Source organism: Rhododendron vialii, chromosome 3a (genome assembly GCF_030253575.1).
Source record: "Rhododendron vialii isolate Sample 1 chromosome 3a, ASM3025357v1".
Lineage (NCBI taxonomy): Eukaryota > Viridiplantae > Streptophyta > Magnoliopsida > Ericales > Ericaceae > Rhododendron > Rhododendron vialii.
The window spans coordinates 23550418-23622506 of NC_080559.1; the positions used below are offsets into that span (position 1 = coordinate 23550418).

Sequence of the window (72089 nt, forward strand, 5' to 3'; positions counted from 1 at the left end):
GTAGCCAATATGGACTGGAGGCATGGTACTAATTCAGCGATACGACAAATTACCACAGGTGCTAGCATCACCTTAATAACAAGTTCAATGGTACAACCTCAGTGCCCAATAAAGGATCACTCAGCCATGTCGCTATGTCCCACCAAGATAGGAAGCCATGTGTTTTATCTTGTAGGAAGAAAAGGCGCTAGATGAAACCATGACTGCTCACTATAGGTTGGGCACACCACGTGATCGTGATCCCGGGAAACGGAATAATTTCCCAGAATAAAGAGACAACTAGAGCAGAAAAGTAATACTGTTAGGAGCATCACCCGCATGGATATTTTCTCACCAAAAAACTGTATGATTCATTTCACAACAAGTGTTCAATTACAAAGAGGGAAGTCCATTAACATCTCAAACCCGAATCATTATTGGATATCTAATGGATGAGGCTGCATCCGGGACAACTCAAAAAGCCACTTTCCCAGAAAAGAAAGAATTACAAACAGAACGAGTTTCAAAATTGTTGATAAAAGAATATGTATACACAACGCAGATTAGTTAGTTTATATGCAGTATGTACTGACCAGTAATTCAGGATCAGAAGTTGAAACATCTATTGTTGGCTTTTGTGCTGACAGGAAGCTATTCATTCAGCTGAAGATCTGCCTCAGTGGTAAGCCCGTAGAAACAACCATTTGCTCATAAATTCAGCAGGAATTCAACTCATACTCGTGAGAAAGCCAGGGGTGCTCTAGGGCCTCCCTTGCTGTCGGACGCCTCTGAGGGTTTATCTCGAGTAAGTCCCTCACGAAATTGATAAATCCAATATCAGAGACCGGCATGTGATGCTCCAAGGATGACTCCTCAGGAATTACATACTCCAGTTGGCTTGTATCCTAAGTAAAGATACAAGTTCAGAAAAAGAATAAACTACACAAAGTCCAAACATATAATTTGTAGATTGTAAATGATTCTCACCCCTTATCTTTTAAAAAAAAGTGTATTTTGAGTATGTTTTCTCACATCGTAAGAGCAATAGAGGGTTTGAAGTGAAATCTTTTGAAAAGAATGATGGAGCAGCATAGCTAGAGAATTCATATAATGACTGAATCGTGTAGGAAATAAAAAACTATTTGAAATTGATGTGTATCTTGGCTACTTGTAGGAAACCGGAATAAATTCAGGAAGACGATAATCTTGTGCATGAAACCAATGCTGAATTGAAACTAACAAGGTTCTTTTAACTTCTTTTCTAGGTACCTCCTAGTGAGCCCCCGGAAAAGAGAACCCAGAACTAGAACTTCATATGTTCCGTAACAAGTTTCAACCAAATATAAGGCCAGTACTGATATACCAAAGTGAATGAACAAGTTCAAAATTTATACGAAAAACAGAGAACAGTAAAGCAAGCAAACCTCGTTTATGAGATAAAGATCATATTCTTCTGTAAAATATTTGTGGGTCTCCTGCCCTTTCTCTAACATCTCCATATCAATTGGACCAAGCATGCCAATCATGCGAGCAAGTGCCGTCACAAGTGTGTCATTTGGGAAAAGGACCTAGTAGGAACATAAATGATGAGCAGAATATAAGAATTGAAATAAAAGTTGCAAAATGAGATTCAAACTCCTTCGGATATATGAAATCAGCAAATCCATGGAATAAGATTTCAACTATTCCAAGTCCAGTAAAAAAAATAGAACAAAGCCAATCTAAGACATAATAGAACAGAGCCAATCTAAGACATAATAGAACAGAGCCAATCTAAGACATACTTCCCCAGAGCATAGCTCAGCCAAGATACAGCCAAGAGACCAAAGATCAATCCTCTGGTCATAAGGGAGGCCTAGGATGACTTCAGGAGCCCTATAGGAACGAGATTGTACATAAAGGCACAAGTTGTCTGTCAGAAAGCAACTGCTTCCAAGATCAATAACCTTTATCTCGCATCTGCTGTAACTTTTGATAAGAATATTCTCTGGCTTAAGATCACAGTGAATTATCTCCAAGTGATGCAAATATTCCAACGCCTCCAAACATTGCCGGGTTATGAGCTGTGAAAGTGAAATAGCACATGTGTGAAGTTTTTCATGGTTCTTGGTTACTAATTATAACTCTCCATTCAACAGCCACATGAATCCATGACCCGGTTTAAAAAAAATATTAAATGGATGAGTAACAATAGCAAGTAGCATAATAGCACAATACCTGCAGTCTGCTCAGCGTAAAGTAACACTCTCCACCAGATTCTTGATTATATTTCTGAAATTCATACAAGTTTGCCCGAAGAAGTTCACAAACAATGAAAAGGTGCTCCTGCAAAGTTTATAATGCAGGAAACGATCATTGGCACTGGCTACACACTAATTTAAGTTATTAACCCAGACAATGAAAAGACCAAATACAGCACTTGCAACCTGATTCAGTTGAAATCAATGGTGCAGAATGACATTTAACATCCATGTGCTGCTTCAAAGGAAATAATCACCACCTAGAAAGTTCAAGCTCTGATAGTACTTCAAGTTTAGCCTTAGTAACGCAATTGAACCCTCTCTAAAGACTAACCATATAAAGCATTATTGGAGGACAAGCAATGTGGTGACTATAGGTGGCAAACGGGCGGGTTTGGAGGGGTTGAAATGGGTCATGGGTTGAATGTGTGCGGGTTGAATATGGGTCAATAGTAGACGGGTTAAATATGGACGGGTCAAATATCTATCAAGTTATACCCATAAAACCCGACCCAACCTGTTTACCTGCCCCCCTTCTCCTCTCCCTTCCTGCGCGTTTCAAATATGTCACTGCACAACACTTGAGAAATATGCTGAATCAAGTAAAACAGCAATCTGGTAATCCGTATAAATCATATTATCCACCGTCATATTAACGTCGGTTGTAATGTTCACTTGATTGCCGGAAGTTGTGATGTTGAGGAGGAATTTTCCAGCGCCGGAGTCACCGGCTTGGGTTCTCAATGGAATAATTGCCAACGGTTTGGAATTGAGAAATGGAAAGGAAAGTGGGGACCACGTGGAACTGGATCAACTCTTCTTTTTGTTGATTGGAGAGGGAGTTGAGAGTGCCAGCTTGGAGGCTGGAGAAGGCGCTGTTGGATGGGGCAAAAATGGTCACTCCATCATTGGAGTTGTTGAGTTTGTTATTGATTTGTTTGCCCGCTTGAACCCATTTAAACCCATGCATATACGAGTTAATGTGATTTCACATGTTTATGACCTATTATTTATGGGCGGATTTGGACGGATAATAAGTGGGGGGATATGGACGGGTCATGGGTTGGTTTGAAAATTGCCACCTCTAGTGGTGACTGTGGTCTAAACATACCCTTGTCATTTGCCAATGCCTACAAATCAGGACAGATTTCAGGATTTCTCTCATTACGAATGCGTAGATATAGAACCACCGGCCCCACATCAGTTTTATCGAAACATCAGAATAACAGTGACAAATGCATACATGATGTCCATTCTTCAAACTACAAATCCCCATACCTGAAAGTAGAAGTAATCATATAACCGCAAAATGTGGCGCTCATCACCAGGGTCATGCTTATTCACAAACTTTAGAAGTTTGATTTCATCTAAGCTCTGATCAAAGAAGTCCTTGTCATTTTTAATGATCTTCAAGCAAACATCCATTCCTGTATGCAGATCATGTGCCTGAGCAACTTTGCTGAAAGCAGCTGAACCTAGGTATTCTGTAATGTAATATCTGCTGGCAATGATACTATTGAGTACTATAGGCAGATCTTTGTTCTCTTCAAAACCAGTCCTGTGCAGTGAAAAGAAAACTCTTACACAGCTGGTTTCTCTACAAAATCAACTGGCAACAAACAAGCTCACAATCTCTATCAACCGACACACTTCAGTATCTCAGTCGTTTTATATAGGATAGGCTAACCTTTCCAAGTCAAAACAAGTCAATGAGGTACAAGTGCAGAATCGACAACTTTCAAAATTATATTGGCTCCAACAAATTTTATCCACTTGTCTTGGCGTACACTACCCCAATCTTGAGAAAAGCAGAGAAACTTACCGATTTTTTCTGTGGATAATTCTTAGATCGAATACTTCATATTCATCCTCGTTAGTGTCAAGCATCGGAAGCTGATCTTCGCTTACACCATCCTCTTCATTAGCATCAACCTCTGCCTCATGAGCAACTGCGGCTACTTTTGTTGCGTTTCCACCTTTACAGTTGTCTTTCTCACGATGGAGGAGATCTTTCTCAGCAACCAAAATATGAAAGTCAGCAGTAACTTTGAAGTCTGCAGCACAGTCATTGTTGGAGCTCCTGTCACAGGTAATGCTATTTCCATCAATTTTTGGACTCACGAGACTACGGTCCTTAGGATCCATTCCGAAAATTCCTGCATCTGAACAGCATATACAATTGGGGGAAGAACAGCTATAAACAGTGCACCCCCCTTTCTCCTTTTCAACATTTCTTTCATGTTGGACAATTTCGTTCAAATGATCATATTCTGTGCATTGAACCCCATGTACGTCATCCGTGGAGGAAATAGTAAAAGGCCAAGGCTTATCCAAGTAATTACTGCTTTCTACAGTATGAAATCCTTCTGAGATGTTATTGAAATCCAATTGGCTGTCGATTTGCTCCCCTTTCTCCAAAGTTGTAACGAACTTGTCCTCACTTGGGCAGGTAAAGGAGTCTGATCTGCCAAAATGGGGAGGCAAAGCGTAGTCCTCGTCTTTCTCATTGTACCACCAGATGTCATTTTGTAAATCAAAATCCTGGTAATCACGAGCCGTACCAAATTGAGATAATCTATCTGATGAAGCTTGGGAGCTTACCCCGGTCATATTGTGAGTGCCATATGGATTTGTGAAATCTGCAGGAGAAATGCAGAAGTACTCAAAAAACAAGGATGCAACTGACATCTTATCAGTCCAGTACAAATTAAAAGTTAAAATGATTGGTCTTATACTCTTAACTAAACAATGCACATCAACATGTTAGTATTAGTCTATCTGTCTTGCCACATCGTGGGCTATAGTTGCAAACAACAAGAGACTCAAGTACTGAAAGAAAGGACAATACTGCAAGTTTAGAGCAAATCCATCAAAATGCCACTTTAAGGACATTAAAGACTTCATTGCCCTGTTTGATTAGCCAGACTAATAAATGAGGGAACATAATGCCATGCGATGAGTAATCCACCATACTAATAGTGATGGGATTACCAATACCACAAGCCCTGGGATACTGAATGATGCCCCATGTCCGGGACTAGTCGTGCAACATAGATCTTATCCTTCCACAGTTGGCTGCATTCAAATGCAAAAATGTGGTCCCATGGGATTTGTATTCGTAGTTCGATTTCTAATCCGGCCCATCAATGAGGCCAAAGAACATCCCTACGTAATTAAGTTAAAAATCAAATTAACTTAAGTAATCATGCATTTCGCAGTGAGTAAGTGATAAACAGAACAGGAACAGAGTGGTTCTCGTACAGAGTCAGATAAAATCAAAGACAGAACAAAAGGCGAGACATCTATTTTTTCCAAAATTAAAAAACCTGGCGACCCAAAAAAACATAATTGCTGATACCGTTACTGAACCGTTAATTTGGAACACAAAAAAAAAAAAAAAAAGACAACGGCAAACAGAAACTAAAAACTAAACCAAGCAAATTGACAAAAGTAGCGATACACTCACACACCAAAAAAAAAAAAAAAAAATTCACTGGAACCAATTGATAAATATTCTCTTTTGATTATAGTAGGAACTATAAATTTCGACTAAAGAAGCAACAAGTGATTCGACTTTAATCGGGCCAGTCTCAGGTTTGAAACCTCCAAGGTGCTGGGACCGGTCTATATGGGATTCGCCTTAGGGCCGCTAGTGGACGGTGCGATTAGTCCACCAGGACTCGAGGAGTGCGTAAGCTGCCCGGACACTTTGACTTAGCAGGAAAACAAACAAGTGATTGTAATCTGAAAGGCACTGTACCCGAAGAACACAAATCAGTGGTGGAAGAAACCAAGCTGACGAACTCCTCCTCAGCAGAACCGTCGCTCGAATCACCACCACCACCAGCGCCTCGGTCCTCGGCCTCCGTCCGCCTCCGCATCGACGGAATCTTCAGAGGCGGCGGCGGCGGGAGCATCGGGAAGAAAAACCTTTCGAAATCGGCCGACCGCAATTCGGACTTTTCAAGCAAGTCCTCCATGAGCGCCGATTCGGAGTCGGAGAATCCGTTCTTCCTCAGAAACTCCAGCACTGCTTCGACGCCGGAGACCGCCATGGGCGACGGACAGGATTCAAATTGAAACGGAGAGGTGAGAAGTCAAAGAAGGAGAAGGATTCATGAGAGTGAAGAGAAGTGGTACGTTCAAGATGGTCAAAATTGAAATTTAGTTTACGGAGAGCTAGGTTTTGCATGCCTGTAGAGAGAGTCAGAGAGGGGGGGGGGGGGGGGGGGGGGAATATATACATACACACACACATACATACATACATACATAGAGAGAGAGAGAGAGAGAGAGAGAGAGAGAGAGGTGGGGATGCTCCACTGCTGTAAAACAGAAGCCAGTGGAAAGATCTCTTACCAACTTTTGAAAAGGATGATGGGTCGGGTCCAACGGGTATTTTCTGTCACTGGGGTCAAAGAACACGTGTAAAGGTATGATAAATCCACGTGGATTTTAAATTTCCTTTTATTTTCAAAGGGCTTTCCATAGCCCCGGATTGCACCCGCTTCTTAGGTCCCGTTTCACTAAATTTTTTATTTTTTTAAGTACTTATTTTTTGTTTTACGAGACGTCAATTTCTCATAATACATCTTATTACATCATTTTTAATTTAAAAAATATTGTAAGTACTTACTAGTAAAAAATAGTATGCATTTAGTCTAGTTAGTAGAACATGATCCCGATATGTTCGTTTTGAGTTTTGAGAGAAATTTTTAAAAATAATGAACAATAAAAAATAGAGATAAAACAATTTATTAGAAACCATACCCAGAGACGAAAACGAATCCAGTCCTCCCACACAAAGAAAGTAACAACAGACGTCATTGGGCGTATTCTTTGGTCAGTTGGCATTTGTTTGCCTTGTGTTTTTTGTTGCGAAAGTCATGCGGTCGTTGCAAGGTCTGGGGACCACTTCGGTTGTGCGAGCGAACGGCATCAAAGTGAAAATTATTACTCCACCGTTTTGACAATTTGCGGGTTGCGACCGTTTTACTTTTACCGGCGGCAAGTTGAGCACATACGCAACTCTCCCCTATATTTTTTACTACTCCTATTTTTTATTTTATCTTATACTATTTTTTGTCTTGAAGAAATGAAGTAAGCACATTGACTTTTCTCAAGAACTCCAAACTTAGTCAGTAAACTACTGAAAATACCACCATCTTCGCCGGAGATTGTGAAAAGTACATAATAATATAAACATTTTCAAGTGGTCCGTCCTGTAAAATGGTTCTGCTAACAAGTGACCCGTGCCCCGACGACGGAAATCAAGGTGCAACAAATATAAGATATTCTCTAATATTTAATGTTATTTTTTAAAAGAATAATTGACTTGTTTAAAGGTGATGTAAGGTCTCATTCCGCTTAGAAAAATAAGTATTATACTTATTTTTTAAATTAAAGGTGATGTATTGTGAAATAATGATTTTTTCTAAATAAGAACCTAACGAAATGGAACCTAAGTGTCCTGCTTTACAAAAATAAAAATAAATAGTTGAGTGTGTCATCCGACTCATCCCCACAAAAAAAGGTTAAGTATTGAATCATGCTATGTATTTTGGGTGGGATTTAATACCCATTGACAACAAACAAATTGTTGATACAATCCAAATCTTATAAACAGATTGCTAATAGAATCCAAATCTTATCTTAGAGATTTTTATTAACCATGTTGATCATAACAAAACGTGAATGTCATTCTTCTTATTATTCATATATAAAGACAAACAAAGAAGGAACTTCAATAGATTTTGTAACTATATTGATATAAAGTATAAACCTTAGGGAAATGAATAGAAAATTCTGCATACTCGTGCCTGAAAGCATAGAGAACGTATGCCCGTGCCTGAATGAACGACGCAACGTTTTCTAAACACAATCAAACACCAGTTGTTTGGGATTAAAAAAAAAATCACTTTTTTTCAATTTTTTTTGGATACAACTCCATCTCATACGTGGTAAATTTCGTGTATGTGTATGAAAATCTATATAAAGGGAACATAGAAGAGGAAGAGGGAGAGCCGTAGGATTTATGGGACAAATTAATAGTCAGAATTTATGTAGGACATTAAATTCAAAAACCATTTTTCCTTATTTTATATATATATATATATATATATATATATATATATATATATATATATATATATATATATATATATATATATATATATATATTCAGATGTATGTTTGTAGATACAATGCGTAATGTTACGTTATCAATGGACGTAAATCCCGTTTTAAAAAAAAGGATGTAAAACTACCTCTTTTCAATGTAAGTAATCAACAGACAGCGAAGGCTGTATCTCAATTAATTGGTTTCAGATGATACGGAGTATAAGGCTCCGTTCTAGAACACCTTCTTAAAAAATAAGTACTTATTTCACATTTTCAAACTCAAAAATAATATAAATGAAAAATTATTTTTTAATTTTTTTTTCACCGTATAAAAGATCTCAATGAGATCTATCAAAGAAGATCCATATTGATAGGAAAATTATTTACGTAAACACATGATTTTTGAGCTTGAAATTGCCTTCTTAAAAAATAAGTACTTATTTCCGTTTCCGGAACGGGGCCTAACTAGTCTCTATCCGTGTTGCTCTTTCTTTTTCTGGTTCCATACCATAAAAACTTATCATTCGAAAAGGAAAAGGCATTAACACTGCAACAGACCCGATTGAAAAAGACACTGCAACAGACCCAAAATTGTTAGCCTCTAAACAATAATTGGAATAGTCATGATGAAAAACCTTATTATTACTTAAGACCTTACGGAGTATTTATTTAATCATCATTAGAAAAAGTAAAATCATACATCCTCCAATCAAGGAGATTGTTAGGGCTTGTGGGACAATTAATAAAGGGCCGCTACAAATGTATGTATAGAGCTGATATATAATTTCTAATAGGTCTCACAATGTGTGGTGAGCAAGACTGTTGGAGTATTGTCAAGGTGTATGCAATACACTTTCATTCCAATCCTAAACTTTTGGAAAAATAAAAAATAAACACTTTCATTCCAATCACTACTCCATGAGCGGACATAAAATTGAAGTCGACAATCTGAATAATTATTAGTACTAAGGAGATTAATCATCGTTTATCTGAAGCTAGAATTAATAATCTCAATATAGGTAAAGTTATGAGTGCCAATGTAAATGATCAAAATATAATCCATGACGTGACGTCAAGGGCAAAACCCGAAATTTTGAGTAGTGGGGTCCAAAACTTACAACCCATATAGTTCATTTCTTCGATCTTATGATCAAAGGGAACAATATTAAAATGATTACAAAAGAACTAGAAAACCATCTTGCTACATTAAACTTTTTTCTAAAACAACATAAAATATAGAGTTTCATCCTGAATTTTGATTGCATAAAGAGTAACTGCAAATAAATCATCAAACATACATCAACATCCAAGGACAAAATAGCATAATTGCATTGTTAGTACAAAGTCGGGGTAATCGAGCAAGCTTTCCATATTGTTTTCACTTGGGCTTCTGTACATTTTTGGGTGTTGGGGCAATATGGGGTTTTCGCCAAATTGTGGGGTCAAATATAATCCTTGGTTAAGTCACTAACAATTGTATCAACATGCCTTCGCCTCCTTCTGCGAAACTAGTTACAAGAAGAGATCATGAACCTGCTTATGTTAAAGGTTCTCTCTTTGAAATACAAACACATATAGAGATAAACTCTCAATTTTCATTAATTCAATCATAACAATAGCCCTAAGGCTTACAACTCAATTTATAATAAACTAGAAATCCTAAAAAGAAAACCTAAATAAGGAAAAACTAAATCTACATCTTAGAGAATAAGAAAACAATAAAGAGGAAATATAATCAACCTAATTAAGAAAACTAGGGCTATTCAAGAAAAATCAAGAATCGTGAAACCGATTCGATCTGTTCTTTTTGGATTTTGTCTGAGGATTAATGGTCCAGACACGGATTTGAAAATTAAAAAACCGTGAGATACGGATTATGATTGGATTTTCATTTCAAAACTGTGGATTAACCGAACCGGACTCTAAGATATTTAAAAAAATAAAAATATAGATATGTGTGTGTAATATATACAAATAATTATAATTTTACTAATTTGCTTCTTTGTTTTGAGAAACTAATTTGTTATTTTTTGTTTATGAAAATTAGTGTTTGCATTTTTATTTGGAATATGATCATGGTACGTAGTAACATCATTTTATTTTTTTGGAAGGAAATCTGTGGATAAAATCGGGACCGAACCGTGATTCATAGTTCGGAATCCGAACCGAATTGTGAGACTTTTGAATTAGGATTGGATCGCATTTTCTAAAAATCGTGAGATACGGATTAAGATTGGATTCATACGAATCTGATCCGATTCGGACCGTGGACAACCCTAAAGAAAACCCAATATCCTAGGCAATTTATGCAAAAACGGAAAGATTCCTTATAAAATACTATTTACAAAATAAGAAACTAAATTTTTTATATTTCTTAAATAATTAAAATATCAACCTGCATCATTCTCCCCGGCTTCAAGAAACTCGTCTTCGAGTTTATATAGTTGAATACGTCGAACCTTGTCTGCATCAAGCTTGTACTTCTAATTAATTTTCTCCAACCCAAACTATAAAGAAGACTTATGAGAAATAAAAGTAAGAATTTTTTTCCCAATTTTCTCTACGTACGCAACTCAAATATTCTTCTTCATAGCAACTCCAATATATTCCCTAAAAGAATCCACGAATTGATCACCACATCCAATTTCACCACCTTCAAGCATGGTAACAACTATTTTTTGCAATATTTTTTTGTTTTTTTTCTTTTGTAATTTTTTCTATTGGTTCTTCGTAAAAAACTGGCGGTTTACTCTAATCCACAATTGAATATAGAATAATACTTAATGTGAATGGCCATGCAATGGTAACTTCATCCACCATTGTCCTCCCCCTATGGTTACCAACCAAAAGTTTGGTGATAGAAACATCATCCGATACCTCCTTCTCTTTCGGAAACCGAGATTGAACCGGACGATAGCGAAGTGGGTTCCCCCCAACAGCCATGGTAGCCATCTAATCGGTTAGGACGCCAACCGCATCCATCACACGCTGCTCAAGTTAGTGGAACTACGCCTCTATTCGAGCATCTCGAGCAGCATCATCTCGCTCATATACTTCATCAACATAAGCTGTATGACATTCTCTTCCACCTTGACCTCTAGCACATCCTCCAGCCATAGTCAGGATTGGAACGAAAGCTCTGATACCATTTGATGCAGCGTAGCCTTCTTTTACCAAACTAGTTTCAAGATTGGAACGAGAGCTCTGATACCATCTGATGCAACATAGCCTCGTTCTACGAAACTAGTTGCAAGAAGAGATCACGAACTTGTTTATGTTAAAGGTTTTCCATTTGAAACACAACACACATTGAGATAAACTCTCAATTTTCATTAATTCAATCATAAACAACTCTCGTAGCCCTAAGGCTTACAACTCAATTTATAATAAATCAGAAATACTAAAAAGGAAACCTAAATAAGGAAAAACTAAATCTACGTCTTAGAGAACAAAAAAACAATAAAGAAGAAATAAAATCAACCTAATAAAAAAAACCCAATATCCTAGGCAATTTATGTTAAAACGAAAAAAATTCTTAATAACATATTATTTAAAAAATAATAAATTAAAATTTATATATTTCTTAAATAATTAAAATATCGGCCTGCATCACAACGTCACGTGCCACTCTGGCGGAATAAACTCGTGTTGCATCTATTATTGGTTTAGTTACTTTATCGGTGCAACCTACTTTTCATGGGAAGCATGAATAATTAGTACACCCCACCTCACAGGTCACACCACAATTTTCTTGGCACGCAATCTTTTTCACTTTTCTCAACATCTGTTTCATGTGGGGGGGAGAGTAAAGGATGATAATTAGGCGGTGGGTTTTCATTGTTCCTTGAAAATGTTAATGGTGTTTTGTTCCTTTCAAACTTAAATTTTTTGCCTTTCGATAAATGACTTAGATATATCGGTGTAGTTTTCTCCAACTTCAATTGGTGGAAGGACAACAACTTTAATTGATAATTAAATAAGCAATTTAAAAGAGACAAACATGGATAGAATGATATGCACCAGCTCTATTCAAAAGATGTCGGTCGCCTCTAACTTCTATTGAACTTGAACAATGATACATTTCTATGGTTGGACAAATCTGAGTTAAATATATCGTCTGATCTAATCGTACGCAGAATCCGAATAAATGGGTTTGGATTTTGTGTATAGCAAATTGTTAAAGAGTGAGCCTTAAATTGTTTTACAATCTCTAATCATACACTCGTGTAGAGAATGTACAATTCATTTCAAGCATCTCATCATGGCCTCTTGGTGCACCAAATTTAACAAAACCCATAATTTATAGCATCAATTCTTATCATTTCTGAACCTTTCTACCAAATCGTAAGGAAAATTTCTAAATTCCGATGATCTGAATATATTCCCGATAATTAGAAACATTTCTGTACCCCTCCTAGATTAGGTCCGGTAGGTGTACTTTAAAGCTACCAAACATCAAAACGAATTATCGAACAAAAAATGGTTACAACGATTATTAATTTACACGTAAATTAATCCGATATTCTAAGATGATGGACCACTGCTTTTTTCAAAATTATGGAAGCAAATGATGAGGCATTTGTTTTGACAGTCTGGGGCCGCGGTGAATCCTATTATCTTTTACGAAAAAGTGTCCATGCGCATTATATTTGGAGGGAATGGTTGTGCCCACAAAACGGGCATTGTCTAGAGCTCAAAAATGTGATCTAAACCATTGACCATATAGAGCTTGACACGTGAAATAGCTTTGTCAAAAATCTAGTCAATCGAAGATTGGTAATTTAGTGAACAAACACATTTGTCCACAGTATAATTGTTTGGACTTTTACAATCGCTCAAAAGTATGGTTTGTTTACTGAGTTACTGATATCCGATCAACTTTATTTTTTACTGATTTTTTCTATTCGTCAATCTCTACATAGTGAAGGTTCAGATCACAATTTTAAGCTTGGGACAATGCCCGTTTTGAAACGGGCACAGCCATTCAGCTGTGCCCAAGGCAGGCCCCCCATTCCCATGTTTGGAAGACTTGATTGGTAAAAGGTGGTAAAAGAAAAGAAATTAACAAAAAGTAAAAGAGAGAAAGAAAAAGACATGGGACCATCTTAATAATTAATTACAAAACGTAAAAGGTCTGGGGACCGTTAATGATTTCCATCTCTCTGAACGTTACAAAAGGGTGATACTCCAACATGTTTTTTTCCTTTTGTTTCCCGCCATATCTTGTTTGAGTGTCTCCGGATCAAAAGCAAAGCTAGCTTGATTTATTATTCAAAGATGCTCATTTGCTATGTCTCAACTATGGTTGGCATCTTGGCGAGTGCTAGCTTCAGATACCGAACATGAACAACTCATAAAATATGGTGCCAAATTTAACTCTACTGCTAGTTACTCCTCCAGTAGTTTGTACGTATCTGAACTTATCGACACATAACTACATCTTTTCCATTCTAGCGAACTTAAAATTCTATTAGGCATCATCTGCATACATATAAAGTCAGGCTAATTTTTTGGATTTCAGAGGTGGGGAGTACCGGAGTAGGATAAGGAGTTGAACCCAAATTTTACGAAAGAGGAAAGGCCAAAGGGACTAATTAACCATGGTTAGCTAGAAATTGTGGAAACATGAATTAGGTAGTGATAGCTACTCAATCACCAATTAAAGAGGTGGCATCTACGTACGTTCGTGGAAGTAAAATGCAAACATTGTACCAGTAAGTGGGATAAATTAATATAAAACACGGCTTGGTCATGTGGAACAAATTATATATATATATATATATATATATATATATATATATAGGAATTTTCAAGTGAGGGATCCCTCATTTTAACAAAATGAGGGACTTTCATTTTCCGATCAAAATTTGAAAATCCGAACCGTTCAATGTGTGCAGAACGTAATTTTAAGGGTCACCACGAGAAATCAGCAAAAAAAATGACCGGGAAGGGCGTCATCCGAGCAGTTTTTTTTGAACCGTTCAATGAAAATTGCTCAGATGAAGCCCTTCCCGGTCATTTTTTTTGTTGATTTCTCACTGGAACCCTTAAAATCACGTTTTGATCAATTTAGTACTACAATAGAAGAAGGTTTTTCAAACCAATTTAGTATCAAAGATGGAGTCAGAGGGGGATTAGTAGGGATTGGCTGTCGCCGCTCTACAATTTAAAAAAACCCTACCTTTACATTGAAAAAAATAATAATTATCATATCATTAAAAAAAAAATTGATTGTGGATATATATTCGCCCCTTCTTCGCAAAAATTCTGGCTCCGTCTCTCAGTCTCTGATTACTGGTTAGTATATCAAATGTTTGCAACATATTGGTGTGAACAAACCTTCACTGCAGTTTGGGGTAAGTCTAGGGTTACTTTCAACTGGTTGTTGGAATTGGAATCCTCTCGGTTAACAATATGGGTCAACCACTAAAGAAAAATTGTGAGGTGGCCGGAACCAATATTTCAGCATGGTTGTGTGCGTCTCTCGTGGCACATTACTATATGATGAGATACATCGATTGTATTTTTCCATAAAAAGTGGCAACATGACCCTTATTATTGGTTGGGTACATGATGTCAAATTGTCACAGTGTTACTATAACAATAAATAACTTATGCGCGCCATGCATTGTAGTTTTTCCCTTGAAGACGCTTTGTTTGGTTTGAGTTTTGAGGGAAGTTTTGAGGGTTATTAAGTGGAGAGAGATATATACATATATATATATAGAAAAATAAGAATAGTAATTGGAGAGAACTTATTGGAAACCGTTTGCGAAGAGAGGAATTGGGTCTCTAGACCCAAAGCAAACACAAGTTACATTACTTGTTACCTCAATTTGACCAATCAATAAGCACTACTAGAAAATTTCCGATAGGTGACGAAAAAGGTGGTGACGAAATTTACTATTTTACTATAGATGACGAAACAACAAAAATTTCGTCATCAAAAGTCACTATAGAGACAACCTATATGTGACGATTGAAATAGTAAATTTCGTCACCTATAGCTTGTCTCCAAAAGTCACTTTTGGTGACAAAAAATAAATTTTTCGTCACCTATAGTAACTTTTGGTGACGAAATTTTTTCTGTTTCGTCAGCTATATTAAAATAGTAAATTTCGTCACCACTTCTTTCGTCACCTATTGAAAATTTTCAAGTAGTGAAGTGTAGAATAATGAATAAAAAAGAGGAAAAAATGAGAAAATTTCATGTAGGAAAGAGAGTTAAGGAGAGAGTTTCGTTTTATTTTAGGTAACTATATTCTTATAAGACAGTATATAGTACGGTCTTACTGAACTCGAGCGCAATGTTATTTATGTTGGAAAATTCTATCTGGGGCCGCTAGTGGGCTACAAATAACAGAAAGTCTACACACACAGCAGATCTGTGCACAGATTGTGCACAGATTTTATTGTGTGGCCCATCACGGGTCCCACACAAATCATCCGAGCCGTTCATTAAATGTAAAATATTTTTTCAAATGTTCCCGTAAAAAATAAGCTCAATCCAATACCTATAAGTACTCGATCCAACCATATAATTTTTCATTATCCGAAAATCTGAATGAAAAGTTAAATGGTTGGATAAAGCACCTATTGGTATCGGATTGAGCTTATTTTTTACGGAAACCCTTTGAAAAAATGTTTTACATTTAATGAACGGCTCGGATGATTTGTGTGGGACCCGTGGTGGGCCCCACAATGAAATCTGTGCACAATCTGTGCACAGATCTGCTGTGTATGTAGCAGGACTCTACAAATAATACTCCAGTAGTTTTTGGTCCACTTATTCTATAACCATTTAGCTCAAGATTAGGGGTGGCAAATGGGCGGGTTTGGGTCAAATTGGGTAAGTTGTTAGTGGGTTGGGTCTTTAATAGGTCAAGACATTAGGTCGGGTTACAAGCCCAAGGCTCTCCTAAACTTTGGGCTTTATATGGACGGAGGGAGGGTCCCCTTACATTTGGTCCTTCTATAGACATTACTGTACGCCCATTATCAAGATTCAAGCCCACTATACGCCCCTTTTTTTTTTTTTAATCTCGTCGTGTGTAAGCTGTTTGATAAAATTGAGAACTCAAAAATAAGTATTGAATGTTAAATTTTTTAAGATGAAAGTTTGGTAAACATACTAAGCACTATATTAAAAAATAATGAATTAATTTTAATTTTAATTTTAATTATGATTCTCTTTCAATTTACTAATGGTCACAATGTACTTATGGTAACAAGCGGAATAATATCGCCTTGAACTCTACCCGACCTTGATCACGTTTTTCTTATTTTACACCCAACCCTACTGAAAACCTAAAAATTTGACGAAAACATACTCCAAATCGGGTCGGGTTGGGTCTCATTACCATTAGAGAAACATAGTTCCTGGTCATCAGAAAACCATAGCTCCTCTTCGTGTGTTAAAAAAAAGAGATAGATCCCCTTCACAGAAAAATTAAAATAAAAATACCTCCCCTCCACCTCAGCCCACTCACTTCCCCAAATTCCTCGACTAAAACAAACCATTTTTATTTTCACTTGCTAGATGTCTAACTTACTTATAAGTTGATGTGAAGAAGAGGTACTGCTAAGAGCATCTTCAGTGCATTCCTAAGAGAGACTCTCCCAGTATTTAGAAAAGCCAAAAGTTTCATTTTGGTTGTCAATGGGCTCCCCACACAAACTCAAAACTAAAATGTTGTTAATGTTAGTAACATTTGCTCAAAAACAAGCTCACATTGGAATAACCAAACTTAACAACCTCTTAGCAACTCATCAAATTCTGGCCATTGAATAATCAAAACTACCAATCTTTTGCCAATAATCAAATTTAGTTGTCCCCATATTTTCTCAATCAAGTACACCATCATTACACAAAAACCTTCTCTCTTCCATTTTCAAAATGTTTCTTAGAAAAATATTTTTAAAAACAGTTTTATATTTTTTTTTGCAAAAACAGTTTTTTTGAAATCAGTTTTTTTATTAAAATTGTTTTTCCCAAAACTTTTTTTTTATTTCAAAACTGCTTTTTTATTAAAACTTTTTTCTCAAAAACTGTTCTTTTGAAAAAAAATTCAAAAATTTTGTTTATTCAAAAACAGTTTTTTTTTAAAAACTTTTTGCCGAAAACTGTTTTTTTTTTAAATCAAAGTTTTCAAAAAATTATTTTCTCTTTTTCTAATAACCTGTTTTTATTAGTTTGAAAACTATTTTGAAAAAATTGATATCTATGTCACAATTTCTAGATTTTTACAAGTTTAAAAGGTGATATAACAAGTTTTAGTTATTCAATTTTGATTGAACCATTGTGGATCTCTACATTGCTAACTTTAGCATTAACAATCCCTTAAATGGATAACTAAAAGATGGAGTGGCAATTTTTGATTATCCACCGTAGATGCTCTAAGTATGACTCCTAAAATATTTGCTAAATTTAGTTACCATTGTAGCTAGCTCTATGTCGGGCCCAAAATTTTAAAATATTAATTTTTAATTATGGGAGTTCCAAACCAGAAGGCATTTGCTAAATAAAATGTCGTTGCAATTAAATCTCTGAGAGTCATCCAAACCAAGGTTTGAATGTTTACCGGTTTTTTTCCCTTACTATTTCATATGGAGTATTTTCAAATATTTATTCCAAAAATGCCAATTAGTGAGCTTATTCCCTTCTTCATAAATGGATCCTACACCTTGTAATTTAAACAATCAGTCGAACTGGCAGTTCAACTATTTCGATGTAGAATTATTTGGTTAACATTTCATGATATTAAGTTGAAAAGGGGATAATGAAAATGCACAAAATAACATCCCAAACACCCCATCTCTCTAGAAACTCTTCACCTCCTCTCCTCCCCGGGCGTTCTTTCCGCTTCTCCTCCCCTCCCCTCCCCTCCCCTGGGCGTTCTTCCTCCTCCTCCTCCCTCTCTCTCCTCCCCCTCCCCTTCCTCTTCCCTCTCTATCTCTCCCTCCTTCTCTCTTTTTTCTTCCCCTTTCTCTAGTAGTATTGATTTGTTCTTATGTCGTCTTTGGTCGCTGTTTTTTTCTCCCTCGCCGCGTTTCCTCCCTCTGCCTTTTTTGCCTGCCGAATATTGCTCTTGGGGGAATCCGATTTGTCCTAACGGCTAGGTGGGATGGCGGTTGGTGGAGGCGCGGTGGCGAGGCCTCCCGCCAATTTTGCTCATGGGCGTAATCAGTTTTGGGCCTAACGGCTAGTGGTGGTCTCTCGGTAGACGTTTTGTGTGGAGATTGTAGATCTGATGTGGGGCGGTGTGTATGGTGGCTTCGTTGCGGCGGACTGTGACGGCATATGGAGGCTCAGCTGTCAGAGTTTTCAACCTTTTTGTGAGGCTTGGATTGGCAATGTCTTGGCGAATCCCTTGGAGTTCGACAGCTCGTGGGTTTCGCGACGGCATTGGTTTTGCTGTTTTCGTTGACGGGAGGGTGGTGGTTATGTTTGCACAGTGTAGGGTTTGGCGGCTAGATGGTGGCAGATTGGCTAGTTTCATTGTTAGGGTTAGTTTTGGGTTCTTAGGGTTGGGCTTGGTCCTTTTAGGCCTTGCCCTTTGGGTGTTTTGACTTTGCCCTTTAGGTGTTACGGTTTTGTCCGTTGAATGCTTTTAGGCTTGTCTCATTTGATTTTTTTATCCAACTTTTTATTGGATTTCCTTCCTCTTCTTCTAACTTAATGTACCCTTATCAAGTATTTTAATAAAATGTTGTTTTTGCCGATAAAAAAAATTAATTCCAAACACCCCCTTTAAGAAAGCCATACAACAAAAGAGAGTAGAAGAGAGTTGGTCGTCAAAGGAGATGAGGTGGAGATGGGAAACTTAAACTCCGCTTGGAACTTAAGGAAAGGAAAAGGAAAAAAAAAAAAGGGAAAGAGAAGGAAAATTTACTATTTACTAAATTTGAAAATTTTATTTTCTTCTCTCTTTCTTTTCCAATCAAGCAATAGAAGAGAAATGTTTTTAATTTTCTTTTCTTTTCTTTGAGTTTCAAACAGAGCCTTATGGTTTTTGTTTTTTTGGTTTGAAAGTAAACGGGGTTTTCCTAGGGGTGATACCGGTCCGGTTTCGACCGGTTTGAGTGTATTTTTCGGTCGAAACCGGATATCCGGTTTGAGATTTTTAAAAACCGGAACCGGTTGAGATAAAACCGGTCCGGTTTCGACCGGCTCAACCGGTTTCGGTCCGGTTTATCCAGTTTTCATTCATGGGCCATATTTTTTGCTTAACACATCAAAAAATTCACAATTCAACTCATAAAATATCAACTAAAAATCTATAATTCAACCCTTTTTTTTGGGCCCAACAAAAAAGGATCAAATTTGAGCCCAATACATAAAAAAAAAATCCATAAAAACATAATTAAGCCCATAAAAATAGTTTTTATCTAATAAATATATTTATTAGACCAATATACACCACAAAATATCAACCAAAAACCCATAATTCAACTCCTCCCCTATGTTTTTATATATATATGTATATATTATACATATATATAACCGGTTCCGGTTTCAACCGGTTTTTAAAACACATAAACCGGATCGAAATTATTTTTCCGGAACCGGATCGAAATTATTCAACCGGTTTAAAAAATCCGGTCCAATCCGGTTTTTCCGGTTTCGATCGATTTTCCGGTTTCGAGTAACAGCCCTAGGTTTTACTGGTTGTAACGGGTTCGGATCAGGTCCAGTGTGCTAGTGTCCATTTTTGTCCAGTGTGCAGCTAGGATGAGTCCCTATTAAATCTAAAGCTCCACATCATGCCATGTCAACAAGCCCCCCATTTTGCTTCAAAAGAAACGGAGAATACCTAACGGAAGTCTTGAAAACTAACTCTGCAAAAATTCAAAAACAAACAGAAAGCTCCACTCAAGCCACGTGTTTGTATATTACTACCTCCGTCCAAAAATAAATGTTCGGTCCGCAAAATGAAAACTTAAAAATAATATAATTTCTATCGAAAAAGATTAAGTGCTCAAATTTTCAATCTCTTTAACTGATGTGAAAATCTTATTTTTCTAATCATCTTACTAGAAAATGTCATAATTAATTTTTGTCTCTAAGACTTTCATAATTAAATATCTGCTCTACAGAGTCCCAAATAAAAAGTAGATACTTAATTATGAGAGTCCAAGAGGCAAAATGTAATTATGATCATTTAGCGCAAAATGATCAGAAAAATAAGATTTTCGCATCAGTTAAACGGATTAAAAATTGGAACATTTAATTTTTTTGCCAAATTTTTTCTCCGTCCAAAAATAATTGGCCGATCCGCAAAATGAGAACTTAAAAATAATACAAAAATTCAAACTTTTTACAACAATTCTCTAGATATCCATAAAAGTTCTTTTAATTGATGAGAAAAGTTAAAATGTTTTTCTGTAGAAAATGTCTTATTTATAAGTTCTCGTTTTGCGGATGGAACATTTACTTTAGGGCAGCGGTAGTAATATACAAAGAGATTAAATTCTTTTCACCGGTGGTGAAAAAAAATCTCACTTTTCCACCACCACCTTTTTCAATTTTGTTGTGTGTTTATTATTTATCTGAACCGTTCATCTTGTAGACCCCACATAAAAGTGTGTCCATGCAAAAAATAAACTTAATCGGATATCGACAGGAGTATCAAAATTTGAAGTTTGCTTTGTAAAATGGATAGTTTATCTTTATTATTATTGACTGAAATCAGATCGTCCATTTTATAAACTAAAATCCAAATTTTGATATATCTATTGACTTTCGATAAAGCTGATTTTTTGCATGACAATACTTTTAGTATATTGCGGATCTTAAAATATAAACGGTTCAGATCACAACAATAGATGCTCGATGGAGCCCATGATCAACGGTGGTAAAAAAGTGAGATTTACACTGGAGGTGGATAAAATTTGTTCTCATATACAAACCCATGGCTTGAGTGGAGCTTTCCGTTTGTTTTTTAATTTTTGCAGAGTTATAGTTTTCAAGACTTCCGTTAGGCAATCTCCGTTTCTTTTGAAGCAAAATGGGGGGCCTTGTTGACATGGCATGATGTGGAGCTTTAGATTTAATAGGGACTCATCCTAGACGCACACTGGACAGAAATGGACACTAGCACACTGGACCTGATCCGATCCCGGTTCTAACGGGTTAGTGGATTTTTTTATTTAGGTTAATGCAATAGATTAACCTTGGAAAAACGGGGGCTGCCCCGAAACCAGCTTGGGCCATCATAGCCGGTCAGGCTCTCTCTCTCTCTCTCTCTCTCTCTCTCTCTCTCTGTGCTTTTGAAACAACCTCCTCGAAAACCAGATCTCTCCTCCGGTTTCAATTTCCCACCACCGCGAAACCCTAGCTTTCGATTCCGACTCGAGCCGATCCGGACTGGTCACAATGGGCGATTTCAACCTCGCCCTGGTGATCGTCGCCATCGTCGTCTGCGTCGTGGTCTTCATCTTCAACGTCTACCTCCTCGTCAACTTCCAGCACCCCGACGACGCCAACCAGGCCTACTTCCCCAAATTTGTCGTCGTCCTCGGCCTCTCCGTCGCCGCCATCTCCATCCTCATGCTGCCGGCCGACGTCGCCAACCGCCAGGCCTGCCAGCACGCGATCTACAACGGCGCCTGCAACCTCACATTGCCCATGAAGACCCTCTGGCTCGCTATATACATCCTTGACGCCGTCCTCGTCTTCTTCGTCATTCCCTTCGCCATGTTCTACTACGAAGGCGACCAGGACAAGTCAGTACATTTCCTTTTGGTTTATCCATGATTTTTAAATTTCACCGAGATTAATTAGGAATTCTCCCTAAAATGTTATCTAGACGAGTGAATAGATTGATCTTGAAAGCACAACGATTAATTACTGGAAAGTGTACCCAATGAAAGAGCAAATTTTGTAATTGAACACGTTAAACCCCCAATATGAATAATCTTTGCCGTTGGTAATTTCCTTAATATTCTAGTTTCGTGTCAACCTAAGTCACATAATGCGCAAGTGGGTCTCAAACAACTAAGATTCGTGAGTACGACAATTGAAAGCGCAAAAGTGCAAGCTCTGAACGAGAATTGAGGGCGAGTGTGAAGGCCATTTTGAAGGATTGTGTGGCCAAGGTGTCAACTACTTTGACATTAAAATCATGACATAATCATCCTTTATAATTGCATCGGTAATAATTCAGAAAAAGGGGCGGATTAATTTGCAAGGAAATTTTATAGGCACAATTGGCTATCATGATTTTCAAAATTTTGCGGATTACCATGTGCAGGAAATTTCGGAGGAAAATTTGCATCTAAAACTTATAGATCAAGTCATCAACTTATTTGGCTAGAATCTCAAAAGGTGGACCATTGAGAATTTTCATTTCTCGTGGACCATTTGGAAAATTGTAATTCTTCACTCCCTATAGAGCAGTGATTGAAAAATCGCGCCTAGGTGAGGTGAGGCGAGCCTGTGACGCCTCATAGGTGTGAGGCGAGGCGAGGTTGGGTGAGGTGGGCGACTAGTCTCGCTTCAAATCACCTAGGTGCGAGGCGTGAGGCGCCTTAAAAGCCCGACTAGGCGCCAAAACCCCACACCCAGCCTTCGTCGATCCTCGTCGGTGCCTGTACAGCCCTTGCCGGCGTCTGAAACCCTTGAAAGTTGAAACCAAACACCCATCCACCGCCAACCACTTTCAATCCTCGAAACCTCATACCCAGTCACTGTCGACCCTCGTCGGCGATCGAAACCCTTTGAAACCTAACAGTCTAACACCCACCGACCTCTTTCCACCCTCGCCGTCCACCGGAAAGTAATTTTCGACCACCAATGAACTTCAATTGTGCTCAAACTTGTCTGGGTCCTTCCGATTTTACTCAAAATTAACTCGGTCCAGTTGAAAACTACTCAAAGTCAACTGTAGTGTTGCAAATCGCCGCAAAATCAGCAATTGGTAGATCGAAAACCAGTTTGAGCAGGTTTCGAGTGAAATTGAGGGCTGGGTGGTTGCAATTTAGGGCCAGAGCTGTCAAAAATAGGTCGATCTGATGAAAAAAAATAAGAATTTTTACCCCTTTTAAAATTATATTTTGGCCCCATAAAAATTATATTTGCAATATGGTGATGCTATTTATTAGCATAACAGTTAACCCCCTCAAATTATTAACGAAACAGTTATACAAAAAACAAAAAAATATTATAATTTTAATAATTTTTTAAATGCTCACCTCGCTTGAATGAGGTGCTCGCCTTGCCTCGCCTCGCTTCAATGAGGGCTTTGTTGTCTTGCTTTCGCCTCGTGTATTTAAATCACTGCTATAGAGATTGGTACCTAGGACATAGGCCCGGGAATTACTTTGTTAGATGCATCCAAGATTAGTCAGGGCAAATATCGGGGCACCCTTGGAGGAATACAAATTTTCACCGAAATATAAATCCGAGCCTTTAATTTACCTGGTGGATTAGCAGCCTACGGTTTCATCGGGAATCAGGGAGGTGAAGTTCAATAGCTGCGATACGTTGAATATAACTTGATAGCTTGACACGGAAGAGAATCAACCCAAAGACTAAATCCTAATATGTACACATGCATTTTTGTGTGTGTGTGTGTGCCCGAGCGTGTCGTGTGGCTCTTGCCGACATGATGAAGAGGAGAAACAGAGATTAAAAAAACAAAACAAAAGAAATGAGTGAGAGTAAGAGATAAATGAAGAATGACGTAGGAAAAGCAATTCCACACTTTCAACTTGAATGTTAGGGGGTCCATTATTGAAGGCTAGATTTGATTATTCCACTCCCATTTTGGGTTCTTTCTTGAGGTGTAGTTGTAGTTGTGGTTGTTGGATATGCGTTGTTGAGCTTTCTTATGATTGCCCCGTTTGATGTAACCTTCTGGATATTTGTAAATATCTCCCAGTGAGTGGAATGGAGAGAAAACTGATACCAAGGGATATATGCAAATAGTATTTTCTTTCCATTATGCCCTTTGAGATCAAATTATTAGCACAATTCGTTCGACTGCACCTATTTTTTGAGAATTGGGTAAAACAGACTTAGTTGAGAAATACAGTGGCCCCTAACTATCCCTGCATGTGTCTTCCATTATACACGTTATTGTATCTATATGAGCATATATAGATAGTTTATGGATAATGAGATGGCTGAGGTGCTGGTTGCCTTGTGCAGGAGTGTTGGCAAGCGGATTAAAAGCGCGTTGTTGTGGGTGGTGACTACTGCTATTGTCTGTGGTCTGGTGCTTGGGATATTATATGGTTAGTCTTCTTTAGCTTTTCTGCTTTTTGAGGTTTTCTTTTCTGGGTACTATTACCCTTGTCCTCCCATAAATATGCAACCTTGTGTGATAGGATCACAAGATACTTCACATATCGTACTCCTATTTTTCTATTGCCAAAGGCATGAAGCTGAGATTGAGTTGAAGAAGCTGCACATCCCTTCGCCGTTTTTGGAGCATAGATTCTTTGATATTTTAGTTAAATGTGTGGTAAAGAGGGGATGCATTTGTGAAGTTTTGCTTTTTTTCTTGCCAAAGACGGCTATTAATTTCATACTTCGGCTGTTGGAGAGTGTTATTCTAGGATAGGTTAAGGCTGTGGCGTAGCCAGAAATTTGCACTAACGGGGGCGCAATCCATACATGCGACTTTGTTGTGAAAAACAGAAATTTATCTCTCTTTTATACGAACTTGACATGCTTTTATTTTCTTTTGCACTATTTCTTCAAGGCATATTCCTAGTTGAAAAGTGTTTAACTATCAGATAATCTTAAAATAGCTACAAAGAAAATTTTTAAAATAGTTTTATCTTGCAGATAAATTTATAAGTTCCTCCAGTAAAAATAGTTTAATTTTGAGGTCTAAACAAATCATCATCAACACAAAAGATAGTGGTCTTATTGATAAATTTAAGAAGAAAAATAAAGAAATAAGGGAGAAGGTGAAAAGGTGAAAAGGAGCCTCGCTTGATTTGCATTTTGTGATAAAATAGTAATCCATAATTATAATTCCATAAAACACATGGTGGTATGGAGGCGAAAGTTCAGTGAATGGAGGCTTGCTTGTGATTAATTAATTATTTTGGGATTTTGGGACATTGTTAGGTGGTGCCCTAACACCCTTCTCCATCACATATTTATGCGGGATTCATATATTTAGTCTTGAGTCTCACACGAATGTGTTAGAGAATAGCATTGGACCCCATGTGGCGGTGCCCTCAATGATTTTTCCTTGTAAATCTGTCAAAATGTTTATTGAAATGTATGGTACATTAAGAGTTCCAAAAATAACATTGTACTTTTGGGTTTTTATCTCTTTGTGTGAGTACATTCTTACATCTTAAGCCATATTCCATAGAAGTCTGCCCCCACCATACCGCAATTTAGGATACGTAGCGTAGCGTAGCGTGTTCCTTGTTCCTGTTCCACATACCGCAACGTTTGATGTTCCAGGTAACAGAGGGGAAGACTTGTTTTTGTATGTTTCCTTGTTGCCCCGTTGTAGTGTGGCTTTTTTTTTGGGGCGCTTTAGTTAACCATGGTGTACTTCCTTTACTCAAGTGGGATACTTGTAAGAAATTTGTTTGTCAGTTCATTTTGTTAAAGTCGAGTCATACTGCGTTGGGAAACTAGGAAGGGTAGTCATGTTGGCCAGATGCATTTTGTTATATTTAACTTAAACAATTGCTTTCAATTTTCTCGAACTTTTGAGCTATGTGTTACTTTTTGTTCCTGTTCGGGGGTACTAGCGCTTGTTGGAAAGGTTGACTTCACTGTAATGCATCTCTCTTCTGGCACTACAAGCTTCCCCAGTACGTGGAGCTTCTCGAGCAGTCAACCATGTATTGGAAGTGGCACACAACAGGTTAAGAAACATTTATACTGCTGATTGTTATCATCGTTCAAGTTTTGTTTTTACTTGGTTGATTTTGATCAGCATGAGCAGCCAGCGATTAATATTCTAAAGATAATTCTTTACTTTTCCAGTGTTCAGCATATTCCGCAAGTCCTTCAGCAGAGACGACGTGGACCATGCGTGCTACCTTCCCAGAATATGTTGTTGCTCTTGCTACCATCGTTGGATCTGTTCTTTTCACTGTATGTCAATCTTGTGAATCTTTAAGTTGCTAAGTATACAAATTCCTTATTTCAATATATTTTAGATGCAATTTGATGGAATCCGAAGCAATTTTTCAGATACAATTCAGCATGGTATTTAAAATACTATCGCCGATTAAGAAAAATGGTTTTTAAATTGCTATCATATTGACCCTACAATTATAGTGGTTGTGTTTGGTTGGGAGTTTAAATTAGTTTAGTTTTGGTAGTGGGTGGAGAGAGAAATAGAGTAATGATTGAATATAGGGGTAATGATTGGAGAGAGAGAGAGAGATGAGAAAGTAATAATTGAAAAAATAGGGTAATGATTGGAGAAAGAAATAAAGTAATGATTGGAAACAAAACTAAAACTAAAACTAAACCTTTAAACGAACAAAGCCAGTGCATTTTGGAAAGAGACTCTGACCTTCGTTCGAGTTTATTGTGGATTGTGATGGTCTGTTTGTAGAGATTAGTGATGTTGAATTGTGTTTGAACTTTGAACCATAAGGATTAAATGGACGTTACAAGGATTTTTATTTTTCTGTCCTACCAGATATTTGGCGGTGTTGGCATTGCTTGCCTACCATTGGGACTTATCTTTGCATTCATTCGGCGTCCAAAAGCTGTAATCACTCGTTCACAGTATATTAAGGTACCTTCTGGTTTGTGCACTGTGTATTCATATGAAGTTACCTTCTCTATGCCTTCTGGTCTGACATATTCAGCATTGGCATAGCTTTTTCAAAGTTGACCATGGACAATTTGATTTTACATTCGTAGGAAGCAACTGAACTAGGTAAGAAGGCAAGAGAATTGAAGAAAGCAGCTGATGCTCTTCGTCAGGAAGAAAAAGGTGGCTCAAAGGGAAGGAAGTGGCGGAAAAATGTCAAGGCAGTAGAGAAGGTAATAACGTTTACCCCCAATCCATTGATAGCTCGTGGGGCATTATGCACCCATGAATGCGAAGGTGCAGGGTTGTTGAGGACTAGCAATAGAACGTGTCACGTCTTGTCATTTGTGGTACTTAAGTCCCGTTCGTTTTGCAAATGGTGTTTCAGTTATATTTGAGGTGCATGGCGTAGAGTGTGAGATATGATATTTTCATTATCACACCTCTGCTTTTGTCATTGCTGAGACCTATGTGAGCTGCTTTTTTTTTGCGTAAAATTTGACTTCAGAAAATATTGTCATGATCCAACTTCAATTTGGGCTTGTGTAAGAGTTTAGACATACCAATTGGTAAACACAAGGTCTTCTGCTTTTATTTGGCAATCACTTCTGTGTTTGTATCATGTATTTCAACAATGAGGACACAGACATGCAAGGTAGACAGGAAACTTGAAAGTAGTATAATACTTGTATTTATTGACATTTTCCCCTTAGTACGATTGGGTGTTGAGAGTCCTTTTCCTGGGGCTGCAAACGAGCCGAGCCAAGTCGAACTTCGCATTGCTCAAGCTCGGCTCGGTAAAAATTGGGTCAGCTCAAGCTCGAGACGAGCTGAAAACATTGGGATTGAGCTCGGCTCAAAAATGTCAGCCCCAGCTTGAGCTCGGCTCAATGTAGCTCGGGCAGGCATACAACGAGAAGTAGGAATTAGTGGGAGTAGTTTGGCTCTCTACTTATATAGCCTTCTTTGGTTCCATTTCGCTTAAGTTCTGATGTGGGACTGAATAATTGAGGATTTCCTTTGTGCTTTGCACTTGTCCCACATCGGAAGAGAAGAAGCTGTTGGGCACAAGTGCTTTCCTACAAAGCCTTCCATGCCCGAGTGAATATCACTTGCTGTGTGGAGTCACAAGCTGAGTTGACACTTGGCGAATATCTGAGGTTATTAATTTTGTTAATTAAATAGCCTGTCTTGCAAGCTCATTCGAGCTGGGCTGACTATAGCTCGGGCTTGGCTCTTTTATTTAAACGAGCTCAATGTTGTGGCTCGAGCTTGTTCATTTACCTTGCGAGCTGAGCTCAAATGAGCAGTTACCGAGCTGTTCACGAGCAGCCCGTGCTTCGAGCTGCTCGCAAACAGATCGATTTGTTTGCTGCCCTACGGCTATTCCTACAATATGAGCTATGTATAAGTTAGGGAGTTAAGTTTGGCTAAGGTGCTTGTATACAAGTTCTTTCTTTCTGATAAATCATGCCGATTGCCGAGCAGCCGGGCTCTTGTTATTTTCTCTAGTTGCCCAGATAGGAAAAATATGTACTATACTCGGACGGCTCCCATCCAGTTTTTGTTTCTAAGACCAGTAGGTTTTGTTGATCTTTAATGTATTGGCTTACTTACAGTGAGCCGTATGTCTATGACTCTATCCTAGGGGGCTCTGGTTGTCTATAATACTCAAATCTTCGTGTGATCCTTACTGCCTGGTCGCATATTCTCTTCTTTCATTCATAACCTGGAGTTGTTTGACTGCTTGTGTTGAGAACTGAAATAGTAATGTGAAGGTGCCCTGTTCTACTCTAAAGGCGGGGGCTGTTTGGCGAATTTACATGGTGTTGTGTATCAACTTATGCTTTCTTAATCTTTCAGGAGCTACTTCTTCTGGAGGAAGATGTGAAGAATTTAGAAGAGATGTACCCTCAAGGTGAAAAGGTAATGGTTGATGTTTTGGTATGCTGACCTGCAAATTTTCTGAACCTGTTTTGTCTCCTAACTTTGCTGATTGATCAAGTAGGCCGAGACTGCGTGGGCTATGACTGTGCTTGGCTACTTGGCCAAGTTTGTGTTGGGAATTCTGGGGTAAGTATGACTTCTATGCAAATTGTATTTGTTTCTGTTGGATAGCTTGATATACATTGTTGGGCCCATTTCCTAAAAGCTTAAGTTTTTGGGACAATTGGTAACTCAACATGGTATGAGAACTTTGGTTTCTCAGAGGTTTTGGGTTCAAGTCTCTCCGTTTACATTATGCTTCTTCCGTTTGGATTCTATTTCGGTCTATGTTTGGATGTTGACATATTCACGTGCAAAATTGGGGTCACACCGAACGTGAGGGAGGGTGTTACGTAGCTTGTGGTAGATTATTGGGCCGATTTTGTAAAAGCTTAAGCTTTTGGGACAATTGGTATCTAAATAGCTCCTAAAGCTGGGTAAGTAGGAGTCAGCCTTCCCTCTTCCTTAGCAGTTCCTTGAAAAAAATGTGGGAGGATCCAGTTTAAATTGTGTCTTTTGCGCAGAAATTTCTTGATGACCTTGTTCAGTAGAACTTTTTCTTATCTTCACAAAAATGTTGTCTGTCTTTAGTGCTATCAGAATTGAAATACTTATATTTCCTATTGTTTACGTTTTGTTGATCGTGTTTTTTTGTGGGGATTACTTTATATGTGGATTTGTGATTCCAAAGTATGCAGCAACTGTGAACTGCTTTGAATAAGTAGGTCTTAACTAGCGGAACTTGCGGTAGTTTTTCATTTAATTTTTTGATAACTACTTAATTTTAAATATAAATTGTTCCTTCTTGCAGTTACGTGGTACTACCTTCTAAAATGTTTTGACTGCCAGATTTATGTAGTCCATTTCAGAGTTTTCTTTTCTCTCTTTTCATTTGTGTTTGGTATATAGGTGAGAGCAAGCATAGGTAGGTGGTATGGAAAAAGGTCCCCTCTTTCCATCCTTTGGGGTCCGTTTGATTAGAAAGAAATTTGTGCTGGAAAGTGTAAATGAAAGAAAGTAAAGTAAAGTAAAAGAAAAGAAAAATTATTTTCTTTCCTAAGAATCTTGCAAGGAAAAAAAAACTTTACTAGCTTACCCTTTTATATATTCTATGGATCGTGATAAAAAAAGGAAAGTTGTTATGGACACAATGGGAAGTGTGATAAAATGTGGCAATTTTTACAGGGAAATAAAATTTCCTTGTGTTTTTAGCAAGAAATTGGAAGCTACATACTCATGCTTTAATGAGTTGTACAAGAAAATCTACTTTCTTACACTTTCTTGTGTTTTCATGCTAATCAAACACCAAAAAAGAATAATTATTTTCTCTTTCTTGCTTTTTCTATCACTTTCACACTATTCAAACGGACCCTTGGTTTGATTGAGCTGGAAGGAGACCTCTTTACTATCCTTTCCTTCTTGCTGTCCCTGGAGCATCAGCGCCTTTGGAACTTGGCTCAGATGATGAGATTGTCTGATTGTGTAACCAAACAATTATCAAGTTAAGGTTCTTCCCTTGATTTTTAGAACTAGAGACAGATGCTTCAGCCACTTGAAAGACATGCATGTTCATCACTAATGCAAAAATTTCGAATTTGACAAATTACTTGAGGCGCAATGTAAAATAAAAACCTATATCTAGTAACCCCCTCTAGATTTTCTTTTCATTTTGTTTGATATTTTTACATCTCATCTCATCTCCATCTTCATACTTCTTTGCTAGTGTAGATTCTGATAATGATTTTCTGATTTTGTTGATTCTATTACACTAATTTATTTTTGATGTGACTAATCAAGTATTTCAATCTTTAGATACATGTAAAACTATATTTGTTTGTCCGGGCTGTGTTGTTTCCTGATTATTATTTGTTGAGAATACGGCTTGTCTTGTCGTATCCTTGTGCTGTGTTTGTATTGGTGCACACCTACGGTATCACCATCATACCAACAATGGCCATGAATAAAGACCCACATCTGATTTTCCCAATCGCGCTACGGGCATTGCTGAACGATAAGTATCCAGGACAACAATGGGCTGGTTATCAGAGAGGTTTGGCCCTGCTGAATGAATGAATTTGGGAGAGTGGTTGAGCTGAGAGGTTTTGGGGAAGTTGTCAAGGGTTTGGAAGGATTTAAAGATTGAGGTTAGCATAAATTTATGTAGTACTATCAGAGTGGAAACAATGGCAGAGACAGAGAATGGTGGTTGACTCCAAATCGTGGAGGGAAGACGAGGGAGGGAGGGAGGGGCGGAGTGATGGTAGGTGGCATCTGGATAGATGGGGAGAGGTTGGCCATCAGTGCGGGGGAGTTGGGCAGGTTGTAGTGGCCAACTGAAGTTTGAGAAAGGAAAATAGAGGAAAGAATGGTGGTGGTTGTCGGCTGATGGCGAGGGTGGAATGGAGGAGGGATTTGGTGTAGTCAAGCACATGGAGGCATATGGGTCCTTGGTGCTTCTGAGAATTAGGGCAGCTACCTTTTCTTGCAATTTCTTAATGGTGGTCATTAATTGGACTAATTGGCACATGAAAAAAACTTAAACACGAGGAACTACAAGGACTGAATGACACTAGGGGCAAACTAATAGAAGTACAGGTATTCTTTTTAGGGGCAAATAATACATTGTGAATAGCTGGTGTTTTATTCCAGTGCCTAGACGAAAGTTTTAGGGGAGCTTTTAAACAAAAAGTTATCCCTAGTGTACAAATACAGGTATTACAATGTATGTGGTGGGTGTAGCGAGAAGTTTAGAAGTGTATTTAGAAGCTAGGACGTTTCAAATATGGTATTTTGGGTATTATTACTGGTGAAAAGCTGTTAGTTTACCATCCTCATACATATAGATGAGTTCCTAATTGTTATGCCACTAAGATGTATATGTATTGGCTTTTGGGCGCTAGAAGTTATACGGGACTAGGGAGTGTGCCTTGCTGAATATGCAGTACTATCTTTCTAGTGCGTATTATTGTTGGGTAAACATTATAAAACTCAAATCTCTTTCATGTGGATCGTAGACGCAGGAACCTTCAACTATGCCCACGTTTCTTCGACTGAAACACGTTCCCGTCGAAGGAAACTCCAAGAAACTCGTCCCAATGATGACGGGAACTCGTTCCTTACCTCTACGGGAACTTACACCCAAAAAACTGTTGAGAGACTTACGATTCAAGTTGCAATTGGTACCTTTAAAGTTGTTTTGTTCTTGTTGGTGTGCACATCTGATATTAACCTTTTAGAGTCATATTAATGCCTTTTAACTTTTACGCCTACTTAATTTGCACAAGAGCTCTATTGTGTAATCATGTGCTACAATAAAAATGTTGAAATATAACTAGAAACTTAAAATTTTAATAGTGATATTTTATGTGGTAGAATAATATTTTTATATTGACATTTAACAATATAAAATTTCAAAATATATTTATAATTTTAATAATTTTTCCAAACCGCTCCCAATGGCACTCCCACACTTCTATGATCATTCGCTCCCCCGTCCCCGCCCCCGCTCCCGTCCCCGCTCCCGCTTTGTGTAACTAAGAGACGCACTCTCTTTCTTTTATGATGGTTGTTTCTCCTACACTCAAGCCAATGTTCTGGTACTATTCTAGTTTCTGTTTGCGTACTTATCTTCACTTCTTGTTTGGCAGGCTCATTGTTTCAGTGGCATGGGTTGCACATATAGTGATATATCTATTGATCAACCCTCCACTTTCACCTTTCCTGAATGATGTTTTCATCAAGTTGGATGATGTTTGGGGTATAATGCAACTTCATGCCTGTTACTTTTCTTTCAATTTTTTTCCCCCCTTTTGTTTGATGAGTCATTAACAGTAAACTGAGATCCACATTTTGCTCCTTCACCAGGTCTTCTGGGTACGGCAGCATTTGCATTCTTCTGCTTCTACCTTTTGCTTGCCGTGATTGCTGGGGAAACGATGCTTGGCATGAGATTAGTTTTCATTACAATCCATCCCATGAAGTATGAACATTGTTTTTCTTTTCATAATACAGTATCTGGTATATTTTTCGTGTTTTCTGATTGCTGCTGCTAACCTGATACTTTTGATACAGGTGGGGAGGCACTCTCATGAACTCCTTTCTTTTTAATGTGGGACTTATTCTTCTTTGCTCCATCAGGTTGGCGTCTTGTATTCTTTAACTTCTCCTTCACATATTGAAGTTGGAACAATACATTCTCTTGGTTATAGGTTCTATTGCTTACTCTTACAGAAATAAAATAGAGAGTTTGAACTGCAGTTTTCTTGCACGTCTTTAGTTTTTTCAGTTTTTACCAATTAACTAAGTTCATCTTGTTGCCTAAACAAAGGTTACAATTTTCGAATTTTGAGTTGTGCATTATTTCAGTCCTCTTGCTTACAATTTACGTTGAAGTTACATTGCTTACTTTTTCTTTCTTCTTCGTTGTGGACGTTCAACTCGTTACCAACTGATGGTTGGTGGATTTTTTGCTTTCAGTGTGATTCAGTTCTGCGCCACAGCGTTCGCGTACTATGCTCAAGCTACTGCGGCAGAGGAAATATTTGGTCACACATTGCAATCTCTTCGTGGAATAAAATATTTATACAAGTCAGTCACAATTCTCAAATTTACTTCACTATCATTATTTTGAGACCTGAGCACTCATTTAGATAATGCACATTTGTATTGCAGGTATAATGTGTTTCAAATTGGATTCATTGCTCTGGCTGGACTGACCTTTGTGTATTATGCTGCCTTTGTAAGTGAACTCTTCGATTATTTGTCCTTTTGGTATACTGAACCTAAGGCCATGTTTGGTTGCTGGACAAGGACAATCCCTGTTGGAAGTCCATGAAAACATAACACACTTGAGCTTCTTGGAACTCTTGTTGATGATAATTTGTACTTACTGCCCCATCCCATGTTTGGGAGGGATCGAATGCATATCTAGCAACCTAATCTATATAAATGAGTCCCACAAAAAACTTATCCAATCCTCCTACCTTACCTAGCAGTGGAACATGTCCAAAGTGTACATTGTACTAATCTTAGTAATTTCTCAGGGATGGAGAAGAAAAAAGCCTAGCGGCAGATTCCAGCTTTCCACTTAAACATATATTGCTGTGGGGTGGATGCATCTTACTGGATCTTTTGGAATCTTCTGTTGTACAATTTTTTGTATGGGTGATTTTAAGACTGGTGCATATGGCCTATCCTTGTGTAATGGTGTTGTCTAGAGAAGTAGGTGGACAGAATGCGAGGTAAATTTGATTCCGCCGAGAAAGTGCTGTGTTGAGCTCTGCTTTTGCTGCTTTTTCTTGTTTCCCCACCTTTTGTATGTATTATTCCTTGTTTGATTCACGTTGAGTTGGGTTTCTCAGATAATATTTGTGGTAAGCGTGTGGAGTGTGTCGTCGATGTATTTATATGGCAAATGAGAATAATGATTTTTTTTTTTAATCATAGAATGATGAATTTTTTAAGCAACCAGTTTTTGTTCATGGTGTTTGCAAGTGTTGAAGTACTCCTTTGGTTCAATTATTGTTTCTTAATTTGCTTTGGAGACGTCTACGAAGATTCTGGATGTTATAGTTGGTGCTGCCTCGACCCTCATGCACATCAAGGGTTTCAAACTAATCAAGTTGTTTGCGAGCAGCTCGAGGCTTGGTCCATTAAGGGTTCGGATTGGTATGGTTCATTAAGGGAATGACCTGAGATTAGCTGCAGCTTGGCTCATGTTAATCTAACTTCAACAAATAGTCGTTTCCAACATGCTTCCCTGCTTTTCTTCTTAACCTGCTTATAAGCTCGTATGGGTGAGGCTCCTCTCTGGAGGCTTGTTTAGTATACCAACTGAGCTTGAGCTCTCAAATATTAATTGAGCCCAAGTTCGAACATTTGCAGTCATTTAAAGCTCGAGGCAAGCTCAAAGCTCACTGAATTTCCAAAAAGTTGAGCTCGAACCTCCTAAAACTTGGCTCGTTTCCTGTTTCCTTCGAATTAGCTAAGAGGGCTGGCTCCAAGTTTTCAATTGTACTTGCGACCATTAATGGCTGAAATCTTGTGTAGGTACATGTGGATTGGTTTAATAACTTTGTTGGTGCAACCAACTTTTCATGGGAAGCATGAATAATTAGTACACCCCACCTCACAGGTCACACCATAATTTTGTTGGCACACAATCTTTTCACTTTTCTCAACTTCTTCATGTAGGGGAGAGGAGAGTTGAAGATGATAATTAGGTGGTGGTTTTTCCTAGTAGTACTATTTTTATTCAAAAAGTTAGTGGTGTTTTGAAACTTTCAAATTTGAATTTTGTGCCTTTCGATTAATAACCTAAATAAGGGCTAGGTTTGTCCAACTTCCATTGCGTCTTAACAATGATACATATGCATGGTTGGCCAAGCCCAAGTTGAATATACTATCATTTTTCTTTTTTGGTACGTCGGAAATTCATTGAATATATCATCTGAAATATACACACACGAATCAGAATAAATGGAAAGTTAATTTAGAGATTAGCAAACTACTAAAAGGGGACTTTCAAATCAACGAAAGCTTAATAGACATATGGTGTTACTAAAACAATTGATAACCTCTTCCATTGTAGTTTTTTCCCTACAAAATCTACATTACCTGTAACCTCCATTGGACCTATCAAGAAGGGTTATCAACTTCATCTCCTCCCCCACCCCCCCCCCCCCCCCCCCCCCCCCCCCCCACCAAAATTTTATATATATAATATCTCTTACTGCACGCAGGTTCAATCTTAGCTTGGAACCTTGCATATTAACCAGCCAAATAGAATAAAAATAAAAACCCTTGCATATTATGATATTAATTTAGGGTCCGAACAAAACAGTCACTCCTATTTAATATGGACTCCAGAACTAAAAAGAGAGATTTTATTAGTTGTAAAAATAAACCGCACGGTCCTTCTATAGACATCACATGAGCAGTACGCCCATTATCAACCCCACTATACGTCCGTTTATTTTTCTCAATCAATTTTTTTTTATCTCGTCGATCGAGTAAGTGAATCATGATGTGATTGAAAAAATTTTATCGTCCAATTTTATATATATTGTAAAGAGAGTAACTTATTCACGGAGGAGCCATGAAAAAATTATCTACAGCAACGCACAATCTCACCAGTCCGTCTCCATAATCAATGATTCGGATTTTAAACGAACTCTTCCCTGCTCTTCTGAATTCCGGATTGGCCAAAACACTTTTGACGCGTGAGATTGGGCATTGTAAAAATTTATTTACGGAGGCTTCGTAAATAAGTTTTTCTTTACGGTAAATCATCTCAACATTTGTTTTTCAAAATAAAAATATGTTCCGAGCTTGTTTGATCGGTGTCTCTAAACCTCTGCGTATGGTTCTCAATAAATTTTTTCTATTTATTTTTTTCACTCATTATTTTTACAAATCTCTCTTAAAATCCAAACCGATGGTATAACTACCTAGCTAGGTTAGAGAACCGAGCTAGTAGAGACCCTACAAGAGGCTTAAAGGTGTATGCACCACATAGACCCTAGCTAGAAAAGTTTAATGGAGGGGGAAGAAAAGAACTAGGTTCCCCACCCACTAGACCCATAACAAAAATTCCTATTTAGGGTAAGATCCAAGGCTGAAGTTGCCCTCGCCCACCTACCCCCCCAAAAAGTATATATGATTCGTCATCACTTTAATTTGTTCTTTCAACGTCTCTATTATTAGCCTTTTACGTGGAAAAGAAAAACTTTTTCCACAGTTCAAGGATCATCATTATTTGAGGGGTAATATAAGATGCCTCGGATTAGCTTGCGCGTATCTCGAACCAATTTCTACAGTTTCTACAGCCGTTTCACAAGCTCACTCGTGAATGAGGTTGGCTCGAAGTTGCTGATAAGGAGAGTCGAACGAGAAACTTCAGGGGAGGACAAAACCCTAAATCTGATGACAAGATCACTTGAGCCATCATCATTTTTGCTTCGACCTTTCTCTTATACAAATGGTCACACGCATCTCCTACCAAGGAATAGCATTCTCCACTCACAACGTTTACTTCCGCGTTTGCCATAAGTACTTTCAAAAAAAAAAATTAAAAATCAAAATTAAAATGTTTCTTTTTCCGACAAATAGTACCAATGAATTTCGACGTTTGCGAATTTTGATTAGGCGAATCAACTTTTATATAGATCTCAAAGCTTTCACAATGTGTAACATTCATTTGCATACTTCAATATTCCGGCTGAAAATGCTGTTGGCCAACATAGCTACTCGGATTATGATTCAGGAGTTTTCTTTCGAAACTTTTTCTCGTAGCCCATTTCTATCAGAGGTGCTATTGACTAATGAGCTAGTAGATTGGGAGTTTCTTACATTTTTGAGTTCTCTGATATGTGTACTGCATCATTTTTTTTTTTGCAATCATCTAATTTTTCATGCATCAGTTTACGCTTCCCCTTAAAATTTATAAATTCTCCTCATGCCAATTAATTTTTCTCCCGAAATTTATGTGTACATGTGGCAGAATTGTCAGGTCATCAGCCTTAGAACAAGCAAAGAACAATCTTCGGCAATGATACCCTAGAACCGAGCCGATAATGGCAAGACCATTACTCAGCTCGACTTGTGTACGTACATCGGTACATATCCATACCAAAATGCCAGTGCGACTTGATATGGTGTTGACTTGCAGTGTAATTAGATATGCATAAAAAATAGTAGTAATTAAGATATGCATTTTGAGGGTTTTAGTGGAGGAAGAAATTATTTAAAATAGCAAAGAATAGGAGTATAAAAATGGAAAAGAAGATACTGTACTATTTTAGTAGGGGAGGGGATATTCGCCCACAAGCCACAAGTTGTTTTAGTTGGTCACTGGTGGATAGCACCCACTACCAGAGCCTTTAATAATTGAGCCCACTGATTTGAGCACCTTCCTAGTTACTATTTCACCTTCTGCCCACCTCATTACATTTCAAACCTTAAAAGGTGGGATTTTTTTTTGTAATTTAAAATCTGTCTTTTAGTGCCCTTAAAATTGTATTATTGTGGCAATTTTAAGCATTAAAAAGACAGATATAATATACAAATTGGATTTTTTTTGATAAAAAGAGTTTTTTTTTTCCTGAAGTTTTTGTTTTGCGGATGAGACTTTTCTTTTAGAACAGAGGGAGTAACGATTACAAGGCGAGAAGGAGAAATAATGATGGGAAGAAATGAATTGAAAGAGTGAAGTCATTTCTTATTCCTCTTTATGCGACAAGCATGTTCCGTCATGGGTTATATAATTATAAACCAATTTTTTTTTTTCTATTGTGAAATGAAAGGAACGATGAATTTGTATTAGAAGTTATGGCGGGTACTCATATGATATCTTGATTTTATTCTTGTGTTTCCAATGGACCGACCCCTGATATTTTGCACTCTTTTGTCTTTAAATCCGTAACTTCAGCTTCCAATACTTTCTTGGCATCTGTTTAATTTTTCAAATACTCCTCATGTGTTTCCAATGGAGTAAGGGTCATTATTTAGCCCGAAGGCCCGTCCGCCCCGAGCCCGTAAAACGGGCGGGCTAGCCCGGCCCGTAGTTTGTAATGGGCGGGCTCGGGCCTATGAATTTTTACTCGGCCCGCCCGTAGGCCCAGCCCGTGAGCCCGCCCGTGGTACCCGCCCAAAAGCCCGCCTATTAGCCCAAAATCCCACAAAATCCTTTTTTTAACCCTTGATTTAATTTTACCCAAGGACATTTAAGCCCGCCCGTTGGCCCGCCGGCCCGCCAATTGGGCTAGCCCATGGGCCGGGCTTGGGCTTCAATTTATGGTAGGTAGCCCGGCCCGCCAAAAAGAAAAAGCCCGGTTGGCTTGGCCCGTGGGCGGGCTTGGGCAGCGACTTGGTGGCCCGGCCCGGCCCGATGATGACCCTTACAATGGAGTATATTTTTCCTCTTTTGTTTTCTTTAATTTTTCCTCCATTATCATATATAGGCCCCGTTTGATAACAAATTTGAGGGTTGGGATGGGAGTACTAATTCCATGGAAGTATTAATACTCCGTTTGGTTACAAAAAAAGGTCCCGACTATTAGTCTATTGGGATGTCCAAGCAGGCCAATACGGAGTATTAGGAATACTCCTTGGAACTTGGTATTCATAGTCCAATCTCAACCATTTCTCATTACTAATTTCTTCTATCAATCCAATTTCATTGAGCATCCACAATGGGTATACTAACTAGTGTGTTTAATTGTGTGTGTTAAGACTTAGCAAAAATAAATAAATGTATTTTTTGCACGCTTGCATTAGTTTGTGTGCTAGAGTGTGTTAAATCTTGTAATGTGCTAGCATGGGTCCTACCTCTATAATTTAAACTCCAACCATAAAATATAAATGTCTATTACTCCTAATATACACTCGTGGGACCCATTTTTTTTATCCTAACACATATTTTAACACACAAATTTACCAAACTCATTGTGGATGTTCTAACACACTCCTATGTCAATAATGTCTAACACACACTTGTGGAACCCATTTTTATCCCAATACACATTTTAACACATAAATATACCAAACCCCATTGCGGATGTTCTAATCATATCTCAAACAAACATGATATTAATAATTCTATTATCTAATCCTATCTCAAACAAACATGATATTAATAATCTTATCATCTCATCTCATCTCAAACAAACATACTTATTATCAATCCATTCTCAGTTCTCATTAACAATCTCTTCTCATTACCAATTTTAATCATAATCTCATCATCTTACGAATTCTATCAATCTATCACTGTTATCAAACGAGGCCACTATTGAGAGATGATGCACCACATTAATTGGCATAAATCCTATGGGCATTATTATCATAACAATGGCCTTAGGGCTTAGGTGTTGGGTTTTTGGTTGGCCTTCTTGCCACTCCTTTAATCTCTGTTCTTTTATTTTAAGATTAATAAAAAAAAAATTGCTGTTCAAAAAAAGAGAAAGTCTATTAATACAAAAACATGCACAACATCTCAATGTAGTATTTCATTGACAACTAGATGGATTGCTAGTTTTCACCAATGAGACACTACCACATAGACATCTTTACGCAAAATGTTGTGGATATTTTGTTCTTAGACCTCCTTTTGTTTAGTGGTGAGCAAAGTAATTAGATTTCATAGTTTATATATATATATATATACACGGAACGGTTCAAGGGACACCCTAAAAAAACACCCATAATCTCAATTTCATAGTTCCCAACCAAATTTTTATGATCTGAACCGTTCAATGTGTGCAGAATGTGATTTTAAGGGTGCTCGCGAGAAATTAGAAAAAAAAATGACCGGGAAAGGTTTGATTTGAGCAGTTTTTATTTGAACCGTTCAATAAAAAACTGTTCGGATTAAGCCCTTTTCGGTCATTTTTTTGCTGATTTCTCACGAGTACCTTTAAAATCACGTTCTGATCACATTAAGCGGCTCAAATCATCAAAATTTGATCGGGAACTATGAGGTGTTTTTTTAGGTGTTATATATATATATATTATGTTGTTACTTAGGAACTATACTTTTTTAATCTTTTGTGTTGCTACTTAATTACAATTAAACCACTATATGAACAATACATCTCTTTTTTACCATGGGTGTAGTAATCACTTCACCTATTATAGATGATGAGTTATAAATTGCTTAACTTTTTTTTAACAGAAAAAAAAAGATTTTATTAATCTTTGAAGATGAATACAAAGATTAAAAGGAGCTCGACGCAGGGCACAATGACATCACGGTAAGGAGCATAAGACCACACAAAGGTACCTACACACCCTAACGGTCAAATGTCACCCAGGCCTAAAATTTTTTTTGTAAGAGATCAACAAAAACAAGATGCCACAAAGCAAACCCTACACCACACCAGATCCAACAGTACCTTTGTTTAATAAGACTAATACTAATGAATAAGCATAATAATTTTATATGTATTGGCATATACTCAGGAGGCGGAGCTAGGATTGTACATAGTGGGGTCAAATACTTAATTAGAGGGGGTCAAATACTTAGAGTCATTGAGAATTTGATCGAGTTAATTTGACAATAATAAAGGGCATAAAGTGATTCTACTAATTAAAACTATTGAGTTATGTTTTCATATGTAGGGGTCAATTGTGTGAAAACCTAATAAAACTTATAGCTATTCTGTGTGAATTTTTTTAATTTCAGTGGGGTCACTTGACCGACCCCACTTTAGTCTTCTTCCCTCTGCCCTTGATATAGTAATAATAAGGATGAGATTAATAATACTACATGCTTGTGGTAATATATCCCTCACTTTGTAGGATCACATACCCAATGACCATGGCCTTTTGATCTGGCTAGCTCACGGAAATTTTAATTGAGTACCAAATATATAATCTCCTTGAATTAATATATAGTTCAATCTAAGTGTGTGTGTACGAGAAATTATTTTTGTAGATTTTGAGATTTTAACTTCTCAATATCAGTTTAAAGTATTTACAAAAAAATTCTAGATAAAAGATTATCGATTTCTACAGATTTTGAAAAGCTAAAAATTAAATTAAATTCTGAAAATTCCAAAGTTGGGTTTAGATAGCTTCTATAGTTTTTTAGATTAGATTTTAGGTTTTAAGTTTATAAAAGCAATTTTTTAAGTTTTTTTTTTTTTTTTTTGTAGCAGACAGTATCAGTTTTTACTACAACTTAGTCATAATTTCACAACTATGGTAATCTGCTTCTACTAAAATCTATAATCTAGAATTTGAAGCTAAAATCTAAAATCTATATCCACAGTTATCGCAAACATGCTCTAATACTTATGTCCGCTCAAACAACCGGGCCCATAGCTCATTCCGAACTAAACAAAATACAAAGATTGTAACTACGTACGCGAGCTAGTTCAGTTGATCAGAATTCACTTATTGATGTCCCTTCACTGGGAGGTCGAGGGCAATATTCCCACTTCCACAATCTCAACTTTAAAAACAAAAGAGAAAAGAGTCATAGGTAATTATTGTCACCGATCTAATCATCATTCACTAGTGGAGAAATTGGGATTAAGAGTGGACTGTAATTTCATAAGTTGAAACAAAAGATTAGTACCAAAATGGAGATATGCCCACTTGCGAGGTGGTCCATAAAGAAGATGACACAATGAAGTCAAATCCCATTACTCTTTACAAGAAAAGCTTTATACTTCACTAATAAGGGTCCAAACAGGTTTAATTTTCAAGTTGCAAAGTGAAAGGATTGTCAAAACCTGAAAAGGGGTTTGGTCAAGTGGGCATGAAAAATCAAATAAATGTTTGTCTTTCATGAAGTCGCATGTACGAATTCTACGGAGCCAAATATTTCAAATATTGAGACAACTGGAAGGTTTGCCTGGACATCAACTTCAGGTCCCTGAAATCAGTTAAAGGTCATGGCTCGACATCTTATTATTAAAAAGAAAGTGAAAGGATTGTTGAATATATTCCCCCAGTATTACTGATAGTGGAAATATCACCCAGGAGATTATTATTGCTGTTGGTCCCCTAACAGGCCGACTTTACTTTTGAAAAATATTTTGTGCTTTATTAGCCTACTTTTTCTTGATTTCCCTTTTCTTTTTTTTTTTCCCTTTCTTTTTGAAGAGAATTCCATCAAGAATTGACAATGCCATCAAGAATGGCACCCTTAGTGTGGGCTTAAGAATGTGCTTAAGATTAATCAAGCTGTCTTAATTCACGGTCAAATCAACAAGCTAGGCCACTCTTTTTAATTTTCTTTCAATTAGCCTTCTTCGAAAAGCAGTTTTCAGGTGATTAATTGCTTGCATTTGTAGGAATTTTGTCGCGACTTTAATTGTGTACGGAAAAATATGTACTTTGTGTATATCGAAAATATCTTAGGTACATGCATGCACTGCTCGCATATTGTCGTATATATTTGCAACGACGGAGTTATACTATGTGGCACATGGATCGAGTTTATTATTATTTTTTTTCAAATATAGGTATAGAGAATAGATTATGTAATTTTGTTTTATGCATCCTACCACCACTAAATATTTATTATTTTCCATTAATTAATTCAGTGTCAAATATTGGGTGCTCTATGAATGCATGATTGTTTGCAGTGTACATTGAGAAAAACAATTTCCGTATCGGTATAGGTTATCACGCATGCATTATTTGCAAATAGTACTTGAAAGAGCAAATTTCAAGCTTTTGGGTCTTCTGGGGCATTTTTTTTTCTTTTTTTTCTTTCACTCATTCGATAGATGTCTAATCTACTCGTAAGGGGATGAAGACTGCTAAGCGGCAAACAGGAGGGACAAGTTCAAAGGGCATCAACCACCACACCAAAGCACTCGCGCTCCTGACGAGAATTGAACCTTCACCTTTCATGTGAAAGAGGTAAGAAAGTGTCATTGAGCTACAAGTTCGTTCGCGGGTCTTTTGGGGGCTTTGGCTGTGATAATTGGGGATCTGCAGGAGCATAAATGGAAGTGGAAAATGTTTGCCAAAAGAAAAAGCTGTTCATTCTATTTCAAGCAAATAACCCATAAAGCCAATTTTAATAAGGAGAGAAGATATCTAAGATTCTGAAACCTAAACCCAAAGAGATCTTCCAGTTTTATTTATAGATTCTCCCATTTGTTCTCTGGTGGGGGGTCCATGTATGCATAGATGTCTCTTTGGTCTTTGAGAAGGCAGAACCGTACCATTATGCGAAAACGACTCAAGATTATACACGAATTGTATTAATCTCCTATGTACATGTGTGAGTGTGTGTATATATATATATATATATATATATATATATATAGACACACGCCATTATGCGAAAGCGACTCAAGAGTATACACAAATTGTATTAATCCTATGTACACACGCCATTATGCGAAAACGACTCAAGATTATACACAAATTGTATTAATCCTATGTACACGCGTGAATATCTGTGTGTGTATATATATATATATATATATATATATATATATAGATAGATAATAACGGAGCTCAATTTTTGAATCTTATATGCGTAGTTATAAATCTAGACCATTTATTTTTAAATCTTATGGTTATCAAGTGTTAAGAGTTTCCATAAATCTAGATCATCCATGTTTGGCTACCAACGTCTAGGATCAATTTCTCAAACACTTACTTATCTAAAAGGAATGATTTTGGACTGATTCTATTTGCTATGGAAGTAGAAATTTAATTGATATATATGTACACACACAGAGTCAGTCTCAAATGAGGTGGTCCGCATTTTAACTAAAATACAGACTTTCTCATTTCTCCCATTTTCCGATCGAAATTCGATGATCCGAGTCGCTCAATGTGTTTAGAATATGATTTTAAGGGACAAAAAAAAAAATAACCGGGAAGATCTTCATCCAAGCAGTTTTTGTTTGAACTATTCGATAAAAAACAAACAAAAACTGCTCAAATGAAGCCCTTTCCGGTCATTTTTTTGCTGATTTCTCGCGGGTACCTTAAAAATCATGTTCTGAACATATTGAGCGGCTCGGATCATCAAAATTCAATCGGAAAAGGAAGGTCTGCATTTTATTAAAATAAGATGGTCCTTACGGGAGACGGACTGATATATATATATATATATATATATATATATATATATATATGTGGTAGTAGACACAATTCATGTTGATTTAATTTGTTATGGAAGTAGAACTCATATATGGTAGAACTTTAATAAAACATTCGAGCCGTGCCTTCAGACATGGATAAACACTAATATACGTATATTGCTGATCAAAAACAAAAACATATACTCCTATATATATCACAAACATTATGAATTCAAGAAAAGAAATTGGTTTTGGCACTCCACTTTTTGTCTTTTTCCTACTTGAAATTACAACAGTACCCTTCTGCGTGTGAGAAGTTGGATTAACACTAACAAAATAAAGGGTAATTTGGTAATTCCATATAAGATAAAGACAAAATGTGAAGTGCCAATAACTAAATGTGAAGTGCCAAAATCACTTTTCATAATATCAAAACATTATAAATCGACGTACCATAGATTTTGAAGTAGTTAAAAACTTCCAAACACTTTTTTCTTTCATCTTTAAATAAATTTTCGTGCTCGAAACTGAAGATTGGGGGGGGGGGGGGTGCTGCCCCAAGGGGCAGCAGCGTGCTGCTGTCCCGGGTTTCTCGGCCCACTCCGGTCTCGCTCCGATAATCTAAAACGTTCACTTTGTAGAGCTCGTCGAGTTGAATAACTATGCAAAAAATCAGCTTAATTGGATATCATTAAATGCCTGATCGGAATCTTTTTATCTTAAAAAGAATGGATCCGAAATACTGGATCAAATCCACTATAACCCATGGACCGAGAGTTAAATGGGCTCCGATCGGGCATTTAATGATATTCAATTAAGCTGATTTTTTGCATAGTTATTTTACTCGACGAGCTCTACAAAGTGAACGTTTCAAATCATCGGAGCGATATCGGAGTGGGCCGGAAAATCCGGGACAGCAGCACGCTTCTGCCCCAAGGGGGCAGCAGCCCCCCGCCTCCAAGATTTTGTTTCTTTACTGGCAAAAGATACTATACAGATTAAACTCGATAAGGGTACCTCTCTTGAAATCTTCAACCAAAGGTTAAGTGTAGACAGTCTAATCCCAACGATATTTGAGACAGTAGTAGAGTCACTTGATAATTAATTAAGGGTCTAAGGAAGTCTTTGGTCGGTTCGTCTTGTTCTTCGACTCGCACATGCATGTTATCAGTTCATATATGGATATATTAAGCCAGTCCATATGGGACAAAATCGGTTCACTTAAGGCCGGTCTAGCAGACGGTATGATCGGTTTCTCAGATTATCGATCTGTTTGGAAAAAAAATAAACAAATTGATCCGCTCGTGCTTGTGACGGTATTTCCTGATCTCCTGCTTGTATCAACCGCCAGAGGTGATCTCCAAAAGGGTATGAAAGATCCTTTCGTGAAGGGATCCGATCACTTGTTTGGAATTTGGAGAAAAAATGAAAGAAAAGTAGATGAAAAGGTTGCAAAAGAAAAGAGGAACAGAGAGAGGTGGTAGTAGAGCAGGAAACAAAAGAACACATCAAATCAAACACCTTTCCACTCTCACTTTCTCTCTCCCCCCCTCTCTCTCTAGTCTGTAGTCTGTTGTGAATAATGTGGACTGTGGAGGGGTATGTCAACCTTTGGATTGGGCCGAGAGGAGAGGCCCACCATGACATTGGGTGCTTGCTTTCATATTCCAAAGTCATGTGATGTTGATGATGAATGGTATGTGTATGGTGGTGGGTGTGAGAGTTTATAATTCCCAGTCATATTCAAGCGACCTCTCTCTCTCTCTCTCTCTGAATTATTGACTCTAAATAACTGGGCTGAGTTGTTTCGACTCGGGTCTTTTGTTTATTGGTAGTATTTTCAGAACATGTAGGGAAGCTAAATAAATTAGGGAGAGTGATTTTCGTACTCCTCAAATTGACAGTCGCATCTCTTAATATTTTCACACTCCCCTAAATTAGTTTACCAAACAAAAAAAATTAACTAAATCAACCTTCGGGCTCCAGAAGAACACGTAAAGTACTATTCGTATTTCTTGATAGCAAATATGAATATACCGCACTAAAGTGTTACGCATGGGGATGAGACGAAATGAACTGCAGCCCCGTTGGTTAAAAATTTCTCTGTGTTATGATGCGTTCAAAAACATTCTTGCGTCAGTCGATCAAGTCCTAACCCACAAGGGGATGCCCCTTTGATTTCAAATTAGTTGTGGTGGATTGTGCGAACCCTAATACCATTCATATTCTTGGATGAAAAAGTGGAGGGATCGGAGATTGTGTGATACTTTCTACATGCAAAATCCTGCTTTCTTTTCTCACACCATTCCCTGTTTCACCATATTTTTTATTTTTTAAATATTTATTTTTCGCTTTACGAAACAAATCATGTCCCGTTCCGGGACTCATGCGTGTAGTGAGTTAACTCGAGCAGTTTCTTTTAGCACTAACCTAAGCTAACAGTTTGTCACCGTTGATGATCAAAAAATACTACTCCCATACATTACTAGCTCAATTCACAAGCAAACAGACAATGACGTCTAGTGTCGTTGTTGGTCCACTGGAAGGAAGTAAGTGGACACGGCATCCCCTCCCCTCTCCCTCTCTCTCTCTCTCTACCTTTCTCTCTCCAAGAAAAAGCATCATGAGTGAAAACGAAAACCCCCCAATAGAAAGAGAGAGATCCCTAGGCACAGAATCTATGCTCACCACCTGTTTGTTCAATGGCCCCCACCCATCACCATCTCCCACCACCATCAACAGCAGCACCACCGCCACCAACAAGCAACACCAATGCCTCTCTCTCTCTCTCTCTCTCTCTCTCTCTCTCTCTCTCTCTCCAATTCTCTTAATAATCAAAAGGCATTTGATGGATAGATACACATAGGAGTATATTATACCCACATATAAATATACCTCCCCCTTCTCCATTTTTTTATTCCTTCTCTTGTTTCTTCTAATTAAACAAAACAAAAAAAAAAAAACCCAATCCATACATATTACTATACTATCACCTCTTTTATGTACTCCGGCGATGCCGACGCCGGTTAGCACAGCGAGGCAATGCCTCACTCAAGACGCCGCCCAAGCCCTAGACGAGGCGGTGGCCGTCGCCCGCCGCCGCGGCCACGCCCAGACGACGTCGCTCCACGCCGTCTCCGCCCTCCTCTGTCTCTCCTCCTCCTCGTCTTCGCCGCTGCGTGACGCGTGCACCAGGGCCCGGAACGGCGCGTACCCGGCCCGAATCCAGTTCAAAGCCCTCGAGCTGTGTTTGGGAGTGTCCCTGGACCGCCTCCCCTCGTCGCCGCACCGGTCCGACGAGCCGCCCGTGTCGAACTCGCTCATGGCCGCGATTAAGAGGTCTCAGGCGAACCAGAGGCGGCAACCGGAGAGCTTTCACTTGTACCAGCAGCAGCAGCAACAGTCGTCGTCCGTTTCGATGGTGAAGGTATTGTTTTTTTTCTGATAAGTAGGGTATTCGGCCAGTTTGCGCACACCTGAACTAATCGTGGGGCTAATTTTACCACTCATTTACGGAGAGTTCAATTAAAGTCAAAGTAATTGCTTCATATAGACTAACTCCAAAAGAGAGAGTTGATAACATGATATTTCAAACGATTTTAGGAGTGAGAAAACCACTATCTCCTCGGCTTTATCCTCTAAGTCCAATTCCTAAACCTTGGGATTGTGAAGGTATTGATTGTGAGACGAACTAAGTCAATGATTCTGGTTAAAGAGTAGTTGGTCATAATATTAAACCTTTGTACTAGTACAATGCTGTTTTATATTACATATATATATATAAAAACACTCTCGTTTTAGGACTAACGTACGTGGACCTCGATAAGTAACTCTGACTCTCTGAGCTAACTGGGAGAGTAATCGGGATAGCAATCACACAATCCACTTGTGGGGCTTCGTTCCCACTCACAATCTCACACTTAATTTTTTTTTTATTTGGTAATTTTATTTATTTTCATGGCTCTGGGTAACAATGCTACGGGAGGGGTAGATCTAAATTGACATTAGATGCTGTGGTACGCAACGATATAAGTATAGTAGGTTTATGTGAACAAATGACTCTTGACAGAGCTCAATGGAGAAAAATGATTCATATAGCCGATCCCAAGTGATTGGAACTTTCGGTTCGGTTCGGTTCGGTTTGGTTTGGTTTGGTTCTGGATTCTCACTAATTTTCGTAGTTTGAAATATTTCTGAAAGACAATTAACTAGGTCATAACTAGTTACTAATTCTTAACGTTAGCTTAATGTTACTTTGACAAGTTGTTAATGCGGTCAATGGTTGCTTAGCAGTACTGTTCTTGCTCTGCAATCTTGATTACTAAGTGAGTGATATGATAATCTGGTTGTGTTTTTTTTGGTTGGTTAACAGGTAGAGCTTCAGAATCTGGTTCTCTCCATACTTGATGACCCAATCGTGAGCCGGGTTTTCAGTGAGTCGGGTTTTCGGAGTTGCGATATCAAGTTAGCCATTCTTCGACCCGTTCAGCATCAGCTTCTTAGGTATTCACGGTACAGAGGCCCCCCTGTGTTTCTCTGCAATTTGAATGGCGATTCGGATCCGGTTCCTAGGAATTTCAGCTTTCCATTCCTGGGTTTTTCTGGGTTTTCCGGGTTATCCAATGGTGATGAGAATGGTAAACGAATTGGCGAGGTTCTTGTGAGGAACAAGGGGAGAAATCCGCTCCTCGTCGGTGTTTGCGCCAACGATGCTCTTCGCAGTTTCTGTGAGGTTGTGGAGAAAAAGAAAGGAGGGTGCGTTTTGCCAGTGGAAATATGTGGGTTGAATGTGATTCGCATCGATATTGATGTGTCGAGATTTGTCAATGGGAATTGTGATGAGGGGTCGGTCAAGCTGAGGTTAGGGGAGATCTTTCGAATGGTGGAACACTGTAGTGAACCTGTGGTAATCAGTTATGGTGATCTCAAGGAGTTGATTGGTGCTGATGATGATGATGGTGCCTCAGGTTCTGCTGCGGCGAGTTTTGTAGTGGGAGAATTGACGAGGTTAGTATATCAATATTCCGAAAGGAAGGTGTGGTTGATTGGATTTGCAGCAACTTATGAGACATATTTGAAGTTCTTGAATAGATATCCATCTGTTGAGAAGGATTGGGATTTGCAACTCCTACCCATCACTTCTCCTAGGCCAGCCATGGGAGGAGATTCATACCCCAGATCCAGGTAATTCAATACGCATTTTTGTGTGCAGTGTTCGTATTGTGTTACATATTTAGAACAGTTCAGGTCTTTAAACAGATAGATCATAGACTTAATCTAAATTTAATATAAGTATTATATTGGGACCTTGGGGTTGTGTACTTTATCATTTGTTATTAGTTTTTGTGTACTTTATCATTTTTACAGTTGTGACTTTAGTATGGTATTTAATATTGAACAAGTCAAGCGATCTAAGGTTTCTTTTAACTGTACTTGTTGTGGTACCAAATACTAAATCAAAAGGTCAAATAAATAACGCTTGGTTGAAAGGTTGGTGGTGCATTGTATTGAAAAAATACAACATGCTTAAGCATCAGTTGATCAGTGGTTGCTTAAAGAACTTATGCTTAATTAAATAGTTGTTTGACTACAGCATTTTCATTTAATTGAGTATGTCGACCTTCAGTATCTCAGGTGAGGTCAGTGTAATGTACACTGGAGTATTTTACTAAACGGAGATAGTCTATGAAAGAGAAGATCGACTAAATAGTTTCCATTGTGCTAGTCTGCTAGATGTATTTAGTTGCATAGCATGTTTCAAATAGACCTACATTAACAAAAAGGTTTAGGTACTTGTGGGCATAGTCATTGACTCAGTGCACTACACGTTTTTGTACTTGTGAGCATACATTCATGCTTGGAGATTTCTAAAATATTCAAAAAGTGTGTTTAATCCTTGTCAATAGGGCTCAATAGACTGTTAGTTTTTATGTGCTAGTGTGTGATCTATTACGTCCTTAATGGCCATGTTTCAAACATCATCTTGAATTTCTATAGCTGGTTCAGATGAATAGAAATACTTTCTTTGATTTGAACTCTATAAAAGACATGATAAATTAACATGAAAATAGTAATTACAAAATTTTGTTGACTGCATGCTAGCATATTTGAGAGTTTGATCCATGTTCAAATTCGCATGTCTCTACACTTGGATGCCACTACCTGTAGAGAGCTATGGCTTTATCTGCTTCCCACCAACCCTTTTAACTTCGGCTATTATGACTTCTAGATACTGCTCATATTGGTGTGACTCATTCAGATGCGAAACCTTCCTCACTTGTTTTATCACTGTTCATGGCACAGATGGAGTGGTCATATTTGATCTACCGCACTCGATTATGATATGAATTCTTCAGATTCATCACATCATCTTGTCATAAGAGCCATGAAATTTTCTGAAAATAGTAATTACAAAATTTTGTTGACTGCATGCTAGCATATTTGAGAGTTTGATCCATGTTCAAATTCGCATGTCTCTACACTTGGATGCCACTACCTGTAGAGAGCTATGGCTTTATCTGCTTCCCACCAACCCTTTTAACTTCGGCTATTATGACTTCTAGATACTGCTCATATTGGTGTGACTCATTCAGATGCGAAACCTTCCTCACTTGTTTTATCACTGTTCATGGCACAGATGGAGTGGTCATATTTGATCTACCGCACTCGATTATGATATGAATTCTTCAGATTCATCACATCATCTTGTCATAAGAGCCATGAAATTTTCTGAAAACTATCCTAATTCTGCTGTGTAAAAGCAGCAGTTCAAGTAAATGAATGTTAAGTATTGGTTTTCAATTTAAAAAAAAGTAGCAATATCTCCTTATACGGGTTTCCCTATTGTTCAACTTGTACTCTCTCTCTCTCTCTCTCTCTCTTTTACGTGTGTTTATTTTACTGTTTTATTTGATAAAACTGTCTTTTGTGTCTTGTGAACATTTTACCCTCTGCATTTTCGTTTATCTTCTAAGTTCCAACTATCATCGGTGCACTGGATCTCACAGTACCATTATACTTGCAGCTTGATGGAGTCCTTTGTTCCATTTGGTGGGTTCTTTTCTACGCCTGCTGATTTGAAGAGCCCATTGGGGGTCTCATACCAATGTCCACCCCGCTGTCATCTCTGTAATGAGAAGTGTGAACAAGACGTATCTGCCATTATGAAAGGTGGATTTGCTTCTTCAGTTGCAGAACAGTACCAATCTAGCTTACCTTCTTGGTTGCAGATGACTGAGGTCAGCACAAACAGGGCTTTGGACATTGGAGGTTTGTTTTTCTATACTCATATCTTGGTTATAGTTTGTAATAACCCTTGGGGTATGTGCTCCATTTTGTTGATTGTTATGATGCCTTCGCAGCTTTTTAAACACATAGCATAGGACCCATTGAGTTGCACGGAAAGGAACAGAACGTATGAGAATCTCTAGCTTTTCGAACTTTTGAGTCATTTGGTTAGCAGAAAAAACCTCCGAGACACATACCTTTAACTTTCTCATTAGGATTGGTTTTCCCTCAAAATTTGTCCTGTAAAAGATAAAAGGTTTTACAAGAATTGTATTTTTAAACTAGTTCCCTACACAATTGCACTACTATATTGTAGTTTTCTGACAAAATAATTTACCAAATATACCTTGATAAAAAATAAATAAATTAAGAACTCATACGGAAAAATATATTTGTGTTCATTTACTTTACTTGCCTACACTTATTTTGAGAATAGTTTTCTCATGATTGGGTTCCATCCGCCAAACAGAACATCATTAGCCAAAAAAGTTTACGGTATTCATATGAAACCCTGTTTTAATCTCTTCAGTGCAGGCCAAAGGTGATGGTTTGGCATTGAGTGCTAAAGTTGAAGGACTGCAAAGGAAATGGAACAATATCTGCAAACGTCTTCATCATGCTGAAAAACTGACAAAGGGAAACATTTACCAAGTGGGTTCTCAGGTTAAAACCGTTGTGGGCTTTCGAGTCAATGATGAAAAGAAGGAAAATGCCGATACCCAGAGCAGCAATGAGACAAATGGATCTTCGAATGCAAGTGGAAGCAAAAAGGTTGCTTCATGCATGTCAATGGATACACAAAATTTTCCTAGATCGCAATCAGCCATTACACTACCTGGAGTAGTTTCACAGGCTCTGGATTTGAATTCCCTTGCCCAAACGAGGGAAAAGTCATTAGAAACCAGAGATCTTGAGCTAGGTGGGGTTCAGTCTCCTCCTATGAGTTTGTCCTGTTCTGATGGTCACCCGTCTCCACCTTCTACTACGTCCGTGACTACAGATTTAGGTTTGGGAATAAATGCTCAATCTTCATTGTGCACTTGTCCTGCTTTTGAAGGCCCGTTTGATCCGTGGGATTTCAAGATGCTCTATCGGCAACTGATTGCAAGAATCAGGTGGCAAGAGGATGCTGTTAGTGCTATAAGCCAATCAATAGCTCGCTGCAAGGCAAGGAATGAACCTAAACGCTTTGGAGCAAGTGTAAGGGGAGATATATGGTTCACTTTTCTTGGACCTGATTGCTTCAGTAAGAAGAGGATTGCTGTTTCCCTTGCTGATATATTCTTTGGAAGCAAAGGAACCCTTATTTGTGTGGATCTAAGTTCCCATGATGGAGTGAGTGGTTATGATGTGAAGTTCAGAGGGAAAACTGCTGTTGATTACATTGCCGGGGAATTGAGCAAGAAACCAATGTCTGTTGTGTTCCTTGAAAATATTGATGAGGCTGATCTGACGGTTCAGAATAGCTTATCACAGGCTGTGAGGACTGGGAAATTTTCTGACTCACACGGAAGAGAAGTAGGTATCAGTAACAGTAACACAGTCTTTGTGACAACTTCAAGATTCACAAAGGGTGCTGAAATTCTCTATTACAAAAAGGAAAGTGGCAACTATTCTGAGGAAAGTATATTGAGAGCGAAGGGATGGCCAATTCAGATGGTAATTGATCGTGTGACTACGAATAACACAAGGAGAGGCATCTCAAACCCAATCATTGTGAACAAAAGGAAGTCATTTGGTACTTCTGAAATGGCCAAACGGCCTCACAAGGCCTCAAATATGCATCTGGACTTGAATCTCCCAGCTGAGGAGATAGATGTACTAAACACCGACTGTGGGAACTCTGAAAGTGACTCCATCTCCGTAAACAACAGCAAGGCTTGGTTGGAGGGTTTTGTCGAATTAGTGGATGAAACAGTGGTTTTCAAGCCGTTTGATTTCGACAAGCTTGCTGAGAAAATGTCACAGGAGATTAGCAAGTGCTTCCATAAAATTGTTGGTTTGGATTGTTTGTTGGAGATTGATTCCAAAGTTATGGAGCAGGTAATTGCAGTAGCATGTCTATATGAAGACAAAGAAGCGGAGGATTGGGTCGAGCGGGTTCTAAGTAGGGGATTTGTTGAAGCTCAGAAAAGGTACAACCTCACAAGTGGTTATGTGGTGAAACTTGTTGCCTGTGAAGGCCTTTCTTCAGATGGGGAAGCGCTGGGAGTTTGCCTTCCCTCTAAAATTCTTGTGAACTGAGGTATTAAGATGGCCTTTTTGTCCTGTAAAGTAGATGTATAATCTAGTGTTTTAGAATCTAGAAACCCTGGTTTAGCCTATGAATCCCACATTCTATTGTGTGTAGTATTGTATAGATTACGACTAGAGCATGCGTGATTGTCCTTCACTAGATATGAGAAGAACTTGTCTTGTTTGTAGCTATAATACACAAATATAAGTTGCTCCTCGTTTAGCTTTGGTAATGAAATTTCATTTGGTGTTTGGTTTGGTCTATGTGTTACTACTATTCAATACCGAATTTATACTTGATTGATCCGGATCCCACACAATCCATCTCATTTAATGATGCAAATAGCATAATTGTCTTTTCAAACAACAGCATAAGTAATCGATGCTCATTTAATGATGCAAATAGCATAATTGTCTTTTCAAACGACAACACAAGTAATCGATGCGGGTTCCACACACCCCTCTCATTTAATGATGCAAAGGGTATGGTCGTCCTTGTAGTTTAATTCAGGAGGAACTTTTTCATCACACTGTTGGAGAAAATCACAATCACAAATGCCTCTTTTATCTAGGCAAAATAAATCCCTCCCTGTGAATGAGTAGTGTGTATCCTACGAAACCATTGGGATTATGACCGAAAAATTAGTTCCAAGTTCATCATTATTCAAGGGAACATTTCATATTTGGGCAATAATAACTTAACAGATCGAGGTAGATTTGCAGAGTAAGTTTGTAACAGAAATCTTAATTACTACCGATTAATGAATGAGTCATGTCTAGTTAGAAATCTAGTAGAATAAAGGGAAAAAAAACAGATATGGTCCCTGTAGTTAAGTATTTGTGTCAACTTGGTCCATGTAGTTGTAATTAGCTCGATTTACACTCTGTACTTTCTATTTTGTTCCAATTTGGTCCAATTGCTAACCGCCGTTAGTCATTTTAATAGCAAAATCAAATAGCCTCCTTTTTTGGGTTAAAACAGTAATTCTCTCATTCTCCTGTTACCCTAATTTGTTTCCCTCTGGATTTGGACTTCTCATTTTGAAGCAGACGATTTTGGAGGTAGAAGAACATCCAACACTTTGGCTAACTTCAAGAGATAGAAGAACCAGATATGGCTTGCTGCAGGTTTGACGGAAACATGCCAGAATATAGTGAGTTTTTTGACTAATAGACAATGGAAAAATGTTATGCTCAAATACTTTGTTTTTCAATGGAAACATGGCAGAATATGGTGAGTTTTTGGACTAATAAACAATGGAAAAATGTTCTGATCAAAAACTTTGTTTTGCTTTTATGGCACAAAATTTCAGTGGTTCTATTTTATTATGTCCACGTCTTTAGTAACTATCAATATTACATGCATAGAATATGTATATAATGGTCAATATCATGTCTTGACTTTTGGGTCAATATCATTTTGTGACTTTTGGATCTATATCATGTTGTGACTTTTGGACATGGTTCTATTTGCATTTTCAGTACTATGCAGAAAAATAAAACATCTCAGTATTTGTCCACAAGTTGAACAAGTAGACAATACCAGTGGTTATGTTGCCTCATGGTTGATCATGAAAATGCTGAACTGGTGGGCAATTTTTTTCAAAAAATTATAACCAAATTTCTTCTCAGGTGCCTCCTTATCAATGGAGAATGGAAGAATGAGCTGTGTTTTAGTTCAGAAGTATATTATGGCAAGAGGGAAATGAAAGAATTACTGTTTTAACACCAAAAAAGGAGGCTGTGTGATTTTTCTGTTTAAAAGACTAATGGCAGACTAACTCAAGTTAGTAATTGGACCAAGTTGGAACAAAATGGAAAGTATAGAGTGTAAATCGAGCCAATTACAATTATAGAGACCAAGTTGACACAAACACTTAACCACAAGAACCATTTGAGTTTTTTCCCCTAGAATAAACATCTCATAGTGTTGGGATGGAGATATTAAACCTAAAAGGCAAGGGGAATATAGGATGTGACATTTTTAACATAAAAGTGGAGTATAGTTTACTTTTGGCTCAATAAATTAAAGTGACTTTTTTTTTTGTTTTTATTCAATTTTTTTTTGCGTCAAATTTTTGTGACTTATTGATTCTTCTCAAAGAGAGTAATCAATTATGATCGAAACTCACAATTTTTTGAATAAATACAAAAATAAGAAATCTTTATTCAAAAAATTGTGAGTTTCGATCATAATTTTTACTTTTTCTATTACTCTCATTGAGACGAATCAATAAGTCACAAAATTTTGATGCAAAATTGACAAATGCGATTTTTTTTTTTGAATAAAAACAAAAAAAAAGTCATTTTAACTTATTGAGCCAATTTCTTTCATAGATAAAAAAATTCGGTATACTTTAATTCTCATTCTCATTTCTTTCATAAATAAGCACGTGATAGTTGAAGTAGTTTAAAAAAAAAACATAATGATTGATGTAGTTTAAATGTATTAGGCTAGAATTAGTTTAATGTATAAATGTAATGTACTGAAAAATAAAAACCTTATGATATAATAAATATACGTTTCAATAAAAAATATATTTCTATTAAACCGCTCTCACCTCCGGATCAAAATCCTGACTCTGTCACTAATTATTGCGGTTGGTTTTTTTTGATTTATGAAGGACAACCTCGATGATGAATACAGTGGTGGTGAGAATTGGTGGGGCCAGGTGTGACTTAGAAGGGGGTGTCAATATATCGTTTGGGATTTATTTATTTCTGGGTATTACGGGCTTTTGTAGTTTATCATTTTACATGTGGGTCTATCAAATTGATTACTACTTATTTCTACTGTAATAATATAAAAAGTCCATTATTCCATACGACTAGAATAAAAAAAAATTGTTATCTTTACAATGTCTCATGTCAATTGAATTCCTATCTAATGTAGCGTTAAATGACAATGTGAATTTGAGTATGAAGAATTGACAAAATTTTAACCAGCTCAATATCAATTAAGCTCGAACATTCAAATAGAAGCTCACATATCCTAATGCTCGTAAGAAGTATAGAATTAAAAAATATATCAAATTTCACTTTTAAAGAAAACTTTTCAATTTTTTTTTACTCTACCTATCTATTTTTTTATCCCTACCAAATACTAGAGGAAATAGAACGATCCCAAAAGAGATATAATGAAATTCATCGAGTAGTTTTTATCCCTTTTATTTGACTGAGATGGAGTTAATAAACAATTAATTCAAAAAAAAAAAAGTGTTAAATATACGGGGTCTTCTTTGATATTTATTCGAAGCGTCTAGTGATCTTCAACCAATTAGTATACCTTAGTATGGAATTTTTCAAGGAATAATAAATGGCTAACATGAGGAGAAGAAGAGGAAAATAAATAATCGAAAAGGAAATAAAGGAAAAAGGAAAAGAAAAAGAAAAAACAGAATCCCTTCACTCTCTCTCTCTCTCTATCTCTCTCTCTCTAAACCGTTATGTTTCACAACTGAACACAACTGTCGATCTCTCTTCGAAACCCTAATCTCTCTCTTCCAAATCAATTCTTTCCCCCAAAAGTTCAGTAGCCATGGACACGCCTTCGGTTTCTTGGGGCCCCCGTACTGTCGAAGAAATCTTCAAAGACTACAGCGGCCGTCGCGCCGGCGTCCTTCGCGCTCTAACTCACGGTACTTCAATTACATACAAAATTAGATATATACACAATAACACAAACCCTAATTTCAACCTGTATTTTTCGTAATCCTCTTATATTCTCTCTCAGATGTCGATGAATTCTACTCACTCTGCGATCCAGGTTAATCACAAAATCCCCCTCTTTGTATCTGTCTATTTATAGTATTACCTTTTTGTATGTTGAAGTTCTTTTTTGATTTGATTTGGACTGTGTTGTTATGGTATTTTATTTGTAATTTGTATCTGTAGCTAAGGAGAATTTGTGCTTGTTTGGATACCCTAATGGAACATGGGAAGTGGCATTGCCAGCGGAGGAGGTTCCGCCAGAGCTTCCTGAGCCGTCGTTGGGGATTAATTTCGCGAGGGACGGGATGGACAAGAAACACTGGATGTCACTGGTGGCTGCGCACACCGATTCTTGGTTGCTTTATGTTGCTTTCTATTACGGAGCTCGCGTTGATCGTAATGGGAGGTATCTATATATACATTCTTGCCTCCTCTTTGTTTGTTGGTTATATTGCTACTATTGTGAGTTTAAAATTGTTAATGCACTTCTTTACATTGTTGGAGCCTTGCTTCATAATGTTTTCCAATTCAAGGGTTATTGCTCTCATTTCGTCCAAATTTCATTTAGAGCCCGGTAAGACAGATGTTTACATGAAACAAACAAAATTTATGCCCAATTAGCAAGAATATAAGAGGTTTAACCTATAGGTAGCATTTGAAACAAGAGTAGAAGATGGACTGGAGGTGGAAGAGATGTATTTTGGTAGAAACTCATATATTGAAATCACTCTTATTGAGTAGTTATAACCACAAACTTGTAATTAATGATGCCTTTAATGGGTTATTTGCAGTTCCGAAACAGCCTTTAATGGATTGGGAAGCATCATGACTTCTCAACCTTTACTTGGAGTTCTGTAATAAACTATTTTGTTTCGATTCGTTAACTTTTTGCATAGAGTTCTGTCATCTATTCATGATGTCTGCAATTCTGAAGTCGAGCAGTTTTGTGCATGAGATATAAGCAATAAAAGCATAAGTCTCTCAAAAACTGATGCCTTAGCCAAGAAATGATTGGTATAGGCTACTGAAGTTCAATTAGTTTTGGACCTTTGGTCATCATCCAAATTAATTTTGATCATCACTGCATGCATGAACAAGGACAGAATTCCAAGAGCTTGATTTCAGGATGCATGACATTTGGAGAATGCAGCTGGTGTCTTAGAGAGCCAATTGTTCTGATAGGTCATAGGAAATTTGCCTTTGGCTATGAAACAGTGGTTACTAGTCCTGCAATCATTTGTGTGAACAAGTTTTTAGTTTGTCCTTCGGTTTGAGTACAGGTTGAGGCCCCCAAATCGTTTTCTCGATTCCCCCATGTTAACCCTATTATGGTGGTAGTAGGAAATAAAGACGCTTTAGTTTGAGTGTCCTTTATGGGAATTCTGGGTCACCGTTATGAGATTTAGGATTGAGTTTCCTTCTTTATGTATCCTTGCATTGTTGTATTGTCTTTGGACTTAAACTATTTAAGTACAACTTGGAAGTTGAATCTTGATTTGCTCACGCTATTAGATTGTACATATTCCTCCATGCAATACTTTGTTTTTAGGGTTTTTGGGCTCTATAATTTGTTTAACTTGAAGTTTGATGCCTATATTCTCCACGATTATATGATTTCTGCCAAAAAATAATTTCCCTGTTTCTGCTGATATACTGTGGTAGTGTGCTCTCTTCTTGGTTTCTTGATTTCGGGCCATATGGGAAAGCTACGCACTAGACGTTATGCTTCGTTGTTTACTCTTGCCCAACAATGCCATGCATTTTACTTGTTGAATCAAGCTTCTTAAGTGAGCATTAATGGAAGCATGTGTGATTTGGACAGGAAGCATCTATTTAGCCTTATAAATGATCTGCCTACGATATTTGAAGCCGTGGCGGAGTGGAAGCCTATAAAGCACCAGGCCAGTATGCATAGCGGAAGCAAATCTAGAACCGGAACTACGGTAAAGCAGTTCAATTCCCTTGGACATTTTCTGCTTTTACTCTTCCGGGTTTGTAAAATGATGACCCAACTTTGCACTGTAGAGACCAAGTAACGGGCAGTCAAAAAGCAACATGAAACCATATAGTCACGGTGATGAGGAAGACGAAGATGAGCACGGCGAGACCCTTTGCGGGACCTGTGGGGGAAATGACAGTGTGAGTCAGTTCTGGATAGGCTGTGACGGTTGTGAGCGGTGGTTCCATGGCAAGTGTGTAAAAATAACACCAGCCATGGCAGAAAATATCAAACAGTACAAATGCCTCCCTTGCAGCACTAAAAGCAGCCGTTAGGGGCTGATGAAGATTTGCAGCTGCTTAAACCTAGTTGTTCTGTTAATATTAGTATTTCAGCCTTTTCCTTTGATTTTTCTCCGTTCCTTTCTCTTCTAACGGTAGTTTAGTTGTTAACGAAAGAAAAAATAGCATTTCGAATTCAAAAGTTGAATTTATCACCTTCACAAGGCACATCTCTATGCTATTTTTTTTTTTTTTTGGTATGAGGTGGATGGTTTATGATAAGTTTGAATTTGACAAAATGTTGGTCTGAATTTGACACAATTTACACCAGAAAGTAAGCTCATGGAAACTCTTCTGGGTTCGGCTGCTTAAGCAATTGGGCACAATCCTAGAACCAGAGAGGTGTTGAATGGAACTGGAGAGGCCGTAATCCATCTCGAACTGGGGTGCAAGGGATACATAGGCGTTGGAGGAATCAAGCTAAATGCAGACAGAGTCTGTTGCTAAAGAATATACGTAGATCTAACTGGGGGAATATTACAACTGTCCCGAGAGGTTATTGGGTGCTCTTGAGGCATCGCCCAATTGTGTTTTAACACCATTTTGATTTATGCTGCTTAAGTAACCCCTAGTATTTCTGTGTTGGCATTTAGCAGCAGCTAGAACGTGTCAAGTTTTAATTGGAGTGGAGCTACGTTATATATTTTCCAATTGTCTTACAACCAGGAAAAGTTAGCTCGATAATCAGGTTTTTGTCTTTTGACAGATTTCGTATTGCAATAACACCAACGTTGTCGCCATGATTGATGTTGCTCCTTTCTGCTTTTTGAACCAAAAAAGATCTCTCCTTCCCATCAGTCAGTTGTGATGAATCCTGAAATCAACTCTATTATAGGAACTGATAAGAAATAAAGCTTGTGCCAACTGAATTCGTCTGATTCGTGGCCAATCTTCGCCGGTTTTCTCTGCCGTTGTCGGTGGTTGGAAAGTTTCATCTACCCAATTCTTCTGTCAACAACAGTGCTACTACTTATTATTGGACCATGGTTATCTGCGGAAGATAAATGAAACCATGTTTGGACGATTGAAACCCATGACAATCGAAGTTGTTCTTCGCAGTGCAGAATACCCCGTCTTTAAGATTGTTCGCTGTGGTCCAATGCATGAACTGGTGCCATCGATTATCCAAAGCGCCTTCAAGTTGAAGGTGTTATGCACCTTTTTACATGTCCATCTAATTCTAATTTACATACGGAGTGTATCAGGAACATGATCCTCTCTAGTTACTGGAAGGTCCTGCTTATCCCATTTTGAGCCCCAACATAAAAAATTGAATCATTCAGAAGGTTCTTTTAATTTGCGAATAACTTATAATTATTTGTCAAAGTACTTTCGACCATGTTCGTTTTGGAACTCTAGACCCAACTTTTTCTCTCTGTGCACGGCTCCAAGAAACTCTCTCCAATTATTACTCTCATTCTCTATCTTTCTGTCCACTCATTACCCCAAAAAAAACTTTCTCAAGTCTCAAACCGAACATGGTCATATTTGAAAAACATGCGCTGGAGTTTTAATTTTTTGTGTTTTATGCGCATTATTCACCGCCCTATGATCAACTGTAACTGAGAATGCAAAATAAAATCTTGCTTCTCTCTTATAGTCATTTTGTGAGTGTCGAGCCATCATGGAGTTAGCAGGCTGCACCTTGAAGCATGTTTTACGTGAAGGAAACAACGTTGCAGATAATTGGCTAAGTTGGGAGTTCAATAGGAGGACCGAATGGTGTCTTTCGTTATCCCCTCTAGAGATAAAAAGCTCTTCTGGTTGCGGACCTAGCTAGAATTTCTTGGGAGGGTATCTAGTTGTTCTTTTTCTTTCATTTCAATAATAACAAAACCAAAATACCCATTTATATATAATATCTATACAAATGTACACAACAGTGTTAACTTTGATTAGTAAAAGACCATTATACTCTCAATGCAATAGATCTAATTGCATTGACCTCCCTTGCTTTATAGTATTAATAACATATTGCTATACTAATAACATGTCACAAGTACATAAGTGTTAATATATGCAACCCACGAGAGGTCAAATCCAATTTGAATGACTTGTATTGAGGGTATAATAGTCATGTACTCGGAAAAGTTAACACCGTTAAGCAAAATATTAAAGTTAAGGGATGCATCTGCATATTAATTTTAATTTGTGAAGTTATAAGCGAGGTGATAGAATTTTCAGAATCAGTGTGGCCTGGGCAGGTCAGTGTATTTGCCAGAAAATTTAGGATATCAGCGTAATTTACCCAAAACAGGAGTATAAACGTGGTACTCATGTTAAAGCGCAGGTGCTCATTGGTTTCTACTAGAGTAGTACTCCTATGAGATTCTGACACACCTTTACACGAAGAGTTCCAATTGTCTCCACACATTTCCTATCTCTTTAGATGACTTGTCTTTAACTGGAACATTTAGGACCGCTACGTTTAAGTTAATTTGAATGCCTCTTAGTGTTAGCCCAAAAAAAAAAATAAATGGAGTACCTAATTTGTGAAAGCTACCCCACCAAACAGGTTCGTTAAATAGGCGAGATAGAGCTTAGATTCCAGGGATTAGGCATATTTATGATTATTTATGGCGAGCATATGTTTTGGTGAGTTATCGCCTAACAATGGAGAATTATTGGGTGGTTATGGTGCCCAATGCTTTTTTATTAGCAATATACGTCCTTGTGGGATCCACAACTTAGAGCTTGTTCGCTTTGGTATTCGGGATTTTAAATTCTCTTTTAGCGCATGATTTTCAATAAATTTTATCGCAATCATTACTTTTTTTTCTCTCTCTCTCTATTTCCATTCATTATCCAAAATCCAAATAGCAAAACGAACAAGCTAAATGTCTAGACTCTTCTAGAATGCGGAATATCAGAAATTGTTAGCGCACCGTCACGTGGAATCTTAAGAGCACTTTAATAATTACGCATAACAACCTACCCCAATTACAAAATATTGGAAGTTTTTCTTTTCCAATTCCTTGTTATTCCATCAAAGTTGCGTTTCGATTATCAAATTGTGAAAGTATTCATCTAGAAAAGAAAAATTATTGATTGTGTCACATGTATAAAAATCAAATATCGGTAAATCTAAAAAATCCCATGATATCACAAATTGTCGTATGCGAAACTTAATTTGATTATATAATTTGAAGGAGCCGGCTATAGCCAAGCAAATTCTTTTGTTCGATTTTTTTAAAATTTCTTTCCCAATGAATGATTAATATTAGATCGTAATAAATCATCTTTGCATCATACATGAAATCACACGAGAAATATTGCCATGAAAGGATCCAAATTCTAGTTTCAATGAAGGTCCACCGTTCATCACGAGACATTATCCATTGCTCAAGAGCACACTCACATTTTCCACCCAATAATGTGCATTTTCGGTAACAAATCTTACTAATTATACTTTATTGTTTTTTGGAATTTCCAGTTTATGATTGGAGTTTGATGTTTCGGTGTTTTTTCTTTGTTCTCTGAAAGCAAAATAATATTTGTTACCGGAATATACAATTCCCTATCACAGAACTATATTATAGAACCAATGCTATATACTCCCACCATCCCATATTATTTATTTATTGTCAATTGAGAGAAAATATCATTTTTATATTAGATATGAAGTACAAAATACAAACTCAGGATACTACATCAATTGTAAGAGTCCACGAGACATCCAAGCCTAACAACTCAACCAATACAAGAAATAAGCCCATTAGAGCATCCACAATGTAATAATCAAAATCAAAAGATTGTTAAAGTTAAAAATGTGTGCTTAAAAAGTGCTTACATTGTAATAATCAAAGTTAGTAACTTTCTAACCAATAATCAAATTTGGGTATTTGAATAATCAAAAGTAACAATGTAGGACTTCACATTGCTAACTTTAGCAACCCTCTAAATGAATAATCAAAAGCTGACGTGGCAAGTTTTGATTATTCATTTTTGATTATTACATTGCAGATGCTCTTATAGGGTAGAAAGTAGAAACAAAGAAAAAAAGGAAAAACCCTGTAAGGAAGAACACTCATACGTGTCTGATTAAAAAAAAACACACACTCATACGCAGATGAGAAGACTCAAACTCCTAACCTTCTATTAAAATGCTAGAGTCCTAACCAGTTAAACTAGCCACAGTTGGTTATACCATATTATGTACAAAACTAAAAAGCATAGCGAAATTACATTTGTCATTCCACTTTTTCAAAAAGTATCTTTTTGAAGAAGAAGGTAAATTTCAAGGTAAAAAATCATGTGTTTACGCAAATAATTTTCTTATCAATATGAATCTTGTTTGATAGATCTTATTGAGATATTTTAAATGGTGTAAAAAAAATTGAAAAATTATTTTTTATTTTCATTATATTTGAGTTTGAAATTACCTTCTTTTTGAAAAAAAAGATTTTTAGAGAAAGCGGAACAGGGCCGGGACTCTTTCATTTTTCTAAATTTGTAGCTTTGAATCTCTATTGTGGGATTCTCAGTTGCAGGGGTACATTGAAAACAGACACGATGGATAGATTTTTTAAAAATTAAAAAGAATAAAAACTAGCCAATGCACACAGTATCTCATATCAACAGCAGATAACATGGTTGTTACATCACCGACATCAACTTTATTTCGTGTAATTTGTAACGTAGACACGATGATAAATAGTTTGTTGGTGAGATGTTTATTTCACTGTTGTTTATTTGTCAAAAAAAAGTAGTACACAATATCTCATTCAAACAGTAGATTGATATGGTTACATTATCGACATCAATATTATGACGTGTAATTTGTAACGTACACCCGATGATAAACAGTTTGTTGGTGAGAAGTTTACTTCGCTGTTGTTTGTTTGTCACAAAAGACTAATATATACGCAATTACAAATGACTTAAGAATAAACCAGAAGCTATTTGTGCGTATTTTAACAAAAGTTTACTTGCACACGCATTGCGTGTGTCAGAGTATAATTTTTTTTAATTGTGGTCGGCTTGCTTTCATTTGGTACTTAGAAATTTGCTATATGGACCAGACTGTAACCTAGGCAACATGACAAACAAATAAAATCAAACATGCGCACTGGTCCTAGCTCCCTACCCAGCTGTCGTTGAAAGAGAGAGACTATGATGTACGTTAGTTTGCGGTTAAAATTTTAGAGGAGATAAATGGTACTATAAAATTTTAGAGGGGATAAATGGTATATAATAAGAAGGGGGATAAAGAGAGAAATATGATTCAACGATTACGTATCTGTTTGCCAAATATTCTGAGAGTAGATTATGGGTTTTTGGCTTCTAAAAATCACCAGCTTTTTTGAAGCTGTTTTTAGGATCAAAAGTTAATTTTTGAGAACGTACGATTTTGATGCTTTTACAGATTCTCATAAGATGTGATTGGCATAAAGAGAAAAATATTTCTTATCATTCTAATCATCCATTGGTCAAAGGAAAAATATACTAATTCAATGCAAAAACTTATTTTATAGCTTTTAAAGCAAACACTATTCTTCAACTTCTATAATGTTTAATCCACAATCTAAAACTGCAGCAAACACTCTTTGTAGATTCCCTAAAATCTAGGATTCAAAATATGTGCTGAATGGACAATCTACAATCTAAATTCTAAGCGAAAGCTATCGCAAATATCCCCTATATTAGAAGGATGGATAAAAGTTTTCGTACTCCTTCCGTCTCAAAAAGTTAGTTCCTTTTGAGTAATCTAACTTTTTAAAGAAACACAATCATTACTCTTCCAGATAAATGTATTTCCAATTAAAAGAGTCCGGTTGAAAATGTAATAATTATGTTTTAAACTCTAATTCATTTTTCCTCCGTTTTTGTGTTTGAATTCGATTATTTGAGTATGAGAAGGGCAAAAAAAAGGAATTGGCTCAATTTTGTCTCCTTGACTAGTTAAAATAAAAAAGGTTGCCTTCCTCTATTCTCTATTCTCTCTCTCTTCCTCACAAAACCCTAGCCACCAACAATATCTTTCTCCTCTCTTCCAGTCCCTTTGGGTTTCACACCCTTGTACGGCGGTGGAGGGTAAGGCCTCTATACTTTTCTCTTTCTTTTATTTATCTTTCATCTCTTCTGATTAACGACTTGTTGGTTGATCTGTTAGAGTTTAATTTGTCTCTCATTTTTTCGAGAGTTTAGTTTCGTCTTTGGATGAATATTTGTCTACAAATCGGCCGATTTTTTCAAAGACGGTGTTGTTTCATAATAATATTCGTGCAAACAGTGCTTATAACCAACATAATGTTTTTGGTGGGTCAACTCGCAGAGGCTGCCAGATCTGTAGTTTTTTGGAAATTCAATGGTATATTCATACTTGGTTGAAGTCCATCGTTTGGGTGTTTGCTGTCTTTCATCCTTAGCTAGCACTTTATCTCTTTTGAGACTGCTGATTGAATATGTAGTAGATCGCGAGTACCGCTTTTTGCCTTAGGCTCAACGTCTGAGTCAGAGTGGAAGACATCAACTGCTTTGTATTTTTCTCATTTACAATAGTTAGATGTAGTTTGATTTTGGCCAAGATTTTTGTAATGAACTCCGTTATATAAGTGCCGCTGGACTATTACTAATATAATTTTCTCAATTTTTGACAAAAAAGACTAGTCAAAATATGAAGAAAAAAAAGGGACATTCCAAAAAGAAAAGATGAACCATTTTTTCCGCGAGTCTAATTAATCGAGCTGAATATTGTCAGTCTCAAATTTTGCTCATTTAATAGATATAAACCTAAAATTGAGGCTCAATTCGGTTTGTTTATTAGACGAATCAAACTCAAACGAGCTTTTACCGAGTCGAGTCTCGAACAGTCAGCTAATGACTCGATCCATCTACAACACTAACAAAGACTTTTTTCTTTGGATTATGACCAATCAATATCTGACATGTCATCAAATGCTCATAATTGATTACCACTAAACAATTTTCCCCATGAACCAACTGGGGCTACTCAGAAAGCCAAGATCCGTACATCTCACTAGGAGGTCATGAGTTTGAATCTGTCCACTTGCTTGTCAGTTTGTGGATGTTCTTTTCTTAGAGAGACGTTTCCTTTATTTCTTTCTTTCTTTATTTCTTCTCTATGATAGACTTATTTTTTTGTATTAGTTGAGTTGTTATGCTCAATTATCTCGTGAACTCTCACAATTAACGTAACATCCCAAATTTATATTTTGTAATTCATACATGATATAAATGATCTTTCCTATCGATTATAAAAATAAAAAATAACAATTTTCCCCCTGATACATTGCATATGGTCTCAGAATTAGTAAAAGTCCAATTGTAATAGTCAAGCATTTTAATAAACTAGGTGGAGTCAATTATTTGGTGGTGTCTATTTCTTATACCCACTTATTACTAATTTTCCATTATATTTTGTTTTGTGATATCACAAAAGGGTTTTCCTTCGGCATCCATTGGCACAATCTAGTAGATCGTACATTCTTATTTAAACAACCGATGATATTAGTCAACTTTTAAATTTTCTTTTCACACATGTTATAGAGATGAAAAACAGCTACAAGATGAATGAAGTCCTTAACTTAACAAGTTAAAGGATCCCTCAATGAAAACTTATATATAGGTAGGTTGGTAGGTCATTGTATATGTCATGGCAATGTACATCAACTAAATTATAATATTTGTTTTCAAGGTAAACTTCACTTATAACTCATATGGTTTGGGCTTTGTGCGGATACACCCCCTCATATTCTTTTTTTTTTAATTAGCAACTTTTTTTTCTATAAATCTTTGAAAAGGATTACAAAGTTTTAACGGATGAAGGTCACACCAGTAAACGCCACCCGAGAACCAGACCCAAAGGAAGGTAAAGAGCCAACTAATACACCCCCTCATGTTCACTTTGTTGAATTGAAATACGTACCTTTTGTGTTTTGTGAAAAATTTCATCTGAACCCACTTCTGTCTATGTTAACGGAGGTGTATCTCACACGGCTATTGTGAAAGCATAAATGGTTACAACAATTTTTTTATGACAAAAATATCTCTTGCAATCCCAAAATGACGTAATTGCCACGTTTTGAAATTAGTGGATATATATATTTTTTCAACGGAAGAAGCAAATTCATTAATCAAGCCATACAACATCTATAGATGAACTCCGAATACAGAACAGAACATACGGCAAGTACATATTTTCACCCAAATACAGAGAAACAGAGACACAATACAAAAAAAGACTAAGAGACGAAACTAATGTCTAGCGCCTATGCAAGAGCCAAACGCTCATTTCTTCACACCATCAACATGGCTGGCTAACATGGAGCTAGTACCCAGATACCACCGTCTCGGGATGGTAGAGCTCCAAATCTAAGATAACATTAAATCTGTGGAAATCAGTCATCTGATCTTGGAAAATCAGATCGGAACAAAACCATCCAAGAAGACCCATCGAGACAAAAATCGGACCCAACATCCAGACAGAAACCGGCTTGAACATCCGGACATAAACTAAACAAGAGTCCGGACAAAATAAAAAACCAAAACCTTAACCTGCCGAAACACTCAAAACAGCCGCCACAACACCGCCGCCACAACCACCGCACCAACCACAAGAATCACGACAGCCCCTACTGCTGCCATGCCTAGTCCCAACACACCATATCCACTCACAGCATCGCCACCAACAACCCAGCAAAATCGCACCATCTACCACCTGAAACGGCCAAAGCGCCACTAGGCAAGAGACCGGCTACCTCCAAAAAGGAAGAACGATAGTTCACAACGAGATCCAGAAGGCCGGCGAAATGAGATACACCCAGCAGAGTATCCGGCGGGATCTTACCGAAGGGGGGCTTGGAAACAAGGAAAGAAGAGGGAAGGGGAAGAGGGAGGGGGGAACAATAGCCCACGGAGGAGAGGAGCGCCGGTAAGGGAAAGAGACCCGTATTTTTGAAAAATTGTTTATAATTGAAAAGAAATGAGGGAAAATGTGAAATTTGTTGGATTTATTTGATTTGAGGCTTAAATGGTAAGGATTGAAAGTGGAGGGAGTACAAGTGTGATAGTGTGTGTCCTAGTATATATATATATATATATGTGTGTGTGTGTGTGTGTGTGTGAAGGGGTGTAGGGGATTAAAATCCCCAATCCCATTCTCTCTCTAACTCCCGGCCTCTCTCCCCTCTCTCGGCTCCTCTCTCTCTCTCTCTCTCTCTCTCTCCTCCACCCAAATTTCACCAAAACAACTCAAAACCTATGACAACCAACCTTCAATCCTTCTCCTATACGCGTTTTAGAGCATGGGTTGTGCCGGATTGAGCTCAAAGGAGGTGTATTGCTCTCGGGATCGATTTTGGAAACTAGGGCTCGATCTCTCGTTGGGGCTCGGCTTTGATACTCGAAGTAGGGATTTCTTACACACTCTATAGGTTTGTGTGATGAATTTATGCTTGGTTCATACCTTAGATTGTTGTGTTTTGGTTGTTAGGTTGAATCCTTGAAATTTGCAGAAAATCTGCTCGAACACCCATCTGTATTAATACTGCTATGATCAGTATCGATACTAGAATCTCTAGAAGGTTTTTACGCCCTGTTGTATCGATACTGATTTGGCTAGTATCGATACAACTATAGCTTAGTCAATGACAGCTTCTGTTGTTTTGATCCAAACTCCATTGTTTTGACCTCCGATCACTTCTAACACCTCTAAAACACTTTTAAACCATCTTTAAGCTTGGTTATTCGTCGAGTAAGGATTTGTTGATCATTCCTATTCCCAAGACACTCGTTGGACGTAATCGTAGTACCGTTGTAAATGGAAAATGTATCGTATAGCTGTTTTGGAGTACCGTAGACTATGTGAGGTGTTATGATGAGTATATTAGGTAGGTGTTAGCCGGTCTAGTGATCTGAAGGGTAACGTTGTAACTCTTATCCTTATGATTCATCTCATTGATCCTATTGAATTCCATCGGAGCTCGTTCCATGTGATCTAAGTTTCGATATTAGTATGTCGAATGCCGTAAAATTGTTATGGGTGATAAGTCCCTTAGGGTATTGTGATATACATGGAGAAAGGAGTGTATTTATTTATTCGCCAATGTTATGATATGGTTGATTGTTTGGAATGCTTTGAGTTATGAATGATCAATTGACGTATGGATATAGTGGGATTGGACACACGGCTATCACCATTTGGTAGGACGGCCGATATGGTGAGATGACCGGGCTGAAAACGAATAGACAGTTATGCGATGTGCGTTTCTGCTAACCAGCGATTTATGATATAACGAACAGACGGTTATGCGATGTGCGTTTTCGCTAACCAGTGATTTATGATATAACGAACAGATGGTTATGTGATGTGCGATTCCACTAACCAACGAATTATGTTACATGGATTGACGTTTGTTTATTGATGAAGGGACAAATGGATGATTTTATCAAGATTTTGAGAAGAAAGGATTTTGGGTTTGGAAAGAGGATTTTCATTAAAAATTCTTCGGTATTCTTGAGCAAATCAACGGCTTCTGGTATTTGAGCACAAATCAACGGATTCCGGTATTCAAGCTAGAATCATGGAGCTTGACTCGTATTGGTTTGGTTTTATTTTTCACAAGTCATTTTGCAATCAAAAAAGAAAGTTTCAAGGGAAAAAGATTTGATATTCAATAATGTGAAATTGAGACAGATTGTGGTGTTCGCGCATGAAGTAAAGGAAGTGGTCAAGAGTCTGTTGTAGGTTTGATGTGAACTTAGTACAGCTTCTAGTTTGACATGTGCCATGATGGGAATCCCGATAAGATGCTTAAAACTTTGAAGTCAATGTCTGTTTGTCTATTGTGGCAAATCTCCGTTGTTCGTGTTTGTTAATTGAAAACTCATTCATCTCTGATGCATTTTTCATCGCATTTTCATATAGCTTGTGTAAAGATTTCTCTACTGGGCGCGTGTTTGCTCAAACCTATTATCAATTTAAGGTATAATTCAAGAGTTGACATGGCGTACGTGATGTGCATGCATGATCATATTATCGAAAGGTTATCAAGAGAAGTATTTGGAAGAATGGTTATTATAAATTGTAACATTATTTTCTTCAGATACTAGTATTTGACAATTTGGGGCCTCGAGTCAAGAATGAAACATTTGTATTTAATTTGAGAACAGGACAAAGAAATGTTATTTGGGTATTATCTCGACTACAGTGAGGATTTTATTTATTACAAATGATTATTATTTATGTTGAAAATCGAGGGCGTGACCCCCCCACGCAAACAACGGCGGCTAGGGTTTCTCTGGAAAAAGTTTAGAGAGAGAAAGAAGAGAGAAGGGATATATACACACCCATCAATCTGAATCAAACATAAATCAAGCCCTATCATAGCTCTAATTCATTGGCAAACGAAGGAAGATTAAGAAATTTCTTTGTTTGTTCCAACTAGGGGTGAAGTCCTTGTGCAAACTCCAAAAATCAAGGTGAAAATAAATGCATTTGGATGATTCAAAGGGGAATAAATAGGTCTAAGGTGTGGGATTCCCCGCTTTCATCCTTGTCTTTGGTTTGATTTGCGATTGGGTTTGATTTTGGATTGGGATTCTGGATTAGGGTTTGGTACAATGGATGGATTAGTTAGATTCAAGGAAGAAGATGGGGGCATTTTGGTTTTTCATCGTTTTTGTTAACGGTGCAAGGTGAATTTTGCATTATTTTCTATTAATTGTATGAGGATGCAATTTTTTACAAAGCATAGAGAGTGGGGATGCAATAAAGTGAATGTGAAGGGATGTATCCGATGTCGCTCAAGCCACAGGGGTATAAGTGATGTCTGCCCTTGTTTTTAGAGAGAGGTTTTGTTCTTTGGGAGATTTAGCGATAGGTCAACTATAGACATTTCATAAGCCCACAAGTCCATCTAATAGTTTTATAAATTTACAAGTCCACACAACCTAAACCCTAGGGTACCATATGAAAGTGTCTAAAACCC

At 37.4% G+C, this 72089-nt stretch overlaps 4 protein-coding genes and 1 pseudogene across 4 annotated transcripts; 3 read left to right on the forward strand and 2 right to left on the reverse strand.

Annotated features, from left to right (window-relative positions):
* Positions 1-325: 325 nt before the first annotated feature.
* Positions 326-6535, reverse strand: LOC131320553 (uncharacterized). Its single transcript, XM_058351280.1, has 7 exons — positions 5980-6535; positions 4042-4858; positions 3498-3777; positions 2197-2304; positions 1764-2042; positions 1404-1547; positions 326-884 (listed from the first exon to the last, which is right to left on the reverse strand). The coding sequence occupies exons 1-7, from the start codon at positions 6272-6274 to the stop codon at positions 696-698; spliced, it is 2112 nt and encodes a 703-aa protein (XP_058207263.1). The 5' UTR covers positions 6275-6535; the 3' UTR covers positions 326-695.
* On the reverse strand, positions 2311-3491 carry LOC131320554 (fasciclin-like arabinogalactan protein 11; annotated as a pseudogene).
* Positions 6536-21509: 14974 nt separating the features above from the next.
* On the forward strand, positions 21510-34537 carry LOC131320555 (LIMR family protein At5g01460). The gene is made up of 14 exons (XM_058351281.1): positions 21510-22064; positions 24490-24575; positions 26064-26179; positions 26302-26412; positions 26969-27067; positions 27196-27318; positions 28949-29011; positions 29094-29158; positions 32719-32828; positions 32936-33050; positions 33143-33208; positions 33548-33658; positions 33743-33809; positions 34114-34537. Exons 1-14 carry the CDS (start codon positions 21715-21717, stop codon positions 34159-34161), a joined length of 1530 nt encoding a protein of 509 aa, XP_058207264.1. The 5' UTR covers positions 21510-21714; the 3' UTR covers positions 34162-34537.
* Positions 34538-47116: 12579 nt separating this feature from the next.
* Positions 47117-54405, forward strand: LOC131320557 (protein DWARF 53-LIKE-like). Its single transcript, XM_058351282.1, has 4 exons — positions 47117-48052; positions 48998-49809; positions 51650-51894; positions 52442-54405. The coding sequence occupies exons 1-4, from the start codon at positions 47639-47641 to the stop codon at positions 54154-54156; spliced, it is 3186 nt and encodes a 1061-aa protein (XP_058207265.1). The 5' UTR covers positions 47117-47638; the 3' UTR covers positions 54157-54405.
* A 3142-nt stretch (positions 54406-57547) lies between these two features.
* LOC131320558 (PHD finger protein ALFIN-LIKE 1-like) lies at positions 57548-60335 on the forward strand. The gene is made up of 5 exons (XM_058351283.1): positions 57548-57785; positions 57881-57913; positions 58042-58264; positions 59681-59801; positions 59884-60335. Exons 1-5 carry the CDS (start codon positions 57686-57688, stop codon positions 60130-60132), a joined length of 726 nt encoding a protein of 241 aa, XP_058207266.1. The 5' UTR covers positions 57548-57685; the 3' UTR covers positions 60133-60335.
* The last annotated feature ends 11754 nt before the right edge of the window (positions 60336-72089 follow it).

What these genes read in the sequence shown, in the direction of transcription:
- LOC131320553 (XM_058351280.1), bottom strand. Translation starts at nt 6,274, where the DNA reads ATGGCGGTCTCCGGCGTCGAAGCAGTGCTGGAGTTTCTGAGGAAGAAC. An exon ending in CACTGATTTGTGTTCTTCGG is followed by an intron (nt 4,859 to 5,979) that starts GTACAGTGCCTT and finishes TTTCTCCTGCAG; the next exon opens with ATTTCACAAATCCATATGGC. An exon ending in CTGAGCTATGCTCTGGGGAA is followed by an intron (nt 1,548 to 1,763) that starts GTATGTCTTAGA and finishes TGTTCCTACTAG; the next exon opens with GTCCTTTTCCCAAATGACAC.
- LOC131320555 (XM_058351281.1), top strand. Translation starts at nt 21,715, where the DNA reads ATGGGCGATTTCAACCTCGCCCTGGTGATCGTCGCCATCGTCGTCTGC. An exon ending in TACGAAGGCGACCAGGACAA is followed by an intron (nt 22,065 to 24,489) that starts GTCAGTACATTT and finishes TGCCTTGTGCAG; the next exon opens with GAGTGTTGGCAAGCGGATTA. An exon ending in ATGTCAAGGCAGTAGAGAAG is followed by an intron (nt 27,319 to 28,948) that starts GTAATAACGTTT and finishes TTAATCTTTCAG; the next exon opens with GAGCTACTTCTTCTGGAGGA.
- LOC131320557 (XM_058351282.1), top strand. Translation starts at nt 47,639, where the DNA reads ATGCCGACGCCGGTTAGCACAGCGAGGCAATGCCTCACTCAAGACGCC. An exon ending in GATTCATACCCCAGATCCAG is followed by an intron (nt 49,810 to 51,649) that starts GTAATTCAATAC and finishes TTATACTTGCAG; the next exon opens with CTTGATGGAGTCCTTTGTTC. An exon ending in CAGGGCTTTGGACATTGGAG is followed by an intron (nt 51,895 to 52,441) that starts GTTTGTTTTTCT and finishes TAATCTCTTCAG; the next exon opens with TGCAGGCCAAAGGTGATGGT.
- LOC131320558 (XM_058351283.1), top strand. Translation starts at nt 57,686, where the DNA reads ATGGACACGCCTTCGGTTTCTTGGGGCCCCCGTACTGTCGAAGAAATC. An exon ending in CTACTCACTCTGCGATCCAG is followed by an intron (nt 57,914 to 58,041) that starts GTTAATCACAAA and finishes TTGTATCTGTAG; the next exon opens with CTAAGGAGAATTTGTGCTTG. An exon ending in CGCGTTGATCGTAATGGGAG is followed by an intron (nt 58,265 to 59,680) that starts GTATCTATATAT and finishes TGATTTGGACAG; the next exon opens with GAAGCATCTATTTAGCCTTA.